At 43.7% G+C, this 72089-nt stretch overlaps 2 protein-coding genes across 5 annotated transcripts in view; one reads left to right on the top strand and one right to left on the bottom strand.

Annotated features, from left to right (window-relative positions):
* Positions 1-22012: 22012 nt before the first annotated feature.
* LOC121582271 (ubiquitin-conjugating enzyme E2 Q2-like) lies at positions 22013-36059 on the bottom strand. Of its 4 annotated transcripts, none has more exons than XM_041897965.2 (14): positions 35987-36059; positions 35435-35682; positions 34209-34313; positions 30301-30423; positions 29326-29382; positions 28992-29132; positions 27912-27996; positions 27736-27796; positions 27420-27510; positions 27281-27339; positions 26966-27014; positions 26766-26861; positions 25748-25814; positions 22013-25494 (listed from the first exon to the last, which is right to left on the bottom strand). In XM_041897965.2, exons 1-14 carry the CDS (start codon positions 36042-36044, stop codon positions 25463-25465), a joined length of 1272 nt encoding a protein of 423 aa, XP_041753899.2. In that variant the 5' UTR covers positions 36045-36059; the 3' UTR covers positions 22013-25462. The 4 variants fall into 4 exon arrangements, with proteins under 4 accessions (XP_041753899.2, XP_041753897.2, XP_041753898.2 ...); XM_041897963.2 differs by having other exon boundaries at positions 28977-29132; XM_041897964.2 differs by having other exon boundaries at positions 28992-29135.
* A 29973-nt stretch (positions 36060-66032) lies between these two features.
* LOC121582270 (neuronal acetylcholine receptor subunit beta-4-like) overlaps positions 66033-72089 on the top strand; it is a 10515-nt gene continuing 4458 nt past the window's right edge. The window contains exon 1 of the mRNA XM_045216040.1: positions 66033-66348. Within this exon, the coding sequence (XP_045071975.1) occupies positions 66300-66348 (49 nt within the window). The 5' untranslated portion in view covers positions 66033-66299. The remainder of the gene's footprint in view (positions 66349-72089) is intronic.

Raw genomic sequence — 72089 nt, forward strand, 5'->3', positions numbered from 1 at the left:
ACGCACCACTGACTTGGTGCGGGGAGCAGGCATGGGCCGGGCCGAGCTGGCGATGCGCACCGTAGACTTGGTGCGAGTGGCAGGAACAGGCCGGACCGTACTGGGAACACACACCACTGGCCCTACGTGGGGATCAGGAACAGGCCGGACCGGACTGGCAACACACGCCAGTACCTCTCGCCGTGCCTCTACATCTTCCACCCCCTCTTCGACCAGTGGCCCCCGTAACCTGGCGGCCTCCTCTGCCAATCCGGTGGGCCGCTCTGCCGCGGTCTCCTGCTGGCCCGTCGTCCACGGCGTTAGCCCCCCCCTAAAAAAATTCTGGGCTTCACTCCTACCCGTGGCCAAGGTCTCCATGTCCCTCGCCAGCCGTTCGCCCTTCTGCCACAATGTCAAGCCCCTCTCCTCCTCATCCGGCTTGACCCAGTCGAGGAGGCGAAGGAGATCTGTTAGAGATCTCCCTGGCGATGGCTCCTGGACACGCTGCTTGGTCACATCTTGGTGGTTTCTTCTGTCACGATCGTCTACCAGAGAGGAGGACCAAGGCGCAGCATTGAAGGCGAACATATTTATTATTATAATGATCACACGATCAAAACAACAAAACGATGACGTGACAGTCAATGGTAATACACAAACCAAATACGAACAAGAAACCACAAACACAAAGTGAAAGACAGACAGTTAAATATGGCTCCCAATCAGAGACAACCAGCTGACACTCGTTGCCTCTGATTGGGAGTCACTCAGGCCAACATAGAAATACCAACTGTTACGGATACAGGTATCCTGTGTTTTTGTGTGTTTCTACTCCTTCTGCCCTAATCACAGGTGTCCTGTATGTTCCTGATTGGTGGTCGTTGAGGTGTCTGCTGATTGGACCAATCAGTGAACATTCCTGTGCATTGCACCACCTGTTACTCGTTTTTTCAATCACACATCCCATTATATAAAAACCAGTCACTTGTGTTAGTTGTTAGAGAGAGAGACTTTTTGCCATATGTGAGTATGGACACGGTGGTGTCCTGTGTGTTGTGTACTCACTAAGTTGTTGGTTACCCTATTGGTAACTTTGTTAGAAGCCATTTCTTTATGTGAGTGTGGATACTGTGGTGTCCTGTGTATTGTGTACTTACTTTGTTGCTGATTACCCTGTTTGGTAGCTTTGTGTGTTTCTGGGAAAAGGGGAGTTTAAGCTAGTTGCCCTTGGGCGTACATTACCCGTAGGAAGAAATCTGTCTATAAACACCAGTTAGACCTGAGCGGACCACCCACTGTATTTTTGTATGACTAGCAGTAGCCTAGCGGTTCTTCAGGCAGGCTAGATCAGTTTAGGGGGTTTTACACTATTGTTTCATTTCTTGGGTCCTGCTCAGCCCTTTTCCCAAACCTTTACCGTGTGTTTAGTAATAAACCATTTATGTTTGACGGTAGTTCACGGTTGTTGTGTCATTTTTGTTCTCACTGTTCCAGGTCACACTTATAATTTGCATAATTTATGTTACGGGTCTCATGTCCATCCACCCTAGACGTTTAGAGCCACGGGGTTCGTAACATAAAGTGGGGGCTCGTCCGGGATCTATCCCATGCTACTCGTGCAAATTAGTAAGTGTCTGGTTCAGTGTTGAGCTTGGCAGCTGTACTACCTGTTTTTGTGTGTGTTCAGTAGTCGACGGCTCGTGTTGCTAGTAGGATGGCTACTTTTGATTTGGAGGCATTTTTGGAAAACCCTACGTGGGGGGTTTTTGAGAATTGCCGTAGAGTGGATCTACAGGTTTTGGCTGACCACTTTTCTGTACCCATACCGAGGGGTTTAGTGAAAGCAGAAGTTAGGGAAGTAGTGTTAGCGATATTGTTAAGCGAGCGAGTGCTTGTGTTACCGCCGCCTGAGTCTGCTTCTCATGTAGGGGATGTGGTTGCTGTTTCTGTAAGCCCATCAGTGTCTGAGGACGAGGCTAAGGCTCCAGCCACATTGCCCCGTTATGACCCACTCTCCCCACTGACTGACAGTGATGCCAGGATCGATGTCCGCTCGACGCGGCTCCAAATGGAGGCGGAAGAGCGGGCACAAATCAGGCAAGACAAGCTGGAGATGCGTAAGCTAGAGGCAGAACAGGAGACGCGTAAGCTAGAGGCAGAACAGGAGACGCGTAAGATGGAACTGGAGATGCGTAGGCTTGATCAAGAACTGGAGATGCGTAGAATGGAACTAGAGGCAGAAACAGCGAGGTTAGTCTCTGCTAATACTATGCCTGCTAGTGAGCCATCCTCACCAGTTGTGTCATCTGCTACATTTGATATTAGTAGACAGATCACCTTGGTACCTGTGTTTAGGGAGTCAGAGGTTGATTCCTATTTCAGTGTGTTTGAGCGTATAGCGGTAGCATTGAAATGGCCCGACGAGGTATGGTGCCTATTACTTCAGTGTAAGCTAACAGGTAAAGCCCAAGAGGTTCTGGCAGCGCTACCTCTTGAAGACAGTTTGAATTATGAGGTGGTCAAAGCTACTGTTCTTCGTGCCTATGAGCTTGTTCCTGAGGCATATCGACAGAGATTTAGGTCTCATAAAAAGTCTCCTACTCAGACTTATGTGGAGTTTGCTAGAGACAAAGGAAATCTGTTTGACAAATGGCACAGTGCGAGTAAGGTAACTGATTTTAACTCTCTACGGGAGTTAATCTTGTTAGAAGAGTTTAAAAATTGTTTACCGGAACGCATTGTAGTTTATCTGAACGAACAGAAAGTATCCTCACTGTCGGAAGCGTCTGTATTGGCAGACGAGTTTGTGTTGACGCATAAGAGCGTGTTTTCGGCTCGTACGGAGAGCTGGGCTGCGGAGTTGCTAACTTCTAGTCCTAGTCGACCAGCAGTACATCCAGCACGCCCAAAAGATGTGCGTCACTGTTTCTATTGTCATAAGGTGGGACATTTGGTTAGTGATTGCTTTTTGCTTAAACGCAAGCCGGGGATGACTCAGCACGCCAGGCCGCCAACGGGTGTTGGGCTGATTCGTACGGTTGTAAGGCCGGAATCAAGACAGAAGCCTCATAGTGAATGTGGTTTGAAAGTCCCTGTCCTAGATCACAGTTATGAACCGTTTATTTTTGAGGGGTTTGTTTCTATATCGGATGACGAAGCGTCTCAGCGTCCAGTTAGAATCCTCAGAGATACTGGTGCGGCGCAGTCGTTCATACTAGCTGATGTGTTGCCCTTGTCTAATAATACATATTGTGGTTCCAGTGTGTTAGTACAAGGAATTGAAATGGGTTTCGTCCCAGTGCCATTGCACTTTGTGAACGTACACTCTGAGTTAGTCAGTGGATTGTTCAGAGTTGGCGTACGTCCTATGTTGCCAGTAAAAGGTGTGACATTTATAATGGGCAACGATATTGCCGGAGGAAAGGTAATACCCATATTGGAGGTATTGGATAAAAGTGACCAGTCTCTCTCCGAGGAGCTGGCACAGGGTTATCCAGATGTGTTCCCCGCTTGTGCTGTCACACGTGCTCAAGCACGACAAGTGGGTGAAGTGGTAGATTTGTCAGACACGATTCTATTCAGAGAGTGTGACCCAGAGGATAGTTCGGGTGCTACCTCTGGTAAGCTGATGCAGTCTGACCAACAGCCCAGAGAAAGGAAGAAGGATGTGGAACTTGTTGCGGAGGCAATACAGTTACCAGTTACTCGTGAGCAGCTGATCGCTAACCAACAGGTTGACATTAGCCTGGCTAAATGTTTTTCTGGTGTTGTCTCAGAGGAGGAGCTAAAGAAGAAAAACATGGCATACTTCATTGATGGTAATCTCCTCGTGCGTAAATGGACATCCCATGTTGACGCTGGCGGAGATTGGAATGCTGTTTACCAAATAGTGATTCCTACAGCCTTTCGACAAAATGTTTTATCCCTCGCTCATGATCACCAGTGGTCCGGACATCTGGGAGTCACCAAGACTTATGATCGTGTTTTGCGACATTTCTTTTGGCCTGGCTTAAAGCAAGATGTGGCTCAGTTCTGTCGGACTTGCCACACCTGTCAAGTAGTTGGGAAACCGAACCAGGTTATTTCCCCGCGCCTCTTTGTCCCATACCGGCCATAGGTGAACCATTCGAACATGTGATGGTTGATTGTGTTGGACCATTACCAAAAACAAAATCTGGTAACCAGTTTATGTTGACAATTATGTGTGTGGCCACCAGGTACCCAGAGGCCATTCCTCTGCGAAGGATTACTGCTCCGGTGGTGAGTAAAGCGTTGATCAAATTCTTCTCAACTTTTGGATTACCTAAGGTGATACAAACTGATCAGGGTACGAATTTCCTTTCTAAACTTTTCAAACAAGTGTTAAAATCCTTGTCAGTTACACACCGTGTGTCAAGCGCATATCACCCAGAGTCTCAGGGTGCGCTTGAACGTTGGCATCAGACCCTGAAGTCTATGCTCCGTAAATATTGTTTGGAATCTGAGAAAGATTGGGATGAGGGAGTTCCTCTAGTGTTGTTTGCTGTCCGTGAGACAGTACAGGAATCCCTAGGGTTCAGCCCAGCTGAACTGGTGTTTGGACACACCATGAGAGGACCTATGAAAGTCCTTAAGGATCAGTTTTTGTCACAAGGGTTGTGTGTGAAAGAAAATGTGTTGGACTACGTTAGTCGCTTTCGTGAGCGCCTACATGCTGCCTGCGCTCTAGCAAAGGAAGCGCTGTCTTCCTCACAGAAACGGATGAAACGACACTATGACACACAGGCGGTTTCTCGTTCACTGCAGCCAGGTGACCGAGTTCTTGTGTTGTTGCCTGTGCCAGGAGCGTCATTGTCAGCACGTTTCTCTGGGCCTTATGTCATTGAAAAGAAACTAACTGAAACTGACTATGTGATACAGACTCCTGATAGAAAACGCCAATCTCGTGTGTGCCACGTTAACATGTTGAAGACATACCACAACAGACCCGTTACTCAGGTAGACAGTCCAGAGAAACTGGCCGAGTCGGCTGTCTCTGTTGCTGCTACGGCTGTAGTGGGAGGTCATGTTAATGATGTGGACGGAGATGGTTTGGAGTTGCGCAATACTCAGCAGCAGTGTGCTAGATTGCCCAATTCAGAGATGCTGCTGTCTCTCCCGTCAAGCCTGATTCATTTAACGGACAGACAGTCAGATGATATTGTGAGACTATTACACAGCTTTCCATGTCTTTTTAATGATGTTCCTACATGTACAAATGTGTTAGAACATGACATTAATGTTGGAAACGCTGCACCTATCAAGCAACATCCTTATCGTGTCAACGTCGCTAAGAGAAAGATAATGAGGGGTGAGGTCGGTTATTTGCTGGAGAATAACCTGGCTATGCCAAGTTCAAGTCCTTGGAGTTCTCCGTGCATTCTGGTTCCTAAACCTGATGGGACATCCAGATTATGTACGGACTATCGGAAAGTCAATGCTGTCACAGTGCCCGACTCGTTCCCGTTACCCAGACTGGATGACTGTATTGATACTGTTGGTGCTGCTACCTATGTAACCAAATTAGATCTTCTAAAGGTTACTGGCAGGTGCCGTTAACCCCACGTGCCTCCGACATCTCTGCATTTGTGACCCCAGATCACTTCCTACAATATGCTGTCATGGCATTTGGGATGCGGAACGCACCAGCCACTTTCCAACGCCTGGTTAACACAGTATTGGCTGGAGTTCCTAATTGTAGTGCTTACCTTGATGATCTGGTCATTTATTCAACTGAGTGGTCTGATCATGTTAATACTCTAAGGGTAGTGTGTGAACGTCTAGCAACCGCTTCTCTAACCCTGAACTTAGCAAAGTGCGAGTTTGGGAAGGCTACTGTTACTTATCTTGGTAAACAGGTCGGCCATGGTCAGGTGCGCCCTGTAGATGCCAAGGTCTCAGCTATAAACGCATTTCCCGCACCTACCACCAGAAGAGAGCTACGCCGTTTTTTAGGGATGGTTGGCTACTACCGTAGTTTCTGTAAAAATTTCTCTGCGGTAGTTGCTCCATTAACGGATTTGCTCAGTCCGGCGAGAAAATTTGTATGGTCTGAAGATTGTTGTACTGCTTTCAACACTGCTAAAGCACTCTTGTGTAGTACTCCTGTTCTTGCTGCGCCAGATTTTGAGCGGCCGTTTAAACTGGAGGTAGATGCAAGTGCCAGAGGTGCTGGTGCTGTTCTACTGCAGCAAGACCAGAGTGGAGTGGACCATCCTGTCTGTTATTTTTCACGGAAATTTAACAAATGTCAGACAAACTATTCCACCATTGAACAAGAAGCTCTAGCTTTGTTGTTAGCTCTGCAGTACTTTGAAGTTTATGTTGGTTCCAGTGCATTACCAGTGGTAGTGTATACTGACCATAACCCCTTAGTTTTTCTCCACCGGATGTACAACCAGAACCAACGCCTTATGCGTTGGGCACTTGTCGTGCAAAATTATAATTTGGAGATCCGCCACAAAAAGGGGTTGGATAATGTGTTGGCAGATGCTTTGTCTCGTGTGTAATGATCTAGGTTTTTTTTTATCCCGGCAGGATGATTATTGAATTTTGGGTGTTGTGATGGTACGTGTGTCGCAAACCATTGTGGTTTGCTCTTTTAAGGGTGGGGAGTGTTACGGATACAGGTATCCTGTGTTTTTGTGTGTTTCTACTCCTTCTGCCCTAATCACAGGTGTCCTGTATGTTCCTGATTGGTGGTCGTTGAGGTGTCTGCTGATTGGACCAATCAGTGAACATTCCTGTGCATTGCACCACCTGTTACTCGTTTTTTCAATCACACATCCCATTATATAAAAACCAGTCACTTGTGTTAGTTGTTAGAGAGAGAGACTTTTTGCCATATGTGAGTATGGACACGGTGGTGTCCTGTGTGTTGTGTACTCACTAAGTTGTTGGTTACCCTATTGGTAACTTTGTTAGAAGCCATTTCTTTATGTGAGTGTGGATACTGTGGTGTCCTGTGTATTGTGTACTTACTTTGTTGCTGATTACCCTGTTTGGTAGCTTTGTGTGTTTCTGGGAAAAGGGGAGTTTAAGCTAGTTGCCCTTGGGCGTACATTACCCGTAGGAAGAAATCTGTCTATAAACACCAGTTAGACCTGAGCGGACCACCCACTGTATTTTTGTATGACTAGCAGTAGCCTAGCGGTTCTTCAGGCAGGCTAGATCAGTTTAGGGGGTTTTACACTATTGTTTCATTTCTTGGGTCCTGCTCAGCCCTTTTTCCCAAACCTTTACCGTGTGTTTAGTAATAAACCATTTATGTTTGACGGTAGTTCACGGTTGTTGTGTCATTTTTGTTCTCACTGTTCCAGGTCACACTTATAATTTGCATAATTTATGTTACGGGTCTCATGTCCATCCACCCTAGACGTTTAGAGCCACGGGGTTCGTAACACCAACATAGAATTACACACCCTGGCTCAACACAAAACATAGAAACTAACACCCTGGCTCAACATACGAGAGTCCCCCGAGCCAGGGCGTGACAAAGACATCAGTCAGGAAGTTAAAGCTTGGTCGCAAATGGGTCTTCCAGATGGACAATGACCCCAAGCATACTTCCAAAGTTGTGGCAAAATGGTTTAAGGACAACAAAGTCAAGGTATTGGAGTGGCCATCACAAAGCCCTGACCTCAATCCTATAGAATATTTGTGGGCAGAACTGAAAAAGCGTGTGCGAGCAAGGAGGCCTACAAACCTGACTCAGTTACACCAGCTTTGTCAGGAGGAATGGGCCAAAATTCACCCAACTTATTTTGGGAAGCTTGTGGAATGCTACCCAAAATGTTTGACCCAAGTGAAACAATTTAAAGGCAATGCTACCAAATACTAATTGAGTGTATGTAAACTTCTGACCCACTGGGAATGTGATGAAAGAAATAGAAGCTTAAATAAATCATTCTCTCTACTATTATTCTGACATTTCACATTTTTAAAATAAAGTGGTGATCCTAACTGACATAAGACAGGGACTTTTTACTAGGATTAAATGTCAGGAATTCTGAAAAACTGAGTTGAAATGTATTTGGCTAAGTTGTATGTAAACTTCCGACTTCAACTGTACATGGGGTACCGATACCGAGTAAATGTGCGGGGGTACAGGTTATTCGAGGTAATTTGTACATGTAGGTAGTGGTAAAGTGACTATGCATAGATAATAAACAGCGAGTAGCAGTAAATAGTCTGGGTGGCCATTTGATTAATTGTTCAGCAGTCTTATGGCTTGGGGGTAGAAGCTGTTAAGGAGCCTTTTGGACCTAGACTTGGCGCTCCGGTACCGCTTGCCGTGCGGTAGCAGAGAGAACAGTCTATGACTTGGGTGACTGGAGTCTTTGACAATTTTTGGGGCCTTCCTCTGACACTGCCTAGTATATAGGTCCTGGATGGCAGGAAGCTTGGTCCCAGTGATGTACTGGGCCGTACGCACTACCCTCTGTAGCGCCTTACGGTCGGATGCCAAGCAGTTGTTATACCAGGTGGTGATGCAACCGGTCAGGATGCTCTCAAAGGTGCAGCTGTAGAACTTTGTGATGATCTTGGGACCCATGCCATATCTTTTCAGTCTCCTGAGGGGGAAAAGGTGTTGTCATGCCCTCTTCACGACTGTCTTGGTGTGTTTGGACCATGATAGTTCGTTGGTGATGTGGACACCAAGGAACTTGAAACTAGACCCGCTCCACTACAGCCCCGTCTGTGTTAATGGGGGCCTGTTGGGCCCTCCTTTTCCTGTAGTCCACGATCAGCTCCTTTGTCTTGTTCACATTGAGGGAGAGGTTGTTGTCCTGGCACCACACTGACAGGTCTCTGACCTCCTCCTTATAGGCTGTCTCATCGTTGTCGGTGATCAGGCCTACCACTGTTGTGTCGTCAGCAAACTTAATGATGGTGTTGGAGTCGTGCTTGGCCACGCAGTCGTGGGTGAACAGGGAGTACAGGAGGGGACTAAGCACGCACCCCTGAGGGGCCCCAGTGTTGAGGATCAGCGTGGCAGATGTGTTGTTGCCTACCCTTACCACCTGGGGGCGGCCCGTCAGGAAAACCAGGATCCAGTTGCAGAGGGAGGTGTTTGTCCCAGGGTCCTTAGGTTAGTAATGAGCTTTGTGGGCACTATGGTGTTGAACGCTGAGCTGTAGTCAATGAACAGCATTCTCATATACGTGTTCCTTTTGTCCAGGTGGGATAGGGCAGTGTGGAGTGTGATTGAGATTGCGTCATCTGTGGATCTGTTGGGGCAGTATGCGAAATGGAGTGGGTCTAGGGTCTCCGGGATGATGGTGTTGATGTGAGCCATGACCAGCCTTTCAAAGCACTTCATGGCTACCGACGTGAGTGCTACGGGGCGGTAGTCACTTAGGCAGGTTACCTTCGCTTTCTTGGGCACAGGGGCTTTGGTGGTCTGCTTGAAACGTGTAGGTATTACAGACTCGGTCAGGGATAGGTTGAAAATGTCTCAGTGAAGACACTTGCCAGTTGGTCCACGCATGCTCTGAGTACATGTCCTGGTAATCCATCTGGCCCCGCAACCTTGTGAATGTTGACCTGTTTAAAGGTCTTACTCACATCTGCTACGGAGAAAGTGATCACACAGTCGTCCGGAACAGCTTGTGCTCTCATGCATGCTTAAGTGTTGCTTGCCTCGAAGCGAGCATAAAAGGCATTTAGCTCATCTGGTAGGCTCGCGTCACTGGGCAGCTCGCGGCTGGGTTTCCCTTTATAGTCCGTAATAGTTTGCAAGCCCTGCCACATCCGACGAGTGTCAGAGCCGGTGTAGTAGGATTCAATCTTAGTCCTGTATTGACGCTTTGATGGTTCGTCTGAGGGCATAACGAGATTTCTTATAAGCGTCCGGAATAGTGTCCCACTCTTTGAAAGCGGCAGCTCTAGCCTTTAGCTCGGTGCGGATGTTGCCTGTAATCCATAGCTTCTGATTGGGATATGTACATACGGTCACTGTGGGGAAGACATTGTCAATGCACTTATTGATGAAGCCGGGGACTGAGGTGGTATACTCCTCAATGCCATTGGATGAATCCCGGAACATATTCCAGTCTGTGCTAGCAAAACAGTCCTGTAGCGTAGCATCCGCGTCATCTGACCACTTCCGTATTGAGCGAGTCACTGGTACTTACTGTTTTAGTTTTTGCTTGTAAGCAGGAATCAGGAGGATAGAATTATGGTCAGATTTGCCAAATGGAGGGGAGGGAGAGCTATGTATGCGTCTCTGTGTGTGGAGTAAAGGTGGTCTAGAGTTTTTTTTCCTCTGGTTGCACATGTGACAATTCGGTAAAACAGATTTAAGTTTGCCTGCATTAAAGTCCCCGGCCACTAGGAGCGCCACTTCTGGATGAGCATTTTCTTGTTTGCTTATGGCCTTATACAGCTCGTTGAGTGCGGTCTTAGTGCCAGCATCGGTTTGTGGTGGTAAATAGACGGCTACGAATAATATAGATGAGAACTCTCTTGGTAGATAGTGTGGTCTACAGCTTATCATGAGGTACTCTACCTCAGGCAAACAATACCTCGAGACTTCTTTAATATTAGACATCGCGCACCATGTCTAAAATAGCACATTCGAGTAACAGCAGGCTAATTCAAGGTGCTCTGACAGTGACACACGTTATCACTCTCACTCTTCATCCAGTACAATATGTGTGTGCTTTCGTTCAACCATTCAGCCATTAAAATGCTCCAACCATTGTAATGGCACTACCTTTGCAACTTCTATCAACAATTATACAACGGATGGGTCTAATCCTGGACGCTGATTGGTTAAAACTGCATTCCAGCGGCTAAAGCTATGACGTTGAAATGCCTATTTACACTGTTCCATCTCACTGCGCAAACTACTGTCTCATCAGCCCAGCCAGACAATTTATAAACTTGATCTCCACTGTAAAAAAGTATCTTTTAGACTAGCAATTGGTTTTCAATTGCGGAGATTTGGTACGGCAACTGCACCGCCCGCAACCGCAAGGCTCTCCAGAGGGTGGTACGGTCTGCCGAACGCATTACCGGGGGCAAACTACCCGCCCTCCAAGACACCTACAGCACCCGATGGCACAGGAAGGCCAAAAAGATAATCAAGGACATCAACCACCCGAGCCACTGCCTGTTCACCCCGCTATCATCCAGAAGGCAAGGTCAGTACAGGTGCATCAAAGCTGGGACCGAGAGAATGAAAAACAGCTTCTATCTCAAGGCCATCAGACTGTTAAATAGCCATCACTAGCACATTAGAGGCTGCTGCTGCCTATTGAAATCACTGGCCACTTTAAGAAATGGAACACCAGTCACTTTAATAATGTTTACATATCTTGCACTACTCATCTCATATGTATATACTGTATTCTATCCTATAATATTCTACTGTATCTTAGTCCATGCCGCTCTGTCATTGCTTGTCCATATATGTATATATTCTTAAATATTCCTTACTAGATTTGTGTGTATTGGGTATATGTTGTGAAATTGTTAGATATTACTTGTTAGATATTACTGCACTGTTGGAGCTAGAACCACAAGCATTTCACTACACCCGCAATAACATCTGCTAAACACGTGTATGTGACTAATACCATTTGATTTGATTTGATTTGTATAAAACTTGCGGTCTGTCTCTCTGACATTTGCAAGATTGTTTCAATATTGAAATTCGATCTCCAGCTGTACCATATTAATGAATGTGTAGGGGTCGGGAGTCGGGAAGAGACAGACAGGCAGGCAGTGTTTCTCAGCCAGTCGAAATCATGATTCAGCATAATTATTATGGACATATACAAAGAAATGTCAATAGAAAACAGATCAAACAAAACGAAATGCAGCTAGTTTGCAGTCTTTCCAGCTTTGGTTTGAAGTGATTGTGTTCGCTGTGTTGTTGGCTAGCTCCTCTGAATGACAGTGTCCTGATGAGAGCGCACATCTTCTATGCCAGGCGAAATTGCGCATAATTAGCTCATTCTTATGAATGTATCCAAATAAATGTCACTAGAAACCAGCTTAAACAAATGCAAATGCAGCTACTTTGCTGTTATTCTGGCTGCACTGACGTGACTGTAAGTTAGCCATAGTTGGCTATCTAGCAAGCAAGAGAACATTTAGAACGAATGACTGGGTCGCGTCCATAAATACAGAACAAAAATACTTCTCTGGCGTCTCTGGCAAATGAACCGATAGAATGAAAGACCAGCCGGCTTGGGTAGCAACCCTAGATTTGTGTCAGGACTATATCTTGTGGAAAGATGAAATAGTTTGAAAAAATTAATCAAAATATGGTTTTTAATTAAAATATGTCAGTCATTATATGATTATGTTGGTAACCCATTGTATAAAAGTGATAATGCCCTCGAAGCGGTGTTTGGAGAATATATTGACACGGTTTGCCGGCCCTCGACCTTGTCTCGGGCCTAACAACACCCATGCCAATATATCCTCCAAACACCGGCTTCTCTGGCATTATCACTTAAGAAGCCACTTCCAAAATGTCTCTCAACAAGTAACAACTCCAACAGCTGTCTTTGGGAGATGGTGGAGCAAAGGTTATGGTAGATGTGGAGATTATGAGGATGTGCAGTGCACCCCTTCATTCTGAGGAGAAGGAAGGAGAGAGGATAGAGAGATTGCCTGCAGTGTTTCTACCTCTCCTCCCTGGTCCCTGACTGCTTTTAGGATGGATGGCTGCTTAGCTCCCCTCCCTGGATGGCCACCATTGTGAGAGGCGAGGTGGAGGGCCTTCATAATGGGATTGTTCGTTCGGGGAGCGATGCTCTATCGACTGCTTTCACCAGTGAAGGAGGACCTCCTTTGTGAACCGAATGAACTCTGAGATTGATGACTCCTGGCTCTAGGAAGTTGGCCCAACCTCATCTCCTTCTATCTCGCCCAAGGCTTCAAAGCACAAGTCTATTTAGGGGCATAATTCATATGTACTTGAAAATGAAGTGTCTTCTCTGGGTTGTCGGAAAACAATATAATGCAAACATATTTCATGCTCAACTAACACAGCCTGGAGAATGTCCATCTATTTGGGACGCAGGAGGAAACACAAGGTAATGTATGTCTTCTCTCTGTGTTGTGGGCATATTGCATTACCAGGCACTGAAAACACGATGTTGGATATGGAAACAAACGAAGAATGCCTTATGTGTCTACAGTCTGTACAATAACAAATGGTACAGCATAAACGTTCAGCATTTCTGTCTCCCGCTCTAGCATTCTGGCTGTGAGAAATGATAACAGGCTTAATTGAAAGACTGTCAAACTGCTTTTTCTGCCAGCCAGTGTGACGAAATGGGAGGAATAGAATGGGGCCTTTATCTGCAGGTAATAGAGGTTGTCTAACGTTCTGTAATACAACATCTATCCTCCTCGGGAAGTTGATGCAGACACTGACAAGATGCTTATCACAAGCAACCTGCTGATGGCACACAAGCTTATCTCTCCAGAGTGCTGTTACCCTCTGGCTTCAGCCAGACAGACAATGATCCTTTAAAAAGTAATCTCACTGTGGAGAGGAGAGAGAGTAAGAAAGATAACTCTGCTTTGTTTTCCCTTGTCCTTTTCTTTACAGTGGTGTTCTGTATCTCTTGGTGTCCAATACACATATGGCATTCATCCCTGGTCAACAGTTATGTGACATAGCCTTGTGTCCATACTGTAACACTTTTGACACATTTCTGATTCTAGTTTTCTTTTATTATATTACTTTCTACATATAAAACAACTGTATCTGAATATAAATGGTGGTTTCTAGATAATATGATCCAGGAAATCCAGGCTGTTCAGTAGTTAGTATTCATTGTAAAGAAACACCTTTGTGCCAATAACACTGTCTCATGTTCCACAATACTCATTACTTCAAGTCAAAATGTCCATCTTCTTCTTTTCACTGGAATCCACTCATTTAAAGATCATTCATATTTGTAAGTGATGGAGAATACTGCACTCCTCTTTTCTTATACCATCTTCCCTCTGGTGGTGTTAGAGGCAATTTAACCAATATAGCCATCCCATTCATCAGCCCTGGAAGTGCACCTCACCTCAGGCAATCTGTCAGCAGACCTGAACATCTCTCCTGCTGCTCCTCAGAATAGAGAAAGGGAGAAGAAAATGTCCCCATGGGCTCCATCTGCCCCCACCGTCCCTCCAACCTCAACCTGCTTCCTCCTTCTCCTCCTCCCCTTCTATGTTGCCTCCACCTGATAGAGCCATCAAGCAGCCAAGGGTCCAGCTTCTGTGCTTCATTAGGGGAACACAGTGAGGGTGCTCCATCAGGACCAGGCTGCTGGCTGGCTGACACCTGAGGCCAGACCTCTCTTAACTGGGGGGAGAGGATCCACATGACTGGCTGTGCTTCCTGGTCACTCCACATTCTGAGTGTCCCTCAATTTACTTCTTCAGAAACTCTCTCATTATCACTATACATGGATGGAAAAGTAAAAACAATATTTTACAGATAATTTTACCGTACAATTTAAAAAAAACAGAAACAACCTTCAATAATTGTTCCTTAGAATAAATGGCACACAATTCTAGTGTTAATCTGGAAGGAAAGCAGGGTTTTGTTACTGCTTGTCTCTTACAAATTATCACGACAAGACACTTTGTGTGAGAGAAAAGAGGAGACAGTATCTCCAGTTAAAATCAATGTCAGGACGAATAGTCAGTTCCATCACTCTGCTCTGTAGTTTAGGCACATTAAGAATCGCAATACAATAGATGGTCTTTTTCAGTGAGATCATTTCTTTCCTCATTGATCTGCCAGTGCAATTGTAGCCTGAGTCCAGGCAGGGCACTGATGCATCATAGCAGAGGTAAATAACCTTCACTCACCACTGGCTGAATTCTGCTCTCTCATACAAACAATGGTGCGGCCAGTAACTTACAGTGTTCAGGGATAATAATAAAACATTTTAAATCATTCAGCAGACACTCTTATCCAGAGCGACTTACAGTACTGAATTCATACAGGTCCCCTGTTGGAATTGAACCCACAACCCTGGCGTTGCAAGCAACATGCTCAACCAACTAAGCCACACAGGATACATGAGATTTATAATAATAATAATATAATAATATGCCATTTAGCAGACGCTTTTATCCAAAGCGACTTACAGTCATGCGTGCATACATTTTTGTGTATGGGTGGTCCCGGGGATCGAACCCACTACCTTGGCGTTACAAGCGCCAGGCTCTACCAGTTGAGCTACAGAGGACCACAGATGCGTTGGACCCAAACCTAAAGGGACGTTCATTATTACTGTCCGTTGCTTTGTTCTGTCTGAGGGGGACTTTTTGCTACAATGCCCCCCCCCACATACAATATTGAGTAAGCATCTAGAATGAATCATAACCCCATATAATGGATATCCATTTAGTTTAGGCTCCATGTAAGCCTGTGCAGGGAGGCACATCATCACTGTGACAGTCTTCCATCTCTGATCTGACAGGAGGGGGGATAGACATGCAAGACCACCACAGAGAAACCAAATATCACCCAAGATGATGGTGCGGTCATCTGGGTAACCACAGCAGTGTTAACAGTTTTTGTTATTTTTGTTAATTTTATTTCAGATCTTTCTGGAAATGTTGCACAGTCTTGATGTGAAACATTTGCATTGCTCGACAATTAAAACAGGCAAGTAGTTCATTATTAGTAAGATACATTGCATTCTGTTCTGTGGAGGGGAAGTGGAAAGAGAATGGACCAATATGTCTCTGGCTGGATACATTCCCTGAAAGGGTTAACTGGTCTGTGACGCTATCTTTGAAACTTCCAGAAGACGGAGTGAAATGCAGGCGGATGCACCATTAATATTTACCATAGATCTCAAGCTGGAAAGAATTTGATTGCCAGGCTGGCCTTTTACTGTAATATATGCATCCCATCTCCTGATTGTGGTAGTCTGAAAGGCAGACCGTGAATACATTTGAAGTAAATTTATGAAAAGCAACATGGAAAACGCTTGTGAAGGTCATTTTCACCGTGGTGCGGCCTGCAATTACATACCCCTAAAATGCTGATTTGGATATTTGTCATGAAATAAAATGAGCTCTCTTCCTTTGTAGTGTGAAATTATGTAATATGAATATAACTCTCATCACTGAAAATAAGCAGCCCACTGTGTTCTCCAGGCCAAATAATAATTATAGAGAATATAAACAGCCTCTGCTGTGTGTGAGAGTGAGAGAGAGAGAGAGAGAGAGAGAGAGAGAGAGAGAGAGAGAGAGAGAGAGAGAGAGAGAGAGAGAGAGAGAGAGAGAGAGAGAGAGAGAGAGAGAGAGAGAGAGAGAGAGAGAGAGAGAGAGAGAGAGAGAGAAAGGACATGCTTTACAATCCAATTGAAATTCAGTGTTGTGTCCCAGGCATCTGTCCAATATTCTCTTGGGATTTATTTCCAAGCCCTTGAGGGGGTGAACTGTCATCAGCGGTGCATTGAGACATTCAGTCGCTAGGACAGTGCTCCTGATGACAGAAAGAAGCAGAGACCATCCCCCGGTTAGGTCAAGCTGACCTAACTAACTTTATTCAAACATAATCTGATCCGTTCTCTCAGGACAAATGAGTTTATGCCATCCAATGTGACGATTCAAGTGCTAGAAATTCAATACACATTCTGCACATAAATATACTTCTGATGGAATGAATCATCTTTATGTCTATCAACTAGCAGTATTACAACACACTAATATACAGTATACACCCCTAGTCTGTGAATGATTATGGATGTCCACCTTGCAGGGGCTTTGGTATTCAGAGAATCAAGACAAATGACCAAATAATCTCTGACAAAGTTTACTTCAATCCAAGGTACAATTAAAATTCCACCTTCATTGCCATTGGCCATTTTAAACTCATCACTTGTCTTGTTTCCTCCTCCATCCCCATTTTATGTGACAGGGATAGTTTACTGAAGAAATGTTACATTTGTTTTATAGATACCTCAGGCTTTTGCACAAGAACATGTTCCCAGTTAACTGGGGCTGTATGATCTGTGGGGATGATCGCTACACCTGCCTGTGTCTGATTGGTGCCCAGCTCTTCCACTGCAGCAGCAGGTCACTCAGGGCCACTGTGATTGGCTCCTTGCTCCTTGACCCGGTTGTTCCCCTCAGAGGAAGAGGTTATTACAACTGACCTTTGTCTGCTTGTGTCTCCAATTTTCTCTAACAGGAAGACATTCTTACATACCACAAGACCACTGCATATTAGTGCACAATATACTGTAGCAGGTTCATAGTTAATCAAACCAGACCCTTTACACTTGATTAGCATGGGCATGATGCTAGGAGAGGAGAATGTGTTATGATTAATGCTCAACACAGGCAGCTTCTGATGTCAGAGAACCTGCGAAAGCATCTCTTTCCAGACTCCATTTGGAGGAACATGCTGACAGCACAACCTGTAAGGTTAGGATGCTGAACAGTGAGTAGAGGGTTATCAGAGAACATGTAAAAGTATGTCAGATGAAATCCTCACAATGGCTTTGATGTAGTCCCTGACTCCGGGTGATGCTTGTGTATTTGGCTGATGGAAAGCTGCTGGTGCATGTCGAGTTCTGATGGACAACGACCGTTAAGCTGCAGGCTATCAATCAACTACAGCTACATTCTGTGTGCAAAGCAAACTGCAGTGTGTACTAGGATCTGGCCTTGGATTGAAGGAACAGCCAGCATTATCCCAGTCTCAGTATGGGCTCCGTAGAGGTAATCACAGGGACACACTCTCTTTCCACCCCCCGAAGCCATCCTCGCTGTCCCTCTCCAGACTGGCCTGTCAGACCTGGAGCCGGGCGCGGAGTCAGGAGACAGGCTGAGGAGCCACAGAGAAATGACCAGAGCCGGGTAATGAGGTTTGCTCCACTGCAGCCAGAGGTAAGTCAGCCAAGACTTCAAGTCAACAAAAATGACTCAAATAATTTCAATAACAGGCAATTAGCCTTACTAGGGGAACCGTGGAGCTCCCTACCTCCTCCCTCCCTTCCTCATCCTTTCAGTCGGAGAACTGCCTGCCCTGCATACAAAATATATATTCAGAAATATGATTAAAGCTATCAATGTTTTACAATGGAAAATGTAGTTTCAGTGCTCTGAGATCGCTGTGGGTAGACCTTTTAAGTGAGCGGTGCCTCTGTTTGACTGGGTCCAGTGTACCTTGTGATTGGCCAGTGGACTTTAAAAGGCTTTCCAAATGCACAATGTCTGTACTTGGTCTGAGTGGTTTATAACCATAACTGTTCGTGCAGGGATGAGAAGAGCAACCAGTATAGAGGGATTTGAAGGAGGGCAGGATGTTGTTTGACTGTCTGATGAAAAAAGGAACAGTGTTTTTACTACGACTACAGCAATGCTCCCTGTAATAACCCATTGGGATCAATTTGGCTTTTACATCAGACTTCATCTATGGGATTGCTCAAACTCACTCCACCACTGTGTGACTCCAAAGTATTGATGAGGGAATATGAGCCGACCAGACTTGACTTGTGATATTCATGTCAAATTATCAATAATGAAAACAGCTTCTGAGGGAGAATGTTCCCAATTTAACAAATGGAAAAAATACAGCTATATAGTGCATTTGGATAGTAATCAGACCCCTTTTCCACATTTTGTTACATTACAGCCTTATTCTAAAATGGATTATACACTGCTCAACACTTAAACAACACAATGTAACTCCAAGTCAATCACACTTCTGTGAAATCAAACTGTCCACTTAGGAAGCAACACTAATTGACAATAAATGTCACATGCTGTTGTGCAAATGGAATAGACAACAGGTGGAAATTATAGGCAATTAGCAAGACACCCCCAATAAAGGACTGGTTTTGCAGGTGGTGACCACAGACCACTTCTCAGTTCCTATGCTTCCTGGCTGATGTTTTGGTCACTTTTGAATGCTGGCGGTGCTTTCACTCTAGTGGTAGCATGAGACGGAGTCTACAACCCACACAAGTGGCTCAGGTAGTGCAGCTCATCCAGGATGGCACATCAATGCGAGCTGTGGCAAGAAGGTTTGCTGTGTCTGTCAGCGTAGTGTCCAGAGCATGGAGGCGCTACCAGGAGACAAGCCAGTACATCAGGAGACGTGGAGGAGGCCGTAGGAGGGCAACAACCCAGCAGCAGGACTGCTACCTCCGCCTTTGTGCAAGGAGGAGCAGGAGGAGCACTGCCAGAGCCCTGCAAAATGACCTCCAGCAGGCCACAAATGTGCATGTGTCTGCTCAAACGGTCAGAAACAGACTCCATGAGGGTGGTATGAGGGCCCGACATACACAGGTGGGGGTTGTGCTTACAGCCCAACACCGTGCAGGACGTTTGGCATTTGCCAGAGAACACCAAGATTGGCAAATTCGCCACTGGCGCCCTGTGCTCTTCACAGATGAAAGAAGGTTCACACTGAGCACATGTGACAGACGTGACAGAGTCTGGAGACGCCGTGGAGAATGTTCTGCTGCCTGCAACATCCTCCAGCATGACCGGTTTGGCGGTGGGTCAGTCATGGTGTGGGGTGGCATTTCTTTGGGGGGCCGCACAGCCCTCCATGTGCTTGCCAGAGGTAGCCTGACTGCCATTAGGTACCGAGATGAGATCCTCAGACCCCTTGTGAGACCATATGCTGGTGCGGTTGGCCCTGGGTTCCTCCTAATGCAAGACAATGCTAGACCTCATGTGGCAGGAGTGTGTCAGCAGTTCCTGCAAGAGGAAGGCATTGATGCTATGGACTGGCCCGCCCGTTCCCCAGACCTGAATCCAATTGAGCACATCTGTGACATCATGTCTCGCTCCATCCACCAACGCCACTTTGCACCACAGACTGTCCAGGAGTTGGCGGATGCTTTAGTCCAGGTCTGGGAGGAGATCCCTCAGGAGACCATCCGCCACCTCATCAGGAGCATGCCCAGGCGTTGTAGGGAGGTCATACAGGCACGTGGAGGCCACACACACTACTGAGCCTCATTTTGACTTGTTTTAAGGACATTACATAAAAGTTGGATCAGCCTGTAGTGTGGTTTTCCACTTTAATTTTGAGTGTGACTCCAAATCCAGACCTCCATGGGTTGATACATTTGATTTCCATTGATAATTTTTGTGTGATTTTGTTGTCAGCACATTCAACTATGTAAAGAAAAAAGTATTTAATAAGATTATTTCATTCATTCAGATCTAGGATGTTATTTTTGTGTTCCCTTAATTTTTTTGAGCAGTGTATTATTTCCCCCCCTCAATCTACACACAATACCCCATAATGACGAAGCGAAAACAGGTTTAGACATTTTTGCAAATTTATTAAAAATAACAGAAATACCTTATTTACATAAGTATTCAGACCCTTTGCGATGAGAATCGAAATTGAGCTCAGGTGCATCCTGTTTCCATTGATCATCCTTGAGATGTTTCTACAACTTGGAGTCCACCTGTGGTAAATTAAATTGATTGGACATTATTTGGAAAGGCACACACCGGTCTATATAAAAGGTCCCACAGTTGACAGAGCATGTCGGAGCAAAAACCAAGCCATGAGGTCGAAGGAATTGTCCGTAGAGCTCCGAGACAGGATTGTGTCGAGGCACAGATCTGGGGAATGGTACCAAAACATTTCTGCAGCATTGAATGTCCCCATGAACACAGTGGCCTCCATCATTCTTAAATGGAAGAAGTTTGGAACCAACGAGACTCTTCCTAGAGCTGGCCGCTCGGCCAAACTGAGCAATCGGGGGAGAAGGGCTTTGGTCAGGGAGGTGACCAAGAACCCGATGGTCACTCTGACAGAGCCCCAGAGTTCCTCTCTGCAGCACTCCACCAATCAGGCCTTTATGGTAGAGTGGCAAGACGGAAGCCACTCCTCAGTAAACGGCACGACAGCCTGTTTGGAGTTTGCCAAAAGGCACCTAAAGGACTCTGACCATGAGAAACAAGATTCTCTGGTCTGATGAAACCAAAATTGAACTCTTTGGCCTGAATGCCAAGCGTCACATCTGGAGGAAACCTGGCACCATCCCTACGGTAAAGCACGGTGGTGGCAGCATCATGCTGTGGGGATGTTCTTCAGCGGCAGGGACTGGGAAACTAGTCAGGATCGAGGGAAATATGAACGAAGCAAAGTAGAGAGAGATCCTTGATGAAAACCTGCTCCAGAGCACTCAGGACCTAAGACTGGGGCGAAGGTTCACCTTCCAACAGGACAACGACCCTAAGCACACAGCCAAGACAACGCAGGAGTGGCTTCGGGACAAGTCTCTGAATGTCCTTCAGTGGCCCAGCCAGAGCCCGGACTTGAACCCGATCAAACATCTCTGGAGACCTGAAAATAGCTGTGCAGCGACGCTACCCATCCAATCTGACAGAGCTTGAGAGGATCTGCAGAGAGGAATGGGAGAAACTCCCCAAATACAGATGTGCCAAGCTTGTAGCTTCATACCCAAGACGACTCAAGGCTGTAATCGCAGCCAAAGGTGCTTCAACAAATTCCTGAGTAAAGGGTCTGAATACTTATGTAAATATTTTCCAACTGCACTGTGTCAATTACTTTCTGTAACGATGTTCCAGCACCCTCTAGTGTTTATCTGCTGCAGCCAGAGAAAAGACAAATAACAGTGAAACTACTTGTATGGATTTTCTGCACAAGATATCCCTGATCTGTATTAAATTAGTCAAACCCCCATCTATTGACGTGGTATCGCCATACTAGCCCTCCAAACCAAACCCAGTGTTCCAGATCCAGTGTGATTACACTGCTCTTCCATGAGCAAAAGCATTGCTTTTAGGACTTAAAACACTCTGGTAGACATTCCCCTCTGCCCTTTTGGTTAGCGCTAGAGAACAGACAAATCAGAATCTCATGCGAAAACTGCATCTTTATGTATAGGACACTTGTCACCATCTGCTGGCCAAAATGACAACTGTCCACTACAAGGGCATATTGATAATCATTCCTGGTTTCAGTCTTAAGCATAGGGTCCTATATAAGACTTACACAGCTCTGTATCACATCTCAAATAGCACACAGGAGTATTTCATAAAATTCTTTATTCATAAACTTGATGCAAGTTTACAAATTACTGTACATGGTCAAAATTACCCTTGCAATGAAAATGGTTTAACCAAAGCTAACAGTGCATTACTTTATAACCCATCCAATCGGCCATCACAAAATGAAGCCAGAAAAGCAACCCATAATTAGTTTCAGGTCTCAAACAAAATCTCCCAAAGCACTGGGTTGTTAGTCAGAGAGACAACTTGGTCTGGATCTGTATAAGAGAAGCTGTAATTCACTGCACAACTGACATTAGAATACAGACATGGGGCCTTCCACTGAGTTAAAAGCCCATTTGATGAACGCTCTGATGGCACAGGGATTTAAACTGAGTTGGAGTCCTGCTCTGGGGTGGAAAGAATAGTATAGTAGTCCATTTGTTTCCAATCTCATACTTCTAACACACAGGCGGGACGTCCATAAGTGTTGGAGACTGCCTTTCTGCTATTGTTAACCTTTAGAACTAACCTGGTCTGGTGAGAGTCAGTCCTACATGAATCTATAAAAAGGAATCTGTTCCCAGAGACTGCATCTACAGACCTGTGCGAACTAATATAGATGAACTGTCCTGTCTACACACACACACACACACACACTAGTCCCTACAGAGTGAAAGTACTTGCTGAGATATCTACATGCAAAAGACTACAACACCAGAGGTACAGGATGAAGATGTCCTAGATTAGAAACACCCATAAAGACCCAGGACAAAAGGTTAAATTAGCTTAAATGGGTGAGATAAAGCGTTGGTTCACCTTCCTGCATCACAAAACTGATCTGATGGATTGAATGGTATATATAGGGGGGCCTATATCAAGAAAGAGCAAGCAAACATGCCCGTCCCATCTCATCACTCCACCACACCCTGCTTACCACTAGTCTTACCAGTGACTACCACAAAGAAAGATATTCAGACAAGCCAAATGCAGAGTGCGCAGTCCAATGGTTACTGCAACGGTTACTGTAATTATATGAAGGGAAACAAATTTAGAAGTAAACAATAGTAATTGAAAAAAAAAAATATATACTTGCATCTTGTGACATTTGTGAAACAATCCCTTGCTAAGTCAAGTGTGCAGTAGCTATGTATTCCTGAGTTTGCTTCTCTAGAGAACACACAGGGAGGGAGGGGGTTTCTAGCCGGGGCATGTTCACAATGAGGTCAGCCATGTGGGAAAGCAGTGGAACACTTGGTACCAACACCTAACGTCTATGACAATGATCAACAGTTCTCCATGTGTTGTAGACATATTGTAAGGAAGTCAGTCACCATGTTGGGTGAACAGTATTAAACCTCTAAATGAGTCTTCTTCAGTGTGGTCAGTGCCACCATTTTGACAGAACGCGATGCATTGTGGTATACAGCTGGGGTGGCTGACATTACAACAAATAAAAGGTAGATGGAGCTTAATTATACGCCCATTATTAGTATATTTCACAAGGGTGACAGTTCTGGTTGAGGTTAGTGTGGTGGGCTGACCTACAGTATTGAACAAAAAAAAGCTGAATATTTACTAGGAACAAGCTGGTTCCTATGCTGGTTTTTGCGACAACAGACTTCTAACAATGTGGATAATATCCACACAAAAAACACCCATTTATGTGTGTAATAACATTCAATCAAATGCATCACACAGTATTCTGCATATTATTCATATAGCTAAGACTTGGCATGCTCCAGGTTTGACAGTGCTGAGGATGGTCATGAGTTAGGGGTTCATGACCCCTCTAAAAAAGGTTCCTTCCATCACTGACAACAAAGATCATGAGGGGGGTCAGGTCATAGGTGATACAAAACAAGGTACCAGAGAGGGGAGGCAAAGGATGGAAATCAGTGGGCATCAGTCTTTTGTCAAAGGCATTACTACACACCTTAGTCAGACCTGAAAATGTTTTTTGGAATCAACAAATATTTTATTATTGAGCATGTGGTATGAAGTGAAGTCCACTGCAGGCATGAGAGGCATGGATGGGTGATATGGGAGTGTGAACAAGCTAGTTAGAGGATGGATTCAAATTAAGCAGGGGACTGCACTGAGACGTTTTCAAATTATTGTGTGTACATATTACCTCCTAACCATTGTGTGCATAGCCTTATTAAAAGGTTCATCAGGTTTGTGTCACCGGGGAAATTAGCCAGCATATCTGGAATGCCAAAAAAGCACCACCGTGTCATTGAGTAAAAGGAATGGTGTCACTTTTGAACATATGAAACCACTAAGAAAATAATGCAAGTACTTCAATTTATACAGGAAAACAAAAAACAATAGTAGTCACTATGCTTACATAAAAACATGGTTTAAAGGTGTTCCTTTTAACTTCTGCAAGAGTATCCATGAAGCAAATGGTTTGTTATCCTACGTCTGAAATACACCTTGAGAAATGTATGCCCCTGCTATAGCCTGGGCTATACTAACGCAGTCTCTGCCCGCTCGGACCCCAAGACCCACACAAGGTTACGTTAAAAACAATTAAATCCATTCTCAGAAATACAACTTTACAAGTATACATGTGGAGTTAAATTCAACTACATTACAGTGATTAAATCCAACCTGCCTTTGCTAAAGCCTGGTCATATCTCTGTATGCTGCCGATAAAAGCCAAAAGCAGCCTGAGAGGAGATTGCCTGGGCGGTGGTGGAGGAGGCAGCGGCCTCCACCTCTTGTGCTCAATAGGATATCCTCCATTAAGCGGTCCCAGTCCCACCTTGGTCAGGAGTCTATAACTCTCCTCTCTCCATTCAGGGCCTTTGGCTTTTGTAGACCAGGAGTTTTTAAGGAAGCTAGCCTCAGGAGGACATTTTATTCCAGAAGGATGAATCTTGGCAATATACAGATACACAAGCAAACATGACAGAGGCCATCCATGGGGAGTGAGGTGGTGCTCATTCCCACCACCAGCGTTTCATTGTCCGTCCCAGCCTCCACTGTCACAGGGGAAATGTCACCGGCCTTTCTCTGTTCCAGTCTGTGGCCAGAGAATCTCAGCCCCAGTCATGTGACTGACAACAGACAGCTTCAGTTGCTAGCAAAAGCCATGCCTCAACCTTGACCCAAAATCACAGGCAGTAAGTAACTTCTTCTTGCCCAGTGTAGGATTTAAGGGAGTTGCACAAGATATGGAGTTCATTCAATGCTCAAGGGATTAGGGTGGATTATAACAGAGGAAGAAAACAGAACGAGCGATTGCACAAGTGAGAGAAGGATAAATAGCGAGAGGGTAGATCCCCTATTGAGAAGTGGATAAGGTGGTTGGTCAGTGAGGGGGTTTTAACCATTGGTTGTTTGGTTCTCATGGTCACATAATGGGTGGAATTGGCTTGGGATCAAACTCCCAATGAAAACTCCAGTTAGAGAGGGAAAAGAAAAGTATGGGGGGGGAAAGGTGTTGACATGTGGTCTCAGTAGAGGCATGGCAACGCTCCTCTTACCCATCCTCCTTAGGGGGAGTGTACCAGCCTACAAGGATCAGACAAGAGACAGTGCACTCAGACATACTGGACAAAACACTGAGTCAATTCATCTTAGACAGTAGGATTGATCAAACAGTTGGCTGTATTTTATCTTGACCTATGAACAATCACTATAGCTGCCATATGAAACCCTCTTGGTGCTTGTAATATTTTCCTCAACCACTGACTGATGCATGGAGCGATGTACTATCAAGGTCAAATATGATACAAGATGTTTAACTGGAGAAGGTAACACTCACCATTCTTTTCATGGATCTGGACCAGGGACTTGTATGACTGCTGTGCTCTGGCAAGATTGTATTGGTTCTGAAACAAAAACAGGGCATATATTCAACTTCAGTGCTTATGAATGCCCCAAGCAGTGTAAAGGTTCATTTATATTGGGGAGGCCATCACATACATGCGAATTAGTTTGGTGAAGTCAGACCGCACGGTAGATGCCTTTGTATCAGCTTCCACCAGAGAATTTTGCCGCCCGACCTGTTTTCATGCTACTTTTGCGCGCATCGCGGGTGACCATTAATCACATCGTAATAAATAGATTGTCGACCATGTGGGGAAAATTTCTGAGGTGCTGGGTCTATTTTCTCTGATGTGGGTGTATTAAATTCAGCTTAAAAGTCGAACTGGTTCTTATAAGGCCAGAGTTGTATCAACCCGGTAACAGAAACATTGGTATTCTTATATTTTTGATTAATAGGTACATTTTATTAACCATACCTACCCAACTATAGTAACCTCAGGACAGTTATGATAAACACTTTCATTAGACAAGATTTGACATCAACATAGCTGAGTATCAAGTCTTTCTTTGGTGTACATGGTTACATCCTAACTTTTAAAGAACTCAGAGATTCTCACGCAGCAGGGCCCAAGATTCCTTGAAACTGCCCAGACTGCAGCTTTTCTATAAATATCCCTGTCATTTGGTCTGCTCCAAATTCTACTGGGAGCCCAGAGCCAGATTAGTGTGACCGTGCTGAGAGAAGAGGGAGAGAGAAATGACAGCATGAAGAGATCAGCAGCATGGCACTGTCCCAGCGGCGCTAAGTAACAACGTCCTGTTTAAATGAAGTGCTGGGGGCTTATAGTGATACCTCAGTTCCATAGAGCAGCTTGGACCAGCAGGCCACACACAAACACAGCAAGGAGCTCACCCCTCTATCCATGTCAGAACACAGTGTCAATAAACCCTGTAGTATGCATCATGTTAACACATTTCAAAGCTCTCTGCCCCCTTAGACAAGCAATGCTTACCTTATTGGCTCCAAACTGCACTCTGGCTTTTCCCTTGACTAAAGTGGCGTTGATCTGCATGATTACAGACTCTATGGAATAGGCACTGCTCCAGCCCTGAAATCAAGTGACGATACATAATCAACGCACTAGCTTTTACCTCCACTGAGAAATAACAGTGGACAAGTTATGAACTGACATTCAGAGGCATAAAAACGTACCTGCTTTGTGAGAAGCTCCATGCACAGGGCACCCCCTCCAAGAACATAACTTAGAAGACAGCAGGTGAAAGGAAAATATTAGAATATGTAGATATGTAGATATAAAGGTGATCAAAACGCCACAATAAATCTCTTATCCACAAGCACAGATTCTCTTTTAAGGGAACTGCCACTTTTCACTGGCTGTTGACAATCAGTCTAGACCAGAAGAGACTGCCCTTCCTTTAAGGTTAAGTGAGGGGAGCAACTCCATCACAGTGGAAACACCGCAGAAAAACAAAACCATTCCACTCATACGCAGTTTACTGAACTCACCCTCCAGACAGCACAGGAGAAGCCACCCGTACAAAGGGTGGATCAAAAGGGAAATTATCCTGCAGGTTGAGCACAAAATAGCATTAAAATGAGAACTCCCAAATTGTCTTTGCTTTCTAGTATCAGCATTCGTACTTACTTTATATGAGAAGTTTAGCAGAATGTAATCCATTCCCTCCTTTTCCTTTAAAACCTGCAGGTCACTGTGTAGGGGACTATCTGGATCTACCCTGTTGAGCAAACAGAGCGCATCATAATACATCAGTCACATGCTATAATTATACAGTACTGTCAACTCCTATGGTAAAAAGGCCTAGTGCAGAAACAAAAGAGCAGTGAATGCTATAAGGCATTATCCACCCTCATTCTGAGATCCAGGCTTCCTGTTAACTGTGACTTAAGTGTTCCTCCAGTCTAAACCACAGTATTTTGTCTCCCCCCCTTTAGTTACTTACGTTCTCAGCTTGACGTGCCATTCATACAGGCTGTCATTGACCAGCTCCACTGAATAGATACCTGGAAGAGAATGCATAGTCTGGTAAGTGACATTCTGAATCAAACTGTCAATTTATTGTATTTTTTGGCACCATATCTGAAGAGCTTTCTAGTGCTGCTGCAGTGAAGTACGTACCCATCTTGTAACTCTGGGACCGGTATATCTCCCGGAGCTCCTTCATGAGGCGGTCTGAGGCCTGCACTGAACCAGACACTGCACCCTGCAACACATAATACACCCAGGGTAATACACTGATACCCAAACATACAGCACATTCAATGATTGGGGATAATAATGCACATAGATACTGTGACCGCAACGATTAATTCAAATGTTTACATGCCCAGCTCAAATTTTTACATTTACATTTTTAGTCATTTAGCAGACGCTCTTATCCAGAGCGACTTACAGGCGCAATTAGGGTTAAGTGCCTTGCTTAAGGGCACAGACAGATTTTTCACCTAGTCGGCTCGGGGATTAGAACCAGCGACCTTTCGGTTACTGGCACAACGCTCTTACCCACTAAGCTACCTTTAGAAAAAGAAAATCTACAAACTCCAATAAAAGAACAGTTATTGTTCAGCATCCAGAGACAAAATGCTTCAGAACTAACTACTTGGCAGTATACAGTTCCCTACAATAAATGGGGAGAATTTCACAGGTTCCATAGCAAGGCTCTCATCTGTGATAATGATAGATTTGAAGAGCAGAGCCAGTGAATGCAGCAGGGACTATGGAGGATGAGAGCAGAGTAAATAATCTGGCACAAACAAATGTGTTTATAAGTCTCTCGGAGCTACTCAGGGGAAACGTCTGAATTCCACAGCAACAATTAAGAGAGCTATGGGTAAATGTTAGATAACATGATTACTATCAGAATGACTAATCACTGTCATTTAGTCTTCGCAATCCATGTTGATTATGTCCTTGTTTACAAATTGGAGTCCTAAACCACATAATCTGGGTGTACTTCTTTGGTAAGAAATTCCCTCAGAGTAAAACACTGATGGAAAACAAATGGAAAATACATTATATTCAGAGCCACCTGAAAAACTGGTTAGATGCATGCATAATGGCTATATCATAAAGGGTCACTCTAGACATCCCAGTATAACAGTGCTGGGTCCAGCAAACTGTTTAGGCCTAACTACAGAGATATTCCCCATGCATCCCCCAAAAGCGTATGAAAAGTCACCTTACCGAATGAGCACTTACGTTCAAGTGGTCCTGCCTCTGGTTCTTGCGGATCTTCTCCAGGATGGCCAGGTTCTCCTTCTCGATGCCGTCATCCTCAGACTTCTTCCCATCCACTGGCTCCTCCTCTTTCATCTCATAGTGGTCCAGGTCTTCAATGTCCTGCTGGCACAACACAATGACAAGATAAGAGCATTAGAAGACATGTTTTACTTCAAGTTAACACTTGCAAATATGTGTGATTGGTATTGACTAGTATCTAATCGAGCTTGACATCCAGCATGGCTCAGCTCATATCAGCATAGTGCAGTGCAGCGCTATATGTAATGACGTTTATTTGGAAAGAGATAAAGACCTCTCCCATTTCCTCTTCTTCCTCTTCCTCGGACGTGACCTCGTCTGTGACCCCATGCTAAAGAAACAGAGAGAAAGATGAGTTCACAGACTTATTCCTAACATGCCACACTCAGTGACACCAATTGCTTTAGCAAGTTATACGTCCGCCTGAAGTCTGGTAACAAAAAACTCCCCATAAATGCAGAGATATTTGTAGGAATGTTCTGAAATGTGCAAAACCAGTAACTGAGTTTCTGGGTAGTCCGAAACAACATTCCTCTTGTCTTGCATAGCACAACAGTGCCCCCCCGGCCTCCTTTTTTTATTTCAGCCCAATAATCAATGTTTGAGTTTAAAAGCACAGCTGTACAGGCTGCTACTACTTAACTACTCTGCTTCAGTAATTCAAATTCCTCAAGTAGGCTATATGAGGCTACGGTTGTGTGTTCATTAGACATGAGGTTCATTATTGGTCCCATGTAGCTCAGTTGGTAGAGCATGGCGCTTGCAACGCCAGGGTTGTGGGTTCGTTTCCGACGGGGGGGCCAGTATGAAAATGTATGCACTCACTAACTGTAAGTCGCTCTGGATAAGAGTGTCTGCTAAATGACTAAAATGTTAAATGTAAATGCTAGCACCTCCCACTGACCCTGAGCACAGGAAGAGTATTGATTCCATCCCCGGGACTCTGCACTAATCATTAATGTCTGTGCTGAGGGACTGTTTCAGGACACTATTAGGTTCTTCATGCAGGTTTTTAAACCCTTTCATTAGCTAAGTGTCTTCAATCTCCTTCATGGCTTTGACAATAAAATTGAACAAAGGGATTAGGCACATGACTCACTTTAGGTATGTGAAAAGAGACGGTCTTCATGAAAAAGCCTCTAAATGCTTATTTTTCACTTCAATGCCATCCAATGGAAAAATATATAGGCCTAGCAGTCTTTGAAAACCAGTATACATATATATTTGAGGGGACATTTGGCGTCCTTACCTTTCGGTCTTGTCCTACAGGGCCGGCAGGGAGGGGCTGGTCCAGCATCTCTACATCTGGGTGCTGGGGCAGGTTGTACAGCCGACACAGGTCACAGATGAGCCGCTTCAGCTGCTGCAGGAGCTGGGGGACCGAGGGACAGTACCAGCAGGCACAGTTAAGAGTTAGGGAGGACAGGCAGGCAAGGAACAGGTCAGCAGCGCTAGATAACACAGCACAGACATGTCACAGATACAGTGCCGTGAAAAAGGATTTGCCCACTTTCCGATTTTTTATAATGAATGCTATCAGATCTTCAACCAAAACCTAATATTAGATAAAGGGCACCTGAGCGAACAAATAACACGAATTAAATACTTATTTCATTTATTTGATAAACAAAGTTATGCAACACCCAGTGCCCCTGTGTGAAAAAGTAATTTCCCCCTTACACTCAATAACTGGTTGTGCCACCTTTAGCTGCAATGACTGCAACCAAACGCTTCCTGTAGTAGTTGTTGATCAGTCTCTCACATCGCTGTGGAGGAATTTTAACCCACTCCTCGATGCAGAACTGTTAACTCAGTGACATTTGTGGGTTTTTGAGCATGAACTGCTCGTTTCAGGTCCTGCCGTAACATCGCAAATCGGGTTCAGATCTGGACTTTGACTAGGCCATTCCAAAAATTCAAATGTGTTGTTTTTCAGCTATTCTGATGTAGACTTGATTGCGTGTTTTGGACCATTGTCTTGCTGCACTTCAGCTCAGACAGCCTGATATTCTCCTGTAGAATTATCTAATACAGAGCACAATTCATGGTTCCTTCAATGATTGCAAGTCGTCCATGTCCTGAGGCATCAAAGTATCCCCAAACCATCACACTACCACCACGCTTGACCAATGGTATGAGGTTCTTACTGTGGAATGCAGTGTTTGGTTTTCACCAGAAAAATGAAGTCTACATCAGGCTGAAAAGCAACAAATTGTATGTTTTGGAATGGCCTAGTCACAGTCCAGACCTAAACCCACAAAGGTCACTGAGTTAAAGCAGTTCTACATGAAAGAGTGGGTCAAAATTTGATGCGAGAGACTGATCAACAACTAAAGGAAGCAGTTGGTTGCAGTCATTGCAGGTGGCAGTCATTGCAGGTGGAACAACCAGTTAGTGTAAGGGGGAAATTAATTTTTCCACACAGGGCATTGGGTGTGGAATAACTTTGTTTATTAAATAATGATAAAGTGTTTATTTGTACACTTCTCTTCCCTTGATCTAATATTAGGTTTTGGTTGAAGATCTGATAACATTCAGTGTAAGAAATATGCAAACTCAGAAAATCAGAAAGGGGCAAATACTTTTTCACGGCATTCTACCTCCACCACGGCATGCCCTCAGAGACAACATGAAAGGTAAGATTTTGTCAGGGAATGTCAGACACCTTAGCAACAGTAACATAGGGCAGAAATGTGTACCTCTGCAAGCTTCTCAGTATTGCTATAGAAGAAACGTATTCTACTGAATGTAGGCCTGGTCCATACATGGTGAAAATGTTGTACAATGCAAAGAGAAATTCTAACCACCACAGATAACTTTGATAAGAGTACTATAAAAGCAGATCTGGTGGCCTACAAACAGAACATGCAGTGTGAGTAAGTAGGCTAAGTCAAAGAATGTATTTACAATGCAGAACAGTCCTATTACGTATGTATGACTGCTAGGGCCAGGCAATGAAGTTATATATACCGCAACCCTTTACAGACATAGAACGCAGCTACAGTAACATGTCAATAGCGACAATTGGTAACTTTTCAGACAATTTGAAAAAGAGACAGAATTCTGCTCCGGCATAAAATGTAATGTATTTTTTCCCTAACAACAATAAACGTTGCCAATTGATGTGCTGCTGTGTTTTTTATGCTGCGTTTTATGGTATGGTAGAAAAATGTGTTTTATTTCTACTAAATGTCTTGGTAAGTCACAGTATTTAACAAACCTTAAAGTACTTTTTTAGGAGATATTGGTCTGCGTGCAGGCAGCAGCTCAAGATTATTTGATTGACAGTTCTGGTTGCCTAGTGATGGACATTAGTCCCACTTCAGAAGCCTCATTCCTTTACAGACATGTAAAATGCCTGCTCATGTCTCCAGAGAAGGTTTCGTGTTGGCATTTAAAAATATGTAGTGTAGCCTACCCTAATAGACAGACAGACAAACATGCTGTAGCGCTTTCAAGGGGCCACATTCCATTATTTCTGAAAAGGGTTATCGATAAAGGATACCGATAGCCTACTGTAATTTCAAAAACAAAGACTAGGCTACCCCGTGCTCGTAAGACTGGCCCGAAGATACCTCCATCCCGGCGACACACAAAATGTAGGGTAATTGAGGTAAGACAGTAATTCTTCTCATAAATGATGCATGTATGAATTACACATTGACACATCCAGCCCAAAGCGAGAGGTATAAAACATACTTAGTAGGCTAGTCATCTGAGCAGGTCTTTAAAAGGGATAGGGCTTAATTGCCAACTCTTGCACTTTTTCTACTTACTCAGAGTCAGATGAACTCATGTGCAGTTTGAAGGAAGTTGATGGTAGTTTCGCAAACCATTACTAACTAGCATTTGCACTAACACAAGTTAGCAACTTCCTTCAAACTGCATGCAAGAGATATAAAAAATGGTATCCATGAATTCATCCGACTCTGGGTAAGTAGAAAAAGGGCTTAATTGCCAAGTCTCCGCTGCTAAATAAATATAGGGGAAACCCTGGAGAACTGCTTGGCATGAAAATAGTGACCTCAATATTCACATGACAAGGCCCTTTGGCCTGCTGAATCTCTCTGTGTCACTGTGGCAGTGTGCCTGTCAAAAATATCCATCCCTCCAGTTCCCCATCAGAGGCACTCTTGAGACTTATGCCAAACATGACAGAGGGCTGTCCTATGATGTTGGAGTGACATGAGGGTGACTTCAAAACACTGTTCAATACCTCAGCTGTCTAACAACTGGGACTAAGGCAAGAGGAAACAGGCAGAGAACCTGTCCTGCAGCAGAGTACAGCCCTGAATTAGTCTGACATACATCTCCCTTTAACCTCCAACACCACTTGGAACAGCAGTATGAAATAGCCTAGCTGTCACTCAACTCTCCTATCATAACTGCTCTACCCAACAACACCAAAACAGGTATGGTTAATTAGTCATTAGAAGAGATGTGATTGGCTGAAAAACAACATGTTTCTCCTGCTCCGCATAACACTTAGTCAAAGTTGATTTGATTACTATTCATTTCGTATAATATGGTTGTTTTACTTTGGATAAGAGCATCTGCTAAACAACATTTTAATTGTAAACAAATACTGGAAATATAGTGTCATAATCCAGTTTCATTATCTGAACACTGGGAAGCCTCCTTCCAAAGCCTTCACATAATAGATCAAAAGCTGGGATTGAAATGGAAGTCAAAAGATGATTTAGAACCACAATTATCTGCCTGCTTTTGATGGAGCTTGCTCAGCAGGACGGCATTGTAACGTCATAATGCACAGAGAATGCTCCTGCTGAGATACAGCCTGGCCCCTTAAAGGCACTGCTAGTTTAGGTAAACTGCCGTTTTCGCATGAGGACGAAAAGGACAGTGTTCCGTAAAAACTAGCAGTCGTTCAATCTTCTCGGTGTAACAGTTAAGATAATGGGACAACTCAGAGTACCACGCATCTCTCATCCCTGGATTGAGGTACGTTTTCCTAACCATATCTCGCTGACGGCTCGTGTCTTAATCTACACAGGAATGCTGCCCAACCAAGTGCTTGTGATGAAAGAACACAGAATAGATAGACGTTACTAAACATTCAATAAGATGCAAACTGTTCAGAAGAAAACACTCCACTATCAACTGTTAGTTATACTAGTTGTAGGGCTGAGATCTTACCAGGGTGCTGCCCTTTCTGACATCCTCCAGGCGCTCCAACACTTGTGTCAGGCTCGGGTCATCAGAGTCCACAAACCAGATTGGAGGTGTGGAGGGGTACGACTCCTGTAAGACATGGGGTTCAATGAGGATGAGAGAAAAAAAGAAACAAAAATAATCAGCATTATAAGGCTGAGAAATGTGACAAAATTGTTTGGAACAATAACCTAAAAATGAAACAGGAGTGTGACATGGACATGTCTGAATCATAAAATCTGGGAAATCTCAAGAGTCCTTTTAAACAGACAAATGTAAATCGCTGATTACTACTTTACATTAAGCTAAATTAATGTGTTGTGTGATGGTGGCCATTTCACATTTCTTATAGAATGTTAACTAGCCAGGTAAGAGCACTGAATTCAATCAGTATGCTGGTCAAACGAATGTAGTTATCTAAGCGAATTGGACAATACAAACCAACAGCATCCAGCCAGCTAAAAGCTGAGCTGGCAGATCACGGTCTTTTGACAAGACCAGAAGCTGTTTCTTTGACAAGTGATGCTTTTGAATCATGCTAGCTAGCAATTATTTACTGACGTCATGAGTATAGATAACTTAGCATTAAGTTAGTGTTATCAGTGACAGCTGACGGGCTAGAGCTTATTGCGTTGATCATGAAGCATGCAATCATAACAACCACTACGTTAGCTAGCTAGTTAAATTGTTTAACAATCAACAAACGTTAGTAAATGCGGAAGTGTAGATGGCTAACGTTAACAACGTTCATCAGTGACGCAGAGAGCATGCCTAGCCTAGGCCCTAGCATAATGTCATGCCAGTTTTCAGGATAACTCTTTGGCTAAAATCAACAAGACTTGTTTGTCTCTCAGTATATTAGCTAGCTAGCTAACGTTAACTACAATAGTAACACGCAAATATTTTGACTCTTACTACTACTAGAAACAAGTCAGCTACCGTTAGCTAGCTTGCTAACATGCAAATATTGGGACTCCTACTAGAAACAAGTCACAAACAAAAACATTGCTTAGCTAAAGTAGCTAAATGATAGCTGGCTAACGTTCGACTAGCCACAATTCGCAGAGTGTTTCTTTAGCTATCTGTCCGTCCGGTTGTCCCGCGCCGCCACGCTAAAAAAGCTACGTGTTCTGAGCTAACCATAACTAGCTACCGTTAGCTACCTACTTAGCTTCAACTAGCTAGCCATGTAGCCTCGTTTCCTTGCTTACCGTAATGTTGCAATGTATAATCAACGGTTTTTCTCCAGTCACATTAAACTGACAGTTTAGCTCATCCGGCTTCCAGTCAATAATTCTGAAGCGTTCGTGGTTTGGATCAAAAATGGACTCCAGAAACTTCAGTTCGGCCTTCAGACCCGAAACCGACATCTTCCACGCATCTCCGGCTGGGCCGCTGGGGAGGGAGGGGGTGAAGTCGGGACTAAAACTGCAGCCACGCAGTCGAGTCCAAATCAAGCCTTTTAAAACAACGTAATGTGAATGTCAAAGTGCCTTCAATACAGGTTAGCTAACAAGCCACCTATGGAAACCAGCAAACAGTTAGCTCAATAACAACGCCTTGATTACTCGTCCGTTGTTGTCTAGCTAGTGTTGTTGATGTTAGCCTTCTGATAGTACAATTTTAAAACCATACAATGTGGCTTGGTTGAGTATTTACAGTTCCTTCAATTAGTTGCTTATTTGTTTCGCCTGTCAACAAACAGATCATGATGATACCCGCAGAGTTTAAAACCAACGCAGGCACTGTGTGTCGTTGATCACCGGCGCTCAACTGTGATTTCTTCTGGGGTTTAAAGATGGCGTTTTCCCGAGCCTGCATCCAGCGCGTGCTCAGTTGAATAGGGGCGGAGGTTTGAACACCAAAATATAGAAAGAAAGAAATCACTTAGACAACTTTGAAACATTTTGTCACAACTGTCTTTCTGTGTGGTGACAGTTAACCGTCCTTACCTGGAGCATATTGTCAATAAAATTGTAAACGTGTAGCTGGCCAAAGGTAGTCCTTCTCCAGGTGGAAGTTTAGGCCAATAAAAACATATTTATAATTCCATTGATGACAAGGTGAACCTATGGAAAACTAATTGGATTGGCTTGCTAATGAGAGAGCTGTCTGTGACTTTTTAGGGGGTCTTTAATTCACCGTTGGACATCATTTTTGTTGACTGACTTGTTGAGAATACACTACAGTTGTTTGTCCAACATTATTGTAGCTATGCCCTTGCACCAGAAGATGTCAGTGTACTACTCTTTTTTAGTTACATGTTTTTTCCTCTAGCCTTTAGCAAGGGATAAACTGAACTCAAACAGTAGCTTCTCAACTTAACAAAGCATCATGATGTGATGATGATCATTACACAGCACTCTGATTCCCTGCATTGTAATTCTCCATTTAGTCACACCAACTCCTCATGACACCAACTCCTCCCATAAATGGACAGTGAAAGAATGATAAACCAGGACTTAATTATTGGGTGATGGTAGTCTGATCAACAGCTAATTATGTCTTACAGTCAGTGGTGTAAAGTACTTAAGTAAAAATACTTTAAAGTACTACTTAAATAGATTTTGGGGGTATCTGTACTTTACTTTACTATTTATATGTTTGACTACTTTTACTTTTACTTCACTACATTCCTAAAGAAAATGAATGCTTCGCAGGACAGAAAATGGTCCAATTCACACACTTACCAAGAGAACATCCCTGGTCATCCCTACTGCCTCTGATCTGGCGGACTCACTAAACACAAATGCTTTGTTTTTAAATTATGTATAAGTGTTGGCGTGTGCCCCTGGCTATCCGTAGATTTAAAAAACAAGAAAATGGTGCCGTCTGGTTTTCTTAATATAAGGAATTTTAAATGATTCGTACTTTACCTTTTACTTTTGATATTTAAGTATATTTTAGCAACTACATTTACTTTTGATACTTAAGTATATTTAAAACCAAATACGTGTAGACTTTTACTCAAGTAGTATTTTACTGGGCGACTTTCACTTTTACTTGAGTCATTTTCTATTAACGTATCTTTACTATTACTCAAGTATGAGAATTTAGTACTTTTTCCACCACTGCTTACAGTCAATATAATAGTAAATATGCTTGTGACAGGCGCAAGTGATATGATATGTGAATTGTCTACTGCAAATTTGGATGGGGCGGCAGGTAGCATAGCGGTTAAGAGCATTTGGCCAGTAACTGAAAAGTCGCTGGTTGGATTCCCCAAGCCAATTAGGTGAAAAATCATTCAATGTGCCCTTGAGCAAGGCACTTAACCCTAATTGCTCCTGTAAATTGCTCTGGATAAGAGTGTCTGCTAAATGCAGCGAGCCCCTTTCAGTTCATGTGTAAGGATGGCAGCTGTGTGAGGCTGAACAGAGGGGGGTCCAGTCAGAGGAGAAGAAGATGAGAAAGGCCTCAAATTCAGCTGGACAACCAGGATGGGATTCATTGAGCATGCCAAACGTTAAAAGTAAACAGTCAAGGCCATCCCTGAGGAGTGAGCCTGTTACCGGTAGATCAGCGAGTGCAACTGACTGAATGAGGAGAATGCAGTGCTGTCAGCTCCAATAACACCGTCACAAGGCCTGCCCTGCAGCTCAAGAGAAAGAAACTTTCCTATGGCCCTTCTTCACCCCAAACAACTACCCAGGCAACAGTCATGAGCAGACTAAACGTCTGAGATGTTACATTTAGACCAAGGTGATTTCCACATAACCCAACTATGTTTTGGGTTTATTTCATTTAATAAAATGTACATTTAAATTCAGAAAATCATTGAAAGTTGTCAAAATTATATAGGCTCTGTTCCCCTATGGAAGATGGACTTTCCACTTTTCAGCAGCAACTTACACTGATTGTACAAAACATTAGGAACATCTTCCTAATATTGAGTTGCACCTCATTTTGCCCTCAAAACAGCCTCAATTCGTCAGGGCATGGACTCTACAAGGTGTCGAAACCATTCCACAGGGATGTTGGCCCATGTTGACGCCAATGATTCCCACAGTTGTGTCAAGTTGGCTGGATGCCCTTTGGGTGGTGGACCATTCTTGATACACACGGGAAACTGTTGAGCGTGAAAAACCCAGCAGCGTTGCAGTTCTTGACACAAACTGGTGTGCCTGGCATCTACTACCATACCCCGTTCAAAGGCTCTTAAATATTTTGTCTTGCCCATTCACCCTCTGAATGGCACACATACACAATCCATATCTCAATTGTATCAAGGCTTAAAAATCCTTCTTTAACCTGTCTCCGCCCCTTCATCTACACTGATTGAAGTGGATTTAATAAGTGACATCAATAAGGAATCATAGCTTTCACCTGGTTTCAGGTGTTCTTAATGTGTTGTACACTCAGTGTATGTCGTCATTCATTTTGTATGTTGACCCACTACAAAACTAGAGTATATTGGCCACCAGATGGTAGTAGACACCAACATTATATTCCATAAACCTCAAATTTACCAATTGTATTTTTCAAGATCCTGTAATAAATAGGAAAGGCAAATGGCCATCACCAGAGAAGGAGCAGGCTCTCTGACAAATACCTGCGAAATCAGATGCACAGGAAGCCTATACAACTAAGGCATTCCACACAGATTGAATGTAAGTCGCTCTGGATAAGAGCGTCTGCTAAATGAGTAAAATGTAAAATAAAAATAAAAATGTCATTAGCAAGTCCTCTTTTTCTCTCCAGAGGGGCAGGAGTGGATGGAGGTGACCCTGAGGAGTGGCTGTCTGAATTGTTCTTCTCCACATGCCACTATCCCCAGCCTGTTGTGGCTCCTCTTCTGTCTGGAGTCAGTGCTCGTTGACATCATGATCCATCTTTATCCTCAGATGCAGATTGGGATTTAGGGAGATTGCATTTTTAGAAATAGCTACATCCTTGTGTCTGCCGGTGAGGGATGGCTGTGTGAATGGGGTTGTGGCAACACTGCAGTTGCATCATTCACAGAAATAGTGGCTTGAATGCAGGCAAGCCTTATTAAAAACATCTGTCACTGTAGCACCTCCCATGTCTGCTCTGAACTGGTGCTGCGTCACTTGTCACCCACTGTCATTGAGAATCATAGGCTTCGGTTGTGTGCGAGTGTGCTGACATACTGTATGTGCATTCGTGACTTTGTCTGTAAAGTATTTACAAAGTTGCTTCCATCCATAGAGAACCATCAACTGTATCGTAAATATTTTACAGCTTAGCCATATTGTGTCCAAAATCAAACTCGCTAAATCACTGGGCAGATTGAATTGCTCTTGATTGATTTTGAGAGGGACTGAATGCGTCTGGAGTGGAGGTGGCTGGCAGGGGATGAATCATTAGCATAAACACACTTGGTCCCATTCCTACATTTCATTACCTACTACTCCCCATGGTGCTGTCCCATTGATTGGAATAGCAATTTCTGAATTGTGATTTACATCTCTCAGCTGTTAACCTTTCTAACTAACACCTAGTACCTGTGCGTTTTCCTAAGCATGGTAAGACTTTTGATTGTGGTGACATTAGGTAACCAGGTGAACAGTGGGTAAGTCTGTGGATCCCATTAGGTAACCAGGTGAACAGTGGGTAAGTCTGTAGATCCCAAAGCCACATAAGGCCCCAACTCTTATACCACAGAACACCAAGTGAGGACAACAGAAGGTATGTGAAGGTAGCCTGAACTCCACGACCCCTCTGGCAGGTCACTCAGGCAGTTCAGCATAGGCCAGGGTTCCAGCCCAGTGCACAGGGTAATTTAATTTCTGTGGCTTTGGGCAGGGAATGGGGTTGGTAGTGGTCCTTGGTGTGTGTGTGTACATGTTTTCCTACATTATCAGGACCAGAATGTCGAAACAATTCACCAGAATGTCCTGACAAGGTAGGAAAACAAGAAACAATCTGAAAAGTCAGGACTTTTTCCATGTCCTGAATTTGTTAAAATGCTATTTTAGGCTTAAAGGTTCAGGGTTTGGGGTTAAGGTTTAGGAGTTAGGGAAAAATGGGATTATGAATGGGAAGACATTTTTATTCCCAAAAAGTCCAGAAAATTCACATTAAAAAAAGCTGTGTGTGTGAGAGAGATTAATGGGCTAAAGAGGTGAGGATATTGGTCAGACCACAGTGATAATAATTCATTTTAGCAGATCTCAGAATTAGACATGGGTTTATGGGTCAGTTGAAGAAGGGGTAGATCAGCTTTAATATTGCAGATAGATTTGGGGTTTTATCAATTTAATAGTTTGCATAATTTCTAATCCCCCTTATATTTATTTTTATTTTTTATTTCCCCAACCCTACCACCCTGTCCCTGATTGGAGTAAAATATAAATACTTTTACTGCTACTTACAGCTATATTTTCTCACATGTACGGTACATGTACAGTAGTTAAATTATTATACATACAGTATATTCCTAATTTCCTCATTCTGCAAGTGCTGAATTTTCTCCTGCAGCGGCCAACACACCATTCATTCTGGTCTTAACTCCAACCCTCCGATGTCCTCAGATTAACCCATCTTTCCCAGTATAATACCATTTTGCTATTTCCTCTGGCAATACATCCCTCCATTTTACTGTAATGTCTTACGAGGGTCTTGAACCTCCCTATTTGTAACATTTCTACAGATATTGTGCTAAACACTTTACCCAAGAGTATAATGATATTTCCCATTGACTGATCGTGGTTTTTCAGATCCTGTAACAATACAGTTTGCAGGTCCATCTGAACCCTGATATTATGACACAATATACTGTAAGTACTGCAAGGCTTCATTGATGTCGGAAAAGGTAACAAAAATATATATTATTTTGGTGGTATTTGAAGTCGTCACATTTATCAGTTTACATGAGTGAGAACAGGGCTAAAGTAATTCCTCGTGACATTTAAGGATTGGCCCAGACCCCAATAACAGTACCATCGACCGAGAGAATAATACCAAGTATTATTAACCACAAAAACTAAATTATAATCATGACCTTTTCCTCTTGTATAGGAATGGCAATTGTTATACACTGAGTATACCAAATATTAGGAACCCCCCCCCATCTATGTCATGAAAAGAGCAGGTGTCCTTAATGTTTTGTACACTCTGTGTACATGGAACCATTTTCCTCTTACGCCATAATCGATTCCTTTCCTGTCTTTCACATTTGGCTGATCTTTTCAGAGACATAAGAATAATAAGAATAATATAAACGAATAATAATACATACAAAATAATAATGGATGAATCTCAAAGTTGCTTTTAAAACAAAACAAACAAAAAAATGATTAACAAAACAAATGTAGGAGGATCTGGTCGTTCTTGGGTGATGGTCTTCCACAGATTTAAAAGATAGGCAGTACATTGATTACATTTAAGAAAAGGTTACATTATCTGTTGCAGAGGGTGAAGCCAAGGGTATTTTTTTTGTCTAGTTTTGCAATGCATGAATCAATTCAAGTTTAAATCCATAGGTTATAAATATATATTTATATTGTATCACAGTGGCATCGTGTGCTTAGTCACTCACTCTCATGGTCAGCACTCTACCCCTCTCTATCCCTTTCTCACCCCATCTTTCTCTGACAAGTCCTAGAGCTGACCTGCGGTTACAGGGTGACTTTCCAGTTGCAGGTCAAATCAATAACATTCACTCCTTGTTACCATGTAATTACTCCCCACTGATAGCAGAGTAAGGGCCACTGTTCAGGAACCGGACTCCTCTGCTTGGCTTGTGACGGCTGTGGGGATACAATGTTCTAAAACCAACCAAGACCAATATAATACCATGTTTAAACCATTTCACCTCACATTTTGCATCCTCCCACTTAATGACATTTGTAGCAGCAGAGAAAATGTCGCCGTCTCTTGAGCAAACCGTAATTGCATGAGACTACCATGAAACCACTGAACCATTAATTGTTAGAGTATATGCATGACTGTGTTGGTTTATATGCTGTTCATGTGTTTTTAATGTACTTTTTCCTGTGGTGTTTCACATACAGCTCTCACCTCATTCCCAACAAGAGCAGATCTATAGATCAGCACAACATTTTTAGGCAAGTCAAGCCAGCAGAAAATATTAAAATATCTTGAGAGACCGTCAGAGTGCAGACAAAATATTATGAATGTCCTTCTTTAAATTGTGATTGTCCTCCCAGCCCTGTTTTATGATTGAGGAGCTGACATGTAGTTTGTCAAAGGGTGTGCGTGGTGCTCTCTAATAAAGAGGCATATTGGTGTTGTCTCTGGTGATTTATCCTGGGCCTCTGTCCTCTGTATGTACCGGAGGAGAGAGAAGTTAATTAAAACACAGAGACTCGTCTCCTCATTTCAGCCTGGACAGCCCGAGCAAATCACAACCCCTAAAGACATTTACAGTCTTTATTATTTCTTTATGACAAAGCCCAGCACTGGTTGCTTTGAAAAAATGGTTGTTGAGGGCCTGCGATTCCTGCTTAAGTCTATTCCTCACCATCAGCCTATAAGAGATGGATGAAAACACACTTAGAGCTTACGGTTGTGTAGTAATGAAAGTGCTGTTTATGAAATAGGTGCCAGCATCATTCTTGATAAACAGCTAATGACCTGGCTCAGTCTCAATAAGTGGAATTAATAACATGGAAAAACTGCCCTGTTCATCCCTTTGGCACATTGAGTGCAACCCTCAGGAGACTGTATTGATTGCCAGTTAAGGTCATTTGTATACTGTGGTCCTCTTCATCAACAGGATCTGCCACAACTAAAGGATTAAAGATCATCATTCAGATAAAAAAAATACAATGTTAAACTCCTGTGGGGAAAGATACTGTGCCTTGCAAAAGTATTCATCCCCCTTGGCGTTTCTCCTATTTTGTTGCATTACAACCTGTAATTTAAATGGGTTTTTATTTGGATTTCATGTAATGGACATACACAAAATAGTCCAAATTGGTGAAGTGAAATGAAAAAAATAACTTGTTAAAAACAATTATAAAAAATTAATAACGGAAAAGTGGTGCGTGCATATGTATTCACCCCCTTTGCCATGAAGCCCCTAAATAATCAATCTGGTGCAACCAATTACCTTCAGAAGTCACATAATTAGTTAAATAAAGTCAACCTGTGTGCAATCTAAGTGTCACATGATCTGTCACCTGATCTCAGTATGTATACAGCTGTTCTGAAAGGCCCCAGTCTGTAAAACCACTAAGCAAGGAGCACCACCAAGCAAGCGGCACCATGAAGACCAAGGAGCTCTCCAAACAGGTCAGGGACAAAGTTGTAGAGAACTACAGATCAGGGTTGGGTTATAAAAAAATATCAGAAACTTTGAACATCCCACGGAGCACCATTAAATCCATTATTAAGAAATGGAAAGAATATGGCACAACAATAAACTTGCCAAGAAAGGGCCGCCCACCAAAACTCACGGACCAGGCAAGAGGCAAAGAGGCAACAAAGATACCAAAGATAACCCTGAAGGAGCTGCAAAGCTCCACAGTGGAGATTGCAGTATCTGTCCATAGGACCACTTTAAGCCGTACACTCCACAGAGCTGGGCTTTACGGAAGAGTGGGCAGAAAAAAGCCATTGCTTGAAGAAAAAAATAAGCAAACACGTTTGGTGTTCGCCAAAAGGCATGTGGGAGACTCCCCAAACATATGGAAGAAGGTATTTTCGTCAGATGAGACTAAAATTGAGCTTTTTGGCCATCAAGAAAAACGCTATGTCTGGCGCAAACCCAACACCTCTCATCACCCTGAGAACACCATCCCCACAGTGAAGCATGGTGGTGGCAGCATCATGCTGTTGGGATATTTTTCATCGGCAGGGACTGGGAAACTGGTCAGAATTGAAGGAATGATGGATGGCGCTAAATACAGGGAAATTCTTGAATAGTTATGCATGCTCAAGTTTTCTGTGTTTTTGTCTTATTTCTTGTTTGTTTCACAAAAAAAATATATTTTGCATCTTCAAAGTGGTAGGCATGTTGTGTAAATCAAATGATACAAACCCCCCAAAAATCCATTTTAATTCCAGGTTGTAAGGCAACAAAATAGGAAAAATACCAAGGGGGGTGAATACTTTCGCAAGCCACTGTATGATTTCTCATCTGCCCACTCTGAGTCTGGAGGTGTTTCGAGGTCTGACTGTTTATCACAAAGGCTATTCCTCAAACTTCAGTCTTAATTACTGTGGCCTCTCATGCTGACCGCATATTCTAGAGCAGTTTGTCACAGGAGGCAGCCCCATTCTCAACAGCAAGAAGGAGCAATATCCACCTTTCTTTGGGGGAACAGGGAGAGACAGAGAGAAAGCAGGCAGCAGCATCCAGGACACACGGCACAGCTGTATACTAGGCTTGGTGTGGTGCTACTGCCTGCACTGTGCATCACCCTGGTGATAGAGATGGCAGCTCATTTACAGAGAGGCTCTCTATCTCTCACTCTCAGTATGGGAGGACCACCAGGCAGCGCTGTCTGGCTTCATTAGGGCTGTACATCACCAGGCCATAAGATTGATGGAAATGAACTAGCATTATTTAGAGAGAAGGCATGCAGCCTCCTGTTGGTAGAATGGACACAGCCTGTCTTGCTGTCATGTTACTCAGCAAGAAACCTGACCTTGAGCGAGTTAAGGTTTTTCTCAGTAAATGTGATTATACAGTGCATTCGGAAAGTATTCAGACCCCTTGACTTTTTCCACATTTTGTTACGTTACAGCCTTATTCTAAAATGGATTAAATAAAAAATGGTCCTCATCAATCTACACACAATACCTCATAATGGCAAAGTGAAAACAGGTTTTTAGAAATTTTTGAAAATGTATTAAAAATAAAAAAACAGAATGTTCAGACCCATTGCTATGAGACTCGAAATGGAGCTCAGATGCAGCCTGTTTCCATTGATCATCCTTGAGATGTTTCTACAACTTGATTGGAGTCCACCTGTGGTAAATTCAATTGATTGGACATGATTTGGAAAGGTACAAATCTGTCTATATAAGGTCCCACAGTTGACAGTGCATTTCAGAGCAAAATCCAAGCCATGAGGTTAAAGAAATTCTCCAAAGAGCTCTGAGACAGGATTGTGTCGAGGCACAGATCTGGGGAAGAGTAGCAAAACATTTCTGCAGCATTGAAGATCCCCAGGAACACGGTGGCCTCCATCATTGTTAAATGGAAGAAGTTTGGAACCACCAAGACTCTTCCTAGAGCTGGCCGTCCGGCCAAACTGAGCAATCAGGGGAGAAGGGCATTGGTCAGGGAATTGACCAAGAACCCGATGGTCACTCTGACAGACCTCCAGAGTTCCTCTGTGGTGATGGGAGAACCTTCCAGAAGGACAACCATCTCTGCAGCACTCCATCAATCAGACCTTCATGGTAGAGTGGCCAGACGGAAGCAACTACTCAGTAAAAGGCACATGACAGCCCGCTTGGAGTTTGCCAAAAGGCACCTAAAGGACTCTCAGACCATGAGAAACAAGATTCTCTGGTCTGATGAAACCAAGATTGAACTCTTTGGCCTGAATGCCAAGCGTCACGTCTGGAGGAAACCTTGCACCATCCCTACGGTGAAGCATGGTGGTGAAAGCATCATGCTGTGGGGATTTTTTTCAGCGTCAGGAACTGGGAGACTAGTCAGGATCAAGGGAAAGATGAACGGAGCAAAGTACAGAGAGATCCTTGATGAAAACCTGCTCCAGAGTGCTCAGGACCTCAGACTGGGGTGAAGGTTCACCTTCCAACAGGACAATGACCCTAAGCACATAGCCAAGACAACACAAGAGTGGCTTCGGGACAAGTCTCTGAATGTCCTTGAGTGGCCCAGCCAGAGCCCGGACTTGAACCCGATCGAACATCTCTGGAGAGACCTGAAAATAGCTGTGCAGCAACGCTCCCCATCCAACCTGACAGAGCTTGAGATCATCTGCAGAAAAGAATGGGGAAAACTCCCCAAATACAGGTGTGCCAAGCTTGTAGCGTCATACCCAAGAAGACTCAAGGCTGTAATCGCTACCAAAGGTGCTTCAACAAAGTACTGAGTAAAGGGTCAGAATTTTTATATTTCAGTTTTTTATTGTTTTATTAATTTGCAAAAATGTCTAAAAAACAGTTTTTGCTTTGTCATTATGGGTTATTGTCTGTAGATTGATGAGGGAAAAAACTATTTAATCAATATTAGAATAAGGCTGTAACGTAACAAAATGAGGATCAAGTCAAGGGGTCTGAATACTTTCCGAATGCACTGTATGTGAGTACAGCAATGCAGGTTGTAGCCTCTGTTGTATATCTTTGCCAGGGACTACAAATTATTTTGAAATATAGTTTAACACGACCCAGAACTGTCAGGATTACAGACACCTTTTCTACCATGGGAATGTCTTTCACGTACCCCTGTAAATACAGAACCAGTCGTTGAGTTCCTTAGATCTGACATGCCCTGACATAGTAGACTCCTGAGGCCTTTAGTTCTACTTCTACTACATTCTAACACTAACTGCCCCTGTGTGGAACTCCAGATGACATTTACATTTACATTTACATCATTTAGCAGACGCTCTTATCCAGAGCGACTTACACATTGGTGCATTCAACTTATGATAGCCAGTGGGACAACCACCTTTTTTATTTATTAATTTTATTTTAATGGGGGTTGGGGGAAGAAGGATTACTTTATACTATTCCAGGTATTCCTTAAAGAGGCAAGGTTTTAAGTGTCTCCGGAAGGTGGTCAGTGACTCCGCTGTGCTGGTGTCGTGGGGGAGCTTGTTCCACCGTTGGGGTGCCAGAGCAGCGAATAGCTTTGACTGGGCTGAGCGGGAACTGTGCTTCCGTAGAGGTAGGGGAGCTAGCAGGCCAGAGGTGGATGAACGTAGTGCCCTCGTTTGGGTATAGGGTCTGATCAGAGCCTGAAGGTAAGGAGGTGCCGTTCCCCTCACAGCTCCGTAGGCAAGCACCATGGTCTTGTAGTAGATGCCAGCCTCAACTGGAAGCCAGTGGAGTGTGCGGAGGAGTGGGGTGACATGAGAGAACTTGGGAAGGTTGAACACCAGACGGGCTGCAGCGTTCTGGATAAGTTGTAGGGGTTTAATGGCACAGGCAGGGAGCCCAGCCAACAGCGAGTTGCAGTAATCCAGACGGGAGATAACAAGTGCCTGGATTAGGACCTGTGCCGCTTTCTGTGTAAGGTAGGGTCGTACTCTGCGAATGTTGTAGAGCATGAACCTGCAGGATCGGGTTACCGCTTTGATGTTAGCGGAGAACGACAGGGTGTTGACCAGGGTCACACCAAGGTTCATTGCACTCTGGGAGGAGGACACAATGGAGTTGTCAACCGTGATGGCAAGATCATGGTGTGGGCAGTCCTTCCCCGGGAGGAAGAGCAGCTCCGTCTTGTCGAGGTTCAGCTTGAGGTGGTGATCCGACATCCACACTGATATGTCTGCTAGTCATGCAGAGATGCGATTCGCAACCTGGTTATCAGAAGGGGGAAAGGAGAACATTAATTGTGTGTCGTCTGCATAGCAATGATAGGAGAGACCATGTGAGGATATGACAGAGCCAAGTGACTTGGTGTATAGAGAGAATAGGAGAGGGCCTAGAACTGAGCCCTGGGGAACACCAGTGGTGAGAGCACGTGGTGCGGAGACAGATTCTCACCACGCCACCTGGTAGGAGCGACCTGTCAGGTAGGACGTAATCCAAGAGTGAGCAGCGCCGGAGATGCCCAACTCGGAGAGGGTGGAGAGGAGGATCTGATGGTTCACAGTATCAAAGGCAGCGGATAGGTCTAGAAGGATAAGAGCAGAGGAGAGAGAGTTAGCTTTAGCAGTGCGGAGAGCCTCCGTGACACAGAGAAGAGCAGTCTCAGTTGAATGACCAGTCTTGAAACCTGACTGGTTTGGATCAAGAAGGTCATTCTGAGAGAGATAGCAGGAGAGTTGGCTAGAGAGTTGGCACGCTCAAGAGTTTTGGAGAGAAAAGAAAAAAGGGATACTGGTCTGTAGTTGTTGACATCGGAGGGATCGAGTGTAGGTTTTTTGAGGAGGGGTGCAACTCTCGCTCTCTTGAAGACGGAAGGGACATGGCCAGCGGTCAAGGATGAGTTGATGAGCGAGGTGAGGTAAGGGAGAAGGTCTCCGGAAATGGTCTGGAGAAGAGAGGAGGGGATAGGGTCAAGCGGGCAGGTTGTTGGGCGGCCGGTCGTCACAAGTCGCAAGATTTCATCTGGAGAGAGAGGGGAGAAAGAAGTCAAAGCATAGGGTAGGGCAGTGTGAGCAGGACCAGCGGTGTCATTTGACTTAATAAATGAGGATCGGATGTCGTCAACCTTCTTTTCAAAATGGTTGACGAAGTCATTCACTGAGAAGGAGGAGGGAGGGGGAGGAGGAGGATTCAGCAGGGAGGAGAAGGTGGCAAAGAGCTTCCTAGGGTTAGAGGCAGAGGCTTGAAATTTAGAGTGGTAGAAAGTGGCTTTAGCAGCAGAAACAGAGGAAGAGAATATAGAGAGGAGGGAGTGAAAAGATTACAGGTCCGCAGTGTAGTAATCCTCCATTTCCGCTCGGCTGCCCGGCGCCCTCTTCTGTGAGCTCGCAATGAGTCGTCAAGCCACGGAGCAGGAGGGGAGGACCGAGCCAGCTGGGAGGATAGGGGACATAGAGAGTCAAAAGATGCAGAAAGGGAAGAGAGGAGGGTTGAGGAGGCAGAATCAGGAGATCGGAGGGAGAAGGATTTAGCGAAGGGAAGAGATGATAGGATGGAAGAGGAGAGAGTAGCAGGAGAGAGAGCCAAGGTTGTGACGGCACATTACCATCTGAGTAGTGTTGGAGGAGAGCGAGAGAGAAAAGGATACAAAGTAGGGGTCGGAGACTTGGAGGGGACTTGCAGTGAGATTAGTAGAAGAACAACATCTAGTAAAGATGAGGTCAAGCGTATGAGTGTGAGTAGGGGGGGACGGTGAGAGGGTGAGGTCAAAAGAGGAAAGGAGTGGAAAGAAGGAGGCAGAGAGAAATGAGTCAAAGGCAGACGTAGGGAGGTTAAAGTCACCCAGAACTGTGAGGGGTGAGCCATCCTCAGGAAAGGAAATTATCAAGGCGTCAAGCTCATTGATTAACTCTCCAAAGGAACTTGGAGGGCGATAAATGACAAGGATGTTAAGCTTGAGTGGGCTAGTGACTGTGACAGCATGGAATTCAAATGAGGAGATAGACAGATGGGTCAGGGGAAAAAGAGAGAATGTCCACTTGGGAGAGATGAGGATTCCTGTCCCACCGCCGCGCTGACCAGATGCTCTCGGGGTATGCGAGAACACATGGTCAGATGACCTGCTGCTTGTCAATGGGACGACAACTTACCTCTTGTACCTTGTATGTTCATTTTATTTATTTAGCCAGGATTGTCCATTCAGTAACAATTGCCGCTGTTTTCCAGGGAGTATCACAATGGCACTGTCTGACCTGAGTGCAGTTTGTCCCCTCATAGTCAAAGCACAAAGTATCTCACTCCAAATGGCTGAGAGCCAGCTGTAACGGCACTGTACCCGACCATCTGAACCAGGATCCACTTCAGGTAGACGATGACAGACAATGACAAGGCACGGAGTGAGACTGCCGAAAGAATACAGCTTGCATTTAAACCCAACCTCAGAGAGAGAACAGAGGAGCAGTGCGTGTCGTAGTTAATGGGCTTCTTAATTCTTCTTCCTGCCACTTTTATGATATCATCAGGGCCCAAATGCGATCTTCCCCTCCACCACTATGTCCTCTCACCCTGGTTGAACAGGCTTCTGCTAAGGGCAATGACCAGTTTAATGCTGCAATAAAAATGTGTCACAGATTTATCCTTTCCATTTGTCCTACTGTATGTATTATGGGATATGCAGTAAAACAGTGCCATTCTTCATTCTGAGCATGGATTGATAATAATTGTATGTGATCAACTAGTGAAAATAGTTGAAAAGTTTAAATGCAAAAATGCAACAAAGTTTCTTCTTTCTCCACAATGTGAAACAACAACAGAGCGGCCATCTTTGCCCTTGACTGTCTGAAATCACTAAAAAGGACTTGGAGGAGATAGTAAGTTATGCCTTCTGTCTACATATGTAATTGTTCATTGGCTAAATCACCCTTTTCTTCTGATTGGGAAAGAAAACACGGGTTAGACCTAGCTACCATATAATGAATGGCTACAAAGAACAAAAGCTACATTCAAACAATTCAAAGTCATCGCAGGCAACAAAGTGTTGGATGGACATAAGAAATAAAATACTATGGTATCTATCTATGAGAAGGTTATTGCTTCAATTTGGCACTGAGAATATCATCCACGTAGCATTAAAATGGTAAATAACTTTTTAAAGAGATGACTCAAGGTGCTGATATTACACCAGTGTTTTTACAAGCATAGCAACTAAAAAAATTAAATTAGAGTAAAAACCCACTAATCATTCCAAGTATCACCCAGTCCGCCTAAGCGCTTCCCCAAATGGCCCCCCAGAGGACCATTATTCTGTTAAAGTACATAACCAAAGACTATGTCACCTTGAACTGCAGTGGCACTACAGCTGGTGCCAACCGCCATGGACCTATTCAGAGCAGCAGTTAGACTGTTACAGTGCATTCGGAAAGTATTCAGACACCTTGACTTTTTCCACATTTTGTTACATTACAGCCTTATTCTAAAATGGATTAAATTGTTTTCCCCCCTCATCAATCTACACACAATAACCCATAATGACAAAGCAAAAACCGTTTTTTAGAAATGTTTGCAAATTTATAAAAAATAAAAAACTGAAATATCCCATCTACATAAGTATTCAGACCCTTTACTCAGTACTTTGTTGAAGCACCTTTGGCAGCAATTACAGCCTCGAGTCTTCTTGGGTATGATGCTACAAGCTTGGCACACCTGTATTTGGGAAGTTTCTCCCATTCTTCTCTGCAGATCCTCTCAAGCTCTGTCAGGTTGGATGGGGAGCGTCTCTGCACAGCTATTTTCAGGTCTCTCCAGAGATGTTCGATCAGGGTCAAGTCCGGGCTCTGGCTGGGCCACTCAAGGACATTCAGAGACTTGTCCTGAAGCCACTCCTGCATTGTCTTGGCTGTGTGCTTAGGGTTGTTGTCCTGTTGGAAGGTGAACCTTCGCCCCAGTCTGAGGTCCTGAGCGATCTGGAGCAGGTTTTCATCAAGGATCTCTCTGTACTTTGCTCCGTTCATCTTTCCCTTGATCCTGACTAGTCTCCCAGTCCCTGCCGCTGAAAAACATCCCCAGCATGATGCTGCCACCACCATGCTTCACCGTAGGGATGGTGCAAGGTTTCCTCCAGATGTGATGCTTGGCATTCAGGCCAAAGAGTTCAATCTTGGTTTCATCAGACCAGATAATCTTGTTTGTCATGGTCTGAGAGTCCTTTAGGTGCCTTTTGGCAAACTCCAAGCAGGCTGTCATGTGCCTTTTACTGAGGAGTGGCTTCCGTCTGGCCACTCTACCATGAAGGTCTGATTGATGGAGTGCCTCAGACATGGTTGTCCTTTTGGAAGGTTCTCCCATCTCCACAGAGGAACTCTGGAGCTCTGTCAGAGTGACCATCTGGTGCTTGGTCACCTACCTTACCAAGGCCCTTCTCCCCCGATTGCTCAGTTTGGCCGGACGGCCAGCTCTAAGAAGAGACTTAGTGGTTACAAACTTCTTGATGGAGGCCATTGTGTTCTTGGGGACCTTCAATGCTGCAGAAATGTTTGGGTGCCCTTCCCCAGATCTGTGCCTCGACACAATCCTGTCTCTGAGCTTTACAGACAATGCATGTATTTTTTGTTTTGTATCCCCTTTTTCAATAATTTCTCATCGCTGCAACTCCACAACGGTCGGCGAAGGTCGAGTCATGCGTCCTCCGAAACCACACTTCTTAACACCCGCCCGCTTAACCCAGAAGCCAGCCGCACCAGAGGAAACACTGTTCAACTGACGACCGAGGTCAGCCTGCAAGTGCCCGGCCTGCCACAAGGAGAGCGCAATGAGCCAAGTAAAGCCCACCCGGCCAAACCCTCCCCTAACCCGGACGACGCTGGGCCAATTGCCATTTGTGCGCCGCCCTATGGGACTCCTGATCACGAGCCGGTTGAGATACAGCCTGGGATCGAACCCAGGTCTGTAATGACGCCTCTAGCACTGCAGTGCAGTGCCTTAGACCGCTGCGCCACTCGGGAGGCCCTCATGGCTTGGTTTTTGCTCTGACATGCACTGCCGCTGTGGGACCTTATATAGACAGGTGTGTGTCTTTCCAAATCATGTCCAATCAATTTAATTTACCACAGGTGGACTCCAATCAAGTTGTAGCTACATCTCAAGGATGATCAATGGAAACAGGATGCACCGGAGCTCAATTTCGAGTCTCATAGCAAAGGGTCTGAATACTTATGTAAATAAGGTATTTATGTTTTTTTTTTTTTTAAAACATTTGCAAAAATCTCTAAAAACCTGTTTTCCCTTTGTCATTATGGGGTATTGTGTGTAGACTGATGAGGAAAAACATTTATTTAATACATTTTGGAATAAGTCTGTAACGTAACAAAATGTGGAAAGAGTTAAGGGGTCTGAGTACTTTCCGAATGCACTGTATATGCATGCTGAACATTTCAGGGATGAAGGAGAGCTGTTGGTGAGCCAGCTAACTTTGGTAAGCTAGCTTTTATTTGTACATGGCAAATAAAAACAGATCAGTAATCTGTATGGTGAGTCCATCAGTAGGCTACATAAAGATGATAAACCCCATGAAAAACGAGAGAACAAAAATGTATGTACATATTATTGTTATGCAAACTGATACAATGTCAGAGAATAAATATTAGGAGTATAAACACTGGTTAAAACATGCATAATGCATTTTTCATGAAGCCACCACCAGTGTAATGGATAAATGGACTGTGCTCTGCAGCTCTAATTGGATAAGGGTTATCTAAGGATCAGCATTGTTTAATGGGCTCTCTCTGCTGCTCCTGATCCTCTATCTCTAACCAAGTAAACTGCTGCCTAATCAGATTCCCGCCAAAGTCCATTTACTCTCTGGCCGGGCAGTGGCGACTGGGCGCGGCTATAGGGATGGGCTGCTGCTGGAGAGGAGTGTGGACGGTGTTGCCAATCTATCAGTTATAATGCTAATGCAGTTTTACAGGGCCAGGCAGAGGACCTGACAGCCTGACAATAGGGGAAGGAGGTCCAGCCTAAATCAATTAGCTAAGAGCATAAATATCATCTAAATCATAGTCTGCATGCCCCAGCTAGGCCCCAGGCAGTAGACCTGCAAATGAAAAGAGCAGGCAGGCACAGAGGAGAGAGCTTACTCAGGCCTGGCCAGAGAGTTATGACTGGGGCGCTGACATGTAAACACAGGGCCACTTATCCTCCAACTCACAGGAAACTCACAGCAGCAGAGACGAGAGAGCAAGACAGGAGCCAACCCTGAGATCAAACTTTATGTAAACCTTTCCCTCTGTCAATCAAGGTGTTGTTAAAGTCTGCTGCAGTACAGCTTAATAGGTATAGTAAGAAGCAGTAAAAAGACAGGAGATTGACGAGAGGTGTTGCTGCAATAAAAGTCCCTCACTTACTGTATTTTGCTAAGCTAAGCCTTACTTTCATTATACATCAAGATCAGTGTTTCATCCCTTCTGAAAAAAGATTGCAGTCCAAAATACCACAGTCGACTGCAGTTACTGCACTTTTACTGCAGTTTCAAAACTGTAAGGGATGTGTTCTTCGGGGAACTGCAATCCCCTGTGTTGCAGCCCAAATAAATGTATCATTAGGCCTGCACAAAGAGTCATGCTAACATTTCATGATAACTTTTGTTTTGGATTTCCATTCCCAGTGAACAGCCTTGCTGACAAATGTTTGAAAGAAAGCCATTGACTTGAACCAAAAAAAGTTTGAAAAGAAAGCTGTGTGAGTATTTGTTAGTTAGTGTTAGTGTGTTATTGCATTGGTGTGAGAGTGAGAGGGTGTCTAAGGGTGTCGGGATGGTGTTGAGGGCCTTGTAACAGGGATTGGCAGGAACATATGGAGACTGAGCTGGGAAACGATATGTGGCAGATAGTATTTTCCGCATATAATTCAGATCTCAGTGGAGGGTGGGAGGAGGAGAGGCAAGTCATGTGGGTCCTGTGAGTCCTGGGGGCATCACTCCACCATCTGGAGCCCAGAGAGATGTGTGACACATCCAATTTACCTCTACCTGCGTAGCAGTATGACACCTCTCCACCTCTCCATCCAGCACACAGACAGGGCCAAGGACCATGGAACACGGACGCTGTCAAAAATGACAAGACGGACTGACGAGCCCCGAAAAATCCTTAAAGTGGAACAGATTAGATTTAGTGACCTCAATTGGACAAGAAAAGGCCACTAGTCACTCACTGGAGAACATTTGTCAGCGTTACTACAGAGGTGTCATGGTTATGGCCTCTCACTGTCCTCTCATTGTATAGAATCCATACAGCTGATATGTATTGCTTACTGTATGGTTCTTTTGTATTCTTGCAGTTTGCTTCATTTGGTATGAATGAATGCCTCAGTCACTGTGGTTTATCCTAAGACCCAAGTTAGTCATTGTTACCTTACAGTACCTTCCCATTGCGGCAATTTTGTTAATGGTAACTTTTTTCTTTAGCTGGGTAAACACAACATGGATAAAAACATAGTCAAGCCATCAGGTATTTCATAACATTATTATTTTGAGTAAAGTCTGGACAAATGGCTCCATTGCTTCCAGACGGACCCTTGTTATTTACATTAGACAACCACATAGTGAGGGGGAGACCGCTTGGATGTCCTCCAGATCAGCAAAGTGAGCCAGCAGGTAATTCACCTCTTGATTGGCAGGAGGACCTAGCAGGTTAAGAGATGACAGGTATCCAACACATTATGACCCAAGCCAATGAGACTGCTACTGAAGCCCTGGCCCAACACTGGGCTGTTTGTATTCCATGTCACAGCCAGATCAATAAGCACAGGATAAAATATTATAACTTTCAAGGAATCGTGGGAGGGACAGAGAACATTAAAAGCAGATTTTATGGAGGAAATGTCTCCAACCTATAATGAATCGAGGCTGGCAGAATTAGTATTCATTGAGGCAAATGTCTCCATATTGGAAAAATAAATGGACGCTAATGCAATAAAAAAGAAGGACTTGATTAAAAAAAAAAGAAATCAACCGTGAGCTGAATTAAATGGGGAGATGAATCAAAGCAATAAATTGAGGTATAAGGACATGTACCATTACATATAGAGAGAATGACTTCCACCTGCATTTGAGAGTAATCAGCCAACATTAACATAAAGCCTGGAATAATGACTCACAGTACATGGAAGGAGAAACCCACCATCATTCTGTTTCTTTTGTTGTTGTTGTTGTTGACTGTGGTTGTTTAGGGGAAAACCAAACCCCATGACATGCTTTGTATGGTTAGTTGATTATCTCTGGCATACATCATTAGTGGTCAGTCCAGATCCACAGCTATCACTCACATAGTGTAGCCAACCCAGTCTGTACTAATGAGATCCGTAAAGAGGGCTCTGCCTGCGGTCTCCCCCTCACTGTGGCTTACAGAGGGCCTCACCTCTCTAATCACACCTCCCTGGGGAAGGGTAATATATACACCAAATTGAATCACAAAGATGATGAAACACTATTCAGATGATGTCAGGTATAGACTCCTACTAACAACACTCCTTTGTTAATTGTAAACAAGTGGGTAAAAATATACGGTTGCATCATGGACAGCTGCTGTGGGTCAGTCATGGGGGAATCGTACAATCTGTGTTTCAGTTCAATTAAGGTTTGTGATACTCCGGATTCTTGCTCCAGTGGTCCAGAGTTCCTATGGGGATATAGAAAGACCCAGACCCTTCTGTTTGTAACATCACACTGTGATAATGACTTTGACCTGTTCACCCAATCTTGATCATTAAAATATATTTTTACAGTTTTAAATCTTTTCATAGATCCCCATGAAATGAATGCAGAGCTGACTCCAGTTGCAGTTGTCCCATACTGTTCTTTGTTCTCCCTCCATCACAGGAACATGAATAATGGTGGGTGAGAAAGTGCAAATACAACCAAAAACCAATTAAGGGATAGCAGCACTTCATAAAACCCAATCTTGATCTTCGTAAGCAATATTCCTTTGCCAAGCACACCAACGATCCGCCAAGCCTTGGTTTTGTGTTTTAAAGCTTTATGTCAAGGTTCACCCAAACACACTGTGGAGGCCAAATTCCTCCCACATTATAATGACTCCTATTCCTCTCTGTTGTGGTTGCGTTGTCAGTGATGAAATGTAGTGCTGTGGTGGTAGATAAAGTGCAGCGGTGCATATCATTTCTTCAGGCAACATTTGTTCTCCACACCACCTGTTAACACCTCAATAATAGTATACATCCATTCCTGGAGTGTATGAGTGATAGTATATGTTTTCCTCCAGATGTGTCTTATCTCTGTTTGGCATCAGTCCTGTCCCCCCAGACAGATGATTCCACTGGGACCCCATGGCCCCAGGGTTACTCCTGCACTCTCCAGGCCAGTGGGTCAGGACCTTGGAAGGTCATTTCCATGTCCAGCATTGATAGGCATTTATTAGATTTGCACAGCCCCGACCCCCATGCACTACGAGCCCCAGGAAGGAGCTGCCTGGGTTCGATTAGGGCAACAACCACAACAGTCACACATATACAGCATGGACCAAATGAGAGAATGTTGTTTCACCCAATTATCCCAAATGTGTCCAACTATGCCATTATCCAGCCCTGATAGTATGCTGTGTCCACTCTGGCCCCAGGCTCATACCTCATTTAGACCTTTTTTTTCTTAGATTTACACAATGTTTTGAAGTCCATCACAACATAATTAGCAACATGCTCTGTGAAGGCCTTCCTCCTGATTTCTCTCTCATTTTCTCCATTTCATCTTCATAGACTGTCTAAATAAATTCAGTTAAAGAATTGCAAACCTTGTGATGTTATGGGTAGGCCAATAGCCTGTCATTTCTTTTATCATCAAAGCAGTGTGTTCGGCTTCAGACAGCTGAGGTTAAGCAATGAAGAGCTCTGCCTGCCTCCATCCCATTCAGAAATTTAGTGGCTTCTGCAAATGAAAGAACGGGTAATTAATCACACACATACACACATGTACAATGAGGGAAAAAAGTATTTGATCCCCTGCTGATTTTGTACGTTTGCCCACTGACAAAGACATGATCAGTCTATCATTTTAATGGTAGGTTTATTTGAACAGTGAGAGACAGAATAACAACAAAAAATCCAGAAACACGCATGTCAAAAATGTTATAAATTGATTTGCATTTTAATGAGGGAAATAAGTATTTGACCCCTCTACAAAACATGACTTAGTACTTGGTGGCAAAACCCTTGTTGGTAATCACAGAGGTCAGACGTTTCTTGTAGTTGGCCACCAGGTTTGCACACATCTCAGGAGGGATTTTGTCCCACTCCTCTTTGCAGATCTTCTCCAAGTCATTAAGGTTTCGAGGCTGACGTTTGGCAACTCGAACCTTCAGCTCCCTCCACAGATTTTCTATGGGATTAAGGTCTGGAGACTGGCTAGGCCACTCCAGGACCTTAATGTGCTTCTTCTTGAGCCACTTCTTTTTTGCCTTGGCCGTGTGTTTTCGGTCATTGTCATGCTGGAATACCCATCCACGACCCATTTTCAATGCCCTGGCTGAGGAAAGGAGGTTCTCACCCAAGATTTGATGGTACATGGCCCTGTCCATCGTGCCTTTGATGCAGTGAAGTTGTCCTGTCCCCTTAGCAGAAAAACACCCCCAAAGCATAATGTTTCCACCTCCATGTTTGACAGTGGGGATGGTGTCAAACATGGAGGTGGAAATATTATGCTTTGGGGGTGTTTTTCTGCTGGCGAGTTGGCGAGTTGAGTTGATGCCAAAGAGCTCCATTTTGGTCTCATCTGACCACAATACTTTCACCCAGTTCTCCTCTGAATCATTCAGATGTTCATTGGCAAACTTCAGACGGGCATGTATATGTGCTTTCTTGAGCAGGGGGACCTTGCGGGCGCTGCAGGATTTCAGTCCTTCACGGCGTAGTGTGTTACCAATTGTTTCCTTGGTGACTATGGTCCCAGCTGTCTTGAGATCATTGACAAGATCCTCCCGTGTAGTTCTGGGCTGATTCCTCACCATTCTCATGATCATTGCAACTCCACGAGGGGAGGTTTTGCATGGAGCCCCAGGCCGAGGGAGATTGACAGTTCATTTGTGTTACTTCCATTTGCGAATAATCGCACCAACTGTTGTCACCTTCTCACCAAGCTGCTTGGCGATGGTCTTGTAGCTCATTCCAGCCTTGTGTAGGTCTACAGTTTTGTCCCTGACATCCTTGGAGAGCGCTTTGGTCTTGGCCATGGTGGAGAGTTTGGAATCTGATTGATTGATTGCTTCTGTGGACAGGTGTCTTTTATACAGGTAACAAGCTGAGATTAGGAGCACTCCCTTTAGGTGTGCTAACTCAGGTTACCTTTATAAAAACTGGGAGCAGAAATCTTTCTGATTGAGAGGGGGTAAATACTTATTTCCCTCATTAAAATGCAAATCATTTATAACATTTTGCTTTTTTTTTTGTTTATTCTGTCTCTCACTGAAATAAACCTACCATTAAAATTATAGACTGATAATTTCTTTGTCAGTGGTCAAACGTACAAAATCAGCAGGGGATCAAATACTTTTTTCCCTCACTGTACAAGCACAAACACACACACACACACACACACACACACACACACACACACACACACACACACACACACACAAACAGTCACTCACTCAAACACGCTTACATGAACACACAAACATGTTAAGACTGTAGCATCATGCATGTGCTATACCTTGCTTTTATTGCCTGTAGACTACTGTAGACATTTTATTTTACTTTATATGCATGTACAGCCAGAGGGTGACAACAGTAGTAAAGCACATATTCAACTCAATAACATACCGGAAATGTCAGTAAGTAGGAATTCCAAGTAGGAATTATTAAAACAATGTCCCGAGCTTTATGAATATCCCTAAAACCTGTACAATGATATTAAGATAGAGGACCCAGCATCCTAGTAAGTCTGAAGCAGCATCAGTTGAGTGAGGGTCAGAGGGTCAGTGCAATATTTTGGGGGAATTTAGCTTATTTAACAGTGCAGGTGGTCAGAAGACAAGATCCAGAGTTGTATTTACAAAATAGGTCTATACACATGCAGAAAATGATGAAACAATTGTGAAAATTGTGAAAATACTTAACTTACAAAAATAATAAACAGTTACTTGAGGAAAAAAGGCAAAAGGCCTCTATAATTTACAGTGTCTATAAACTCACACATCTGAATATATGGCAGAGCTATAGTAACAGCATGTTATCTAGACAAACAGCTCTTCATGAATGAGGAGAACGGCATCTTAAAAAATACCTGCCCTACCTGCCATAAACCATAAACCAACAAGATCTCACAGTCTGACTGCAGTATTCAACGTTTGTCCATAAACATTGAGTTTTGATGGTTAAGTTTAGGCATTCATTCCAAATGGTTAAGGTAAGGGTTAAGTTTAGGCATTCATTCCAAATGGTTAAGGTAAGGGGTAAGGTTTGGGATAGGGTTAAAACAGAAAGAACTCGATGGTTAAGTCACCCCCGAGTGGCGCAGTGGCCTAAGGACGGTTCGAGGATAGCTGTTCAACTAGAAGATACTGGTTCGAGTCCAGGCTCTGTCGCAGCCGGCCACGACCGGGAGACCCATGGGCGGCGCACAATTGGTCCAGCGTCGTCCAAGGTAGGGGAGGGTTTGGCCGGCAGGGATGTGGGTTCGTTTCCCAAGGGGGGCCAGTATGAAAAAATTAATAAAAATAGATGTATGCATCCGCTAACTGTAAATTGCTCTGGATAAGAGCGTCTGCTAAATGACTAAAAATGTAAAATGCGTTCATTCCGAATGGTTAAGGTATGGGTTAAGGTTTGGCTTAGGTTGTTAGGGGTTAAAACAAAAAAAACTAAAATGAGTGCCTAGCACTGGGATTGAACCTGTGATCCTTGGAGGCGGAGCTCGTGGCTTACGCCTATCCACCGTCCACAACGCCATAGCAAGCTGCGAGTCTACTTGATGGTAATATCGCTCACCGTTTCCCCTAGTGGCTGGTATTGATGGCATCTCCCAACGTGCTGGGGACCTGGATGAACGTTGAATACTGCATTGGATCTGGTGGTGACCTGGCTGCATTAACACCTCAACAGAGAGACGAAAATTAGCAAAAACAGTGATATAGTACTATTGATCAATTCACACAACAATAGACAATACTTTAAACATTTTTCACAGACACATTTATGAAAACAAAGTAATATGCATAAACATTAGCATTTCCTTGAAACACAACCCTAACCCTACACCGGAACTTTGCTACCCTGGGTACCAGTCTTTTTAGCTAACATTCCACTCCTTGTAGCCAACTCTGCAGTACAAGTACTGGAATGTTAGCTAAAATGACTGGTACCCAGACTAGCGCTGGGCAAGGAACAGTGTTTAAAGTTCACAGCGGTGGTGAGTAGGCCTAAAACAGTTTGACGTTTCAACAAAAGAATGACAATGCTAAACATTTCTAAAGAAATTATATGATAACCAGACTCTGGTGTTTGTTCTTTTGTGATACAAGCACAATGTTTTAGCATGACTAGCGTGCATATTTAGCAAACATGTAATCAACAAACTTTAGAAAACAATGAGTTCATCTGGGGGAGAAAATGGAGGGAAATAGGCTAGATCAGCCTTAATATATCAGATAGATTGTAACTTCCATCAATGTAATTGTCTGCATCACTTCCAATCCCCCATATGTTTTTTTTTCTAGCAAATATATATATATATATACATATACATGCATACACACACATATACACATACATACATATAAATACATATACATACATATATATACATATCCTTTTTTAACATCTCGCAGTTAACAACAATAATATATTTTATTCAACGTAAGGTTCAATCTATTAATTGAATTAAATAAAAATGCTGCATAAGTGATTAGTGTTCAACGTCCTTGTTATGCATGACCGCATTGATAATGAAAATTTTCTCTGACAATGTCAATGTCCTTGAAATGCATGTACTGGATGAGGACACATCATTAGGCTATCCCAAATTTGTTTAATGATCCTTAATTAACCTCTCGTGGGCCTGTCAGCCTGATGTGGCCTATGTACGTGAGAGTGAGGCATGAGAGATCACCGGGCCGCTTTGCTCCATTCCACCTCTAAGAGTTTCAGCTTCCTCTACTATTTTTTTCCTTTACCATTATTACGCAAAGACCCTAAGGGTGTCATTGACGTAGCTATAATTTGCTAGAGAGAAAAGCCCCATGAAATCTTTGTGGCTATCAAAGCCCCCTTGTAAAGGTTTTTGGTTTCCTTTTAATTCGGATTGTTTCCAATTAGTTACAAATCTAACGGATTTCCAGAATTCATCTTCACTGCATTTGATGGCTGCATGGGACCTAAGCTCTCTCCTTAGATGACCATGGTCCATGTACCTTGTGTAAGACAGGCTCTGGCCCCCAAGGAGGCTACCTCCTCTAAATCAGGTTCCCTGATGACATAGGATCAGGGACGAGCTGCTCCCATCGATCCCAGGGGGATTTGTGGGCTGTGCTTCAAGGCAGGTGCAGTTTTATGTCTATAGGCTGAGGCTGAGCAGTAAATAAGGGCACTGCGGAGCACCAGTCATCAGGTTATGGAGAGTTCTGTCCCACCTGCCGGTGTCCCTCAGGCCCTCTCAGCCCCACCATCCATCCTTCTATCTAACTCTCCCTGGGTGAAATACAGGCTACTGTACCACTGCCTACAGGCAAGGTCACACTTGCCTGTCTATCAACAAAGACAATGGCACATTAATGATGAGGCTGGTCTATCTGTCTTTTTCAGGGGCTGTTCATTATTGCTTACCTGGATGTATGGCAGAATGTTTAAAGTGTTGAGTTTCAAGTTTATTTGCTGTGTGAAATGAATAGATTTCTAAATCTTACTCACTCCAGCTGTGAGTGAGTTAGCGTGAATACAAGGATCCCAATATGTTCCACTCATGGTGCCATTAGTCACAGACAGTGATGTCACAGGAGGTTGGTGGCACCTTAATTGGGGAGGACGGGCACATGGTAATAGCTGGAGCAGAATAGTGGAATGGTATCAAATACATCAAACACATGGTTTCCATGTGGTTGATGCCATTCCATTTGCTCCGTTCCGGACATTATTATGAGCCTCCTGTGAGTGATGTAGTGTTAATGAGTCTGGCAGTAATGTTACACACTAATGCTTTTCAAATGATGTTTTTACTGTAGTGAGACCATGTTCATCACATCAGACAGACATTGATGAGAGCAGGTGATCTCAACACGCACATACTTGCACACACAAACACACACACTGTAAGAATGTATTCACTGATCCCAGTAACATTACAACACCCAAGAAAGCTATGAAATGGTCGTCCCTCTGCAGGCAATGGACGAGGGGCAATCAATACCTTCACATGCAGCTGAGACGCTCCACTATAGGAACCCAGCACTTCAGGTAATGAACTGTCTGGTTGATATATTCCCCTCACAGGATGGGACTGCAGCGGCGCAACACGGCAGTGCTACAGCAGCAATTCTTTGATTAGTTATTTCTCTTCCATCAGGCTTCCCAGTATACAGACAAATCACCTCACTGTCCCTCCATCCACACATCCCAGCACCCCCTTCCCCAACCTTACTTTCCTCCTAGTTTTGGCTGGGCTCTTCTGAGGTTTTGCATTCTCCTCAAGTGCCTTGACAGCCTAGCACACTGGCTGTCCTCCAGCGTGGGCTTGATTAAAAGAGTGTAAGGATGAGAGCCACTGATAACCCAGAGTGCTCCAATACAGCCCTGCCAAAACCACAGCATCACAGGGACATGAGACAGGGCTAGCCATCTACAGATCTACCCTCCAAACAGTTTAGGGAGCTGGACCACAGTGATCTAAATAAAGAATCAGAGACACATAGATCTACATTATAACTGTAGACTGAGAGAGAGAGAGAGAGAGAGAGAGAGAGAGAGAGAGAGAGAGAGAGAGAGAGAGAGAGAGAGAGAGAGAGAGAGAGAGAGAGAGAGAGAGAGATCGAGAGAGAGAGATCCTATAATCAGCAGTATATATCATTAACTCCATGCCTGTTCTTTGTCAAAAGGCAAATCTGATCAGGAAATGTTGTTTTTCATTTGAGGTTTTACTGAAACATAAGAGATGTGATTAGGAGCTGTCCATGGTCCTGAATGAGTATAATTTGAGGTAGTGCTGGATGAAAACCAATTCAGTTTGTGTTTGTGTGTGTGTGTTTTCCTTCCTTGTGCTTAAAAGTGTTTTGCGCAAATATTGCAGGCATTGGTTCGTCAGCTGGAGAGAGAGAGAGAGAGAGAGAGCAGAGAGAGGGCTTGTTCTAAAAAGAGAGAGGGAGAGAGAGAGAGAGAGAAGAGAGAGAGAGAGAGAGAGAGAAGGAGAGGGAGAGGGAGAAAGAGAGAGAGAGAGAGAGAGAGAGAGAGAGAGAGAGAGAGAGAGAGGGAGAGAGAGAGAGAGAGAGAGAGAGAGAGAGAGAGAGAGAGAGAGAGAGAGAGAGAGAGAGAGAGAGAGAGAGAAAGAGAGAGAGAGAGAGAGAGAGAGAGAGAGAGAGAGAGAGAGAGAGAGAGCGAGAGAGAGAGAGAGAGAGAGAGAGAGAGAGAGAGAGAGAGAGAGAGAGAGAGAGAGAGAGAGAGAGAGAGAGAGAGAGAGAGAGAGAGAGAGAGAGAGAGAGAGAGAGAGAGAGAGAGAGAGAGAGAGAGAGAGAGAGAGAGAGAAGAAAGAGTGGCATACAGTCTGGATTGACAACTTTGATTAGGGATGGGTACCTTGGCTCTAGCCCAGATGGTTTTTATCCCTCCCTGGTTAAATATTGCTGAGAGAGAATATTTCTCTCAAAATTAACATCAGTCTAAAAAGCTAAAATCTTTACGTGAAACAATAACAAAGCATCTTCCCCACCCCTGTTTTGCAAAAAGAAAAAGGGATGGGGGTGGAAAAATGTAACCTCTCAAATGCATAGATAGAGCTATGGATGCAAGGACCGACCATCCATATCAAATGTATAGTTTTAACCATGTTTTGAGGCTATACAGTGTTTGTTTACAATCACGTTGTTTACAAACATTGGAGTAAAACAAGCTTATATTTTGGGTTCTGATGGGGTATAACAGTTCAGGAGGCATTTATAAGTTATATTCTTCCCAAGAATCCATGGGTATATGTTATTCATTTAAGTCCAAAAATGGATGTAGCCACTAAGGATTCTAGCTTTAACATAATGAACTATGGATCCATTCGTAAAATGAACTGGCTCGTTTTAGGGGAGACCCATTTGGTGGCACATCATAATGGCTTCACACAATGCTGAGGTGTAACTATCAGTAAACAGGGCTCTCTTTTTTGATGTTACCCACCTAAATGCTCAAATGTCATATATACGTCAGTATATTCTGAATAACCAGGGGCATATATATGACAACTCTATTCTCCTTATGTATAGATCATCTATGGGACAAATGAAGGTCATCATCAACAATAACCTTAAAAGGAAAACAATCCCAGAAAGTTAAAATGGATGCAGTGTGTTTGTTGTTCATTACAATGAGGGCTTGCTCTCTCTGTCCGATACAGCTCCTTCATTGGGCATGATAATGAGGGGTTAAGCAGTGTGCAGACGGTAAATCTGCTGGGCTGAGATTGCTCTTCCATTGGACTGACTTGGGTCCACTACTGTAAATCTGTCCCATCCAGAGACATAGGGTTGTTTATCACCCACCGGACCTAGTAAACATCCTCACCAAACCTGTGTGACGTCACTGAATCACCCAACTCATCACACAGCCACCATGATAGCCAGAGAAGATGTGTGGCAGGAAACAAACAATTTTAAATAGATGTGGTTATCTGGCCAGAGCATCCAGATGTAGAAGCAACTGAACTGAGACGTCAGAGTCTGTGTCAATGTTGTATTAGTGAGTGTGTTTGTGGTGTGACTGAAAGAGGAAGGCTGGTACAGTTAAGTGCATGTAGGAAAAGTCAGAGGGAGAGAGAGAGAGAGAGAGAGAGAGAGAGAGAGAGAGAGAGAGAGAGAGAGAGAGAGAGAGAGAGAGAGAGAGGTCACACCGAGTGCAGTGCAGTGACCTCATGGTCAGTGGAGTGAGATAATGACAGCACACTCATGCCATCTGATGAGGGGACAGACATTCTTCTGGTCATCTAACACAATATGGACACTAATAAAACGTTTCATAAAGCGCTCCAGTCCATTTGGTTGTCAGTTAATTGAGAAATCCTCATGTAGGGTAACTTAGGTCACCATGTGACCTATATTGGTGTTTTGGCAACTTATCCATGTGGCAGGTTTAATATTGGGAAAATAATAATATAGTATAAAAAAATAAAAACTAGCATGCATATAGTGGTCTAGATTCAACACATGACACTCTGGTCACAGATGATCATATGAATATAGATTTGATTGATTTTGTTGTGGATTAATAAATCAAGAAAACAAAACCTTTTATTGTCATACATGTTATTGTTTATAGCCTAAGTAGTACCACAGAAACCTGCCTACAACCTATAACAACTCACATGGCTAAGTATCAACATTGAAGGAAGGATAGCAGTTAGTCGATGATCGAAGATTTTCGCTTAGGAGGAGATAATTTTGTGTGTGAGAGCGATGCGCAACGAGTGAGGAAGGTGGAACGGTGTATGTTGGGGAAAGGGTCACGTTTCTATCCCAACGTAGCTGCAAATCTCGACCTGGTACAGACACACCGTTTTCAGTACACATTTGTTCTAACTAATGCGGGTGTCGTTATTTGTAGAGCCAGACAGGCGCTCGTGTGTGGAGCTTTTTAGGAGTTGGGAATGATTGGTAAGCACGTTAGATACTATTCTTATTAATAGGCTTCCTGAATGAGGACACGGATGGATATCGTGACACTGTCAAAATGACACGGACTCTCACTCTCCTTGCTTTCCTTTTCACTTTTATAAAATGTAAGTATTTAATGTATGTGAATTTCGATTGCATTGTCAGTTCAGTTGAAATTTTTTTCTCTACAATGGGTTGTTGTTCTTGTTGTTATAACTGTACATCTTCAGGAGGTTAACTTTTGTAATTCACCAACAGTGCAAATTATTTAATTTCCGTGAGTGCATAAAGGTGTTTATTTTATTATCAGAGAGGAACATAGTTCAAAATGTATTGATGGCTTAATTAAATAAATTAGATACAATACTGTCAAGAGAATAAAAAAATATTTGTATTACCCTTTATTAGGTCGCACATAGGAGGACAAGCACTGAAGCACATTCACAGGCTAGTCAGGCAACCTGGCCTCAGAGCATTTCATATAATTATTTACTTAAATCTGACACACTCCATTTAGTATGATAGGTTACGTTTGGTATGGCATGCATTAATTTGTGGATGTCCATCATCCATTTAAAATGATATATTATGAATTACAATTCGTATGATATGTTACGAATTTGACAAACATACAATATGTTACGAATCTTCAAAATGTATGCTATGTTAAGAATTCAAATTTGTTGTGACTAACGTAGGCTAGGTGGCTAACGCTAAAGTTAGCTAGCTGGCTAATATTAGCTAGGCTAGGGGTTAGGGTTAAGGTTAGGAGTTAGGTTAAAGGGTTAGGGGAAGGGTTAGCTAAAAGGGTTAAGGTTATGGATAGGGGAAGGTTTAGCTAAAATGCTAAGTAGTTGCAAAGTAGCTAAAAAGTAGTAAGTAGTTGAAAGTTGCTAATTAGCTAAAATGCTTAAGTTGTCTGTGATGAGATTCGAACACGTAACCTTTGGGTTGCTAGATGTTCACATTATATGCCCACCCACCTTTCATTTTTTGCCTTAAGTAACCTTCTGTCCTATGTAACCATACCACACATAACATGAGTATAATTTGAGTGTACCGGATTTAAATTTACTATGTTACGTCTAGTCTATGAGACGCGGCTGAGTCAGCTAATGCAGAGATACACTACATGACCAAAAGTATGTGGACACCTGCTCGTCGAACATCTCATTCCAAAATGATGGGCATTAATATAGAGTTGTTCCCCCCTTTGCTGCTATAACAGCCTCCACTCTTCTGGGAAGGCTTTACACTAGATGTTGGAACATTGCTGTGGGGACTCGCTTCCATTCAGCCACAAGAGTATTAGTGAGGTCGGGCACTGATGTTGGGCGATTAGGCCTGGCTCGCAGTCGACGTTCCAATTCATCCCAAAGGTGTTCGATGGGGTTGAGGTCAGGGCTCTGTGCAGGCCAGTCAAGTTCTTCCACACTGATCTCGACAAACCATTTCTGTATGGAGCTCGCTTTGTGCACGGGGGCATTGTCGTGCTGAAATAGGAAAGGGCCTTCCCCAAACTGTTGCCACAAAGTTGGAAGCACAGAATTTTGACAAACTGACTTGTTGGAAAGGTGGCATCATATGACGGTGCCACGTTGAAAGTCACTGAGCTCTTCAGTAAGGCCATTCTACTGCCAATGTTTTTCTATGGAGATTGCATGGCTGTGTGCTCTATTTTATACACCTGTCAGCAACTGGTGTGGCTGAAGTAGCCAAATCCACTAATTTGCATATATAGTGTATATTTCAATTTAAATGCTCTCTCTTATCCTGAGTCACTAAGTCAAACCTATTATGTTACAGTAACCTTTACAATCAGTCAGCAAAGATAGAGGCATTCTGGGTATTATCTTAGAGAACATGTTGTGTGTGTTCACTGTGCTGTGGTTGGAGGAGGCGTTTGGTTAAAAGGTTTCCAACAAAAGGGCATCAAATGGACATGACCACCTCGGTAATACTGATGAAGGAGCTCTGACCGGCCCTTCTCAGGAAGGGAGAGGGAAGTCACTGGGAGAGTAAAGGATCATATATCACACTTTGCCTATACAGTACACTGGCCATTCACAGCACCTTCTTGCAAGCGGATTTCACGGCTGGGATAGATGCTATGTGTAGCTTTTTACTTGTCCACTCTGTCTTGTTTGGTTCGTTGTCATAACATGTATGGCCTGACAATAAAGCCAGGGGAACTGGCTAAAGCACACAGACCTGGCTGGTGACCAGTCTGTCTGTGCTCAGTGTGGAGAACCTGGCAGTAATATTCTAACCATACAGTAATATTCTAACCATACAGCTAAATGCCACAGTGTTCTGTAATCAGTAGGACCTCTGGCATGTCTTGAGGGCCAACACTGCAATCCAGATGACAGGATGTTTTTTGCCTGCTGTTTTCTATTGGGTCAAAAGACAGGGTGCATTATTCACCTCCCAATCTCGTCCTAGATGCAATTTTTCACAATGCAGTATTTTGGAGCGTGGAGCAGAGTGACCTTTTTAAAAGTCAACCATTGCTGATTCAGTCTCTGTATTAACACCGCTGCCCTCTCCTGCCAATCAACATAATGTCAACGCAACACTTTTAAAGCGTTGCCATTAAAAGGCATGTACAGTGAGGGAAGAAAGTATTTGATCCCCTGCTGATTTTGTACGTTTGCCCACTGACAAAGAAATGATCAGTCTATAATTTTAATGGTAGGCTTATTTGAACAGTGAGAGACAGAATAACAACAAAAAAATCCAGAAACACGCATGTCAAAAATTTTATAAATTGATTTGCATTTTAATGAAGGAAATAAGTATTTGACCCCTCTGCAAAACATGACTTAGTACTTGGTGGCAAAACCCTTGTTGGCAATCACAGAGGTCAGACGTTCCCACTCTTTGCAGATCTTCTCCAAGTCATTAAGGTTTCGAGGCTGACGTTTGGCAACTCGAACCATCAGCTCCCTCCACAGATTTTCTATGGGATTAAGGTCTGGAGACTGGCTAGGCCACTCCAGGACCTTAATGTGCCTCTTCTTGAGCCACTCCTTTGTTGCCTTGGCTGTGTGTTTTTGGTCATTGTCATGCTGGAATACCCATCCACGACCCATTTTCAATGCCCTGGCTGAGGGAAGGAGGTTCTCACCCAATATTTGATGGTACATGGCCCTGTCCATCGTCCCTTTGATGCAGTGAAGTTGTCCTGTCCCCTTAGCAGAAAAACACCCCCAAAGCATAATGTTTCCACATAATGTTTGACAGTGGGGATGGTGTTCTTGGGGTCATAGGCAGCATTCCTCCTCCTCCTCCAAACATGGCGAGTTGAGTTGATGCCAAAGAGCTCTATTTTGGTCTCATCTGACCACAATACGTTCACCCAGTTCTCCTCTGAATCATTCAGATGTTCATTGGCAAACTTCAGACGGGCATGTATATGTGCTTTCTTGAGCAGGGGGACCTTGCGGGCGCTGCAGGATCAGTCCACGGCGTTACCAATTTTTCCTTGGTGACTATGGTCCCAGCTGCCTTGAGATCATTGACAAGATCCTCCCGTGTAGTTCTGGGCTAATTCCTCACCATTCTCATGATCATTGCAACTCCACGAGGTGAGATTTTGCATGGAGCCCCAGGCCGAGGGAGATTGACAGTTCATTTGTGTTTCTTCCATTTGCGAATAATCGCACCAACTGTTGTCACCTTCTCACCAAGCTGCTTGGCTATGGTCTTGTAGCCCATTCCAGCCGTGTGTAGGTCAATCTTGTCCCTGACATCCTTGGAGAGCTCTTTGGTCTTGGCCATGGTGGAGAGTTTGGAATCTGATTAATTGATTGCTTCTGTGGACAGATGTCTTTTATACAGGTAACAAACTGAGATTAGGAGCACTCCCTTTAAGAGTGTGCTCCTAATTTCAGCTCGTTACCTGTATAAAAGACACCTGGGAGCCAGAAATCTTTCTGATTGAGAGGGGGTCAAATACTTATTTCCCTCATTAAAATGCAAATCAATTTATAACATTTTTGACATGAATTTTTCTGGATTTCTTTGTTGTTATTCTGTCTCTCACTGTTCAAATAAATCTACCATTAAAATTATAGACTGATCATTTCTTTGTCAGTGGGCAAACGTACAAAATCAGCAGGGGATCAAATACTTTTTTCCCTCACTGTACATTCCCCTTTCAAGACCCAAGTTGATACACACACACACACGCACGCACGCCCGCACACACACACACACACACACACACACACACACACATACACACTGTAATAGCCCTTCTCAGCAGGTAGTGATTACTAGTTTGAGTGGCCTGCTCTCCCACTGGCCAGTGCCCTTCACCTCTGGGTAAGGAGTGTGGATGTTTGACAGCAGCCTCCCAGGGCTTTGACAACATGCCATCTGTCTTGTAGAGGACCCATTGTGTTTGATGGGAGTCCAGCCAAGTGACTGATGATAGGGTAGCCATGGCAACATGCACCAGTCTATGAGGGAGTCCTGTTGGACACTCCCGAACTCTCAACTCTACATGAAGCTATACCTCGATAATTAGGATTTGTGGTAATTGTCTGGCATAAACTGGCACATGGGCCTGTCTGATAATACACTATTGGGAAGGGATCTACAGTCAAAACATGTATCTTATTTTTACCTACCATAATAAACGTGAATCAATACTATGCATGCCTGTCTCCCTTGGCTACAAGTAGAGGAGAGTCTGACTGCATCACTTCTTGTTTTTAAAAGAAACAATGTGTTGAAAATTCAAAATTGTTTGCATAGTCAATTTACACACAGCACTGACACACACACTTACCCACCAGACATGACACCAGGGGTCTTTTCACAGTCCCCAAATCCAGAACAAATTAAAGAAAATGTACAGTATTATATAGAGCAATGATTGCTTCCATCAAAGATTGCTCATGTAAACAGCAAACCTGGTATAAAAAAACAGATAAAGCAACACCTCACTGCTGAACGCCTCTCCCCTATTTGACCTAGATATTGTGTGTATGTACTGTGGTCCTCTGTATACCCTTACATATGTAGGCTATATAACATTTTAAATGTATGTAGTTCTGTCCTTGAGCTGTTCTTCTCTATTAATGTTCAGTATTATTTTATGTTTTATATTTCGTGTGGATCCCAGGAAGAGTAGCTATTGCAACAGCTAATGGGGATCCTAATAAAATACCAAATATCAGTGCAACAGTCTTAGCAGCTATTGTAAAGATTACTCCAGGGCATGTACCATTTGACTAAGCATTTTTTCCCAAAATGATTACTTCTGACTGGGCTACTCAGCTTCTCTCTGCTACTGTATGTCGGAGCATTAGTCACTATAGAGGAGGGCTGATGGGGGAAGAGAGGGTTGTTGGGGGAAGAGAGAGAGTGGGGGGGTGCTCGCCATTGTTTTTAATCAAAGCCCTCTTTACTCCTGACTTGCGCGTCGTTTATCAAGGAGAAGAAGGTGTGCTGGTTTGGTTCATGGCTTGGTATTCATGGCTGTAGCTCACATAAGAGAAAAGGCTGATCATGTGGCTTTAGGCTCTGGCTCTGCAACAGCAGAATCATTAACACTCTACCGAAACATCTCCCCTCCCATATCCCGGATGTTAATTATTCTGCAGAAAGGCTCCAAGGCCCTCATATTTTTTACTATCTATTTAACACAGCCCAAGCCCTATCAGACATGCATTCTCCCCTGTGGGAGTCTGTCTCGCACTTAAGTATGCAGTTTGTTTGGAGTGCTATTAAACACCTCCAGGTACAAGGGTATAGAAACCAGGAAGTGTCGCAGTATTTGTCCTGGGTTGGGGAGCTGACAGACTGAAAGACTGCAGAGTCAGCAACACAGTCTTCATCCAGTCCACACAAGACT

The sequence above is a fragment of the Coregonus clupeaformis genome, unplaced genomic scaffold (genome assembly GCF_020615455.1).
Source record: "Coregonus clupeaformis isolate EN_2021a unplaced genomic scaffold, ASM2061545v1 scaf0585, whole genome shotgun sequence".
In the NCBI taxonomy this organism is placed as follows: domain Eukaryota; kingdom Metazoa; phylum Chordata; class Actinopteri; order Salmoniformes; family Salmonidae; genus Coregonus; species Coregonus clupeaformis.

What these genes read in the sequence shown, in the direction of transcription:
- LOC121582271 (XM_041897962.2), bottom strand. Translation starts at nt 36,044, where the DNA reads ATGCAGGCTCGGGAAAACGCCATCTTTAAACCCCAGAAGAAATCACAG. An exon ending in AAGAAGAGGAAATGGGAGAG is followed by an intron (nt 29,136 to 29,325) that starts GTCTTTATCTCT and finishes GTGTTGTGCCAG; the next exon opens with CAGGACATTGAAGACCTGGA. An exon ending in TGCAGTTTGGAGCCAATAAG is followed by an intron (nt 25,815 to 26,765) that starts GTAAGCATTGCT and finishes TTTTTGTTTCAG; the next exon opens with AACCAATACAATCTTGCCAG.